Raw genomic sequence first — 60,948 nt, 5'->3', positions numbered from 1 at the left:
TACATTTTATTTCCTCAGGTAACAGAAATGCGAATATATATATATATATATATATATATATATATATACACACAATTAGTCATTATTGAACGGATGGACATTCAAAGTTGAAGAAATCAATAATTTTTAACTGTTCGCATTTAGTCCTCACCTCTGCCTTTGTTAGATGTAGAACGTCCCGAAGTTGTCACACTTAGAAGCAATTTTTCATTGGTTTCCAACTATCTCGGAGATGCTTTCAGGTAGCAGACAACTGGGATGATGGAAGTGGCTCGGTCTCAGTGCCATCATTATTATCATCACCTTCTGCTTGCTGGACATCTTGACGATTTGGATCTGTCACACTAGCCAATATTTCAGCATCTGTTATAATCTTGCTGGTAGCTTCTTGGATGTCAATTTTCAACCATGCATTACATTGTCAATATCTAATCTGGCCCCAAGAATGGATCTGACATTGTTTAGATCATGGGCTCAGCCATCGTAGTCCATAACTCCTTTCCTGCTTTCAAGTATTTCTTCTTCAGCAAAGCATTTGTCATTGTTGTTGGTTTCTGTCGAATGGAGCCAGGAGTTTTTGATAAAGTTGATTATCACTTATTGCTAGCATATATAGATTCTCTCTTTCATGTTGAGTTCCTTCAGGCAAGTTATCATGTCACCCTTACTGTTCACCATTCTCTTGGTCAGTTCTCTTCTGCAGTTATGGTTGATATGATGCCTTGGTTAAGGAGTCAAGTTGTGATATTCTGTTTTTAGGTGGATAGGCACATTTGATGCTCCAACTTTATGTTACCAGGGTTCTCTTTGGGTGGCTGTTCAGGACAGTTGTCATGCAGTAAGATGGCCTTCTTTGATAGTTTTCTCTGTCTGCAATGTTTTTTGACGTTGTTATGAGCCCCATAGAGACTGATAACGTTTAGAAAGATATAATATATTCCCAGTGATCAATTTAAAGGAATCACACGACAAGATTCCAAGTTTTAAGATATTTACTGCAACAAACAAACAAAAAATAACATTGACTAAACAATCTAGTAGGCAACTAATAAACTAAACTACAGAGAAGGTAAGTTTCCATTAACTTTCAACACGACTGAAAACCATGCACCACAGTTATACTTCATTGCCCGCTCTCCACAGATTTGGAGTTTTTATAGAAACTAGTCCAACATCACTCCCAGCTTCCAACATGCTCACTACTCCCCATTTCACAGAGTCGTAACATGGGGCAGAATATTATGCTTAGCGTGTGGGTGCGCGCCCCATAAGCCCGAGTGTAAAATGATGCGCGATGACGTGGGGGAAGCGTCCCATCATTATTGTGCAGTCTCGCGATATTTTGTTCGGCGGGTGCACGCCGGAATTGGCTGCGCACCCGCTGACAATTAAAAGGCCTATTAAGGCCATTAAGAAGCTAATTAAATTCAAATTTACACTGCTGTCCAACCTAACAGTTGGCGGGCAGGTGAACAAGCCAAGCAGTGTTTACATTTTTAGGAAACCTCATCCATGAGTGGGATGAGGTTTTCTAAAGCAAATAAACATCAAATAAAAATGTTATTTTTGAATTAAAAACATGCCCCAGCTCATGTGAAAGAGTCACATGAGGGGTCATGTTTCCTTTATTTTTTGCTTCATCCCTGAGGCAGTTCTGTGCCTCAGGGAGATTGAAGCGCTCTTTCAGGCGCACGGGCAAAGATTGCGGTAGGCCCTCTCACCCTCCTCCACCCGCTCGCACAGGCAGCGCTGAGCGCTGCCACTCATGTTCCATGCTGGGCGGGCCTTAATTGGCCCACCAGTGTGAAATCGTGGTGTGGAGCCGATCGCGGGCGACGGTCAGCTTCCTGGCCGCCCCTGCCAAGCACCCCCGCCAAGGGCAATATCATGCCCATGGTCAAAAAGCCATGTATCCAGAGAAATCCCAAACCAAATACAATCGGTAAGGTCCACTACAGTGATTCTTCCCCCACCCCAGGATGAATCATCTAGATTCAAATACTTGTTTGATACTACAGAACTTGAGTATTGCTGAAAAAGGGACATGTCTAAGCTTTTCATCTTGTACTCATCAGGACACTTACAAGAATACCAATATAAGGGGAAAACAACAATTTACACTGTATGTGAAGAAAGTGCTGATTGGTTGGCAAGTGGAGTTGCTAGGGAGAATGCACCACTGATGGTGATGGACAGTTAATTGCCAACCATTGTTTGAAATTTAAACCAGGCAGCTTGACCCTGATTGGTCAAGGCACTGCCCTGAGGAATGAGTCAGTGAATGGCTGTCACTTATTTTGTTTAGCTGAAACAGGCACAATGTATGTACATGCTCTTTCTGTCTGCAAAGAACAGGGTCCTGTGCCTTCATATATGTAGCTTCCAGTACACGCAAATACACCACACCGCGAGCCCAATTGATAGTCTTAAATTGGTTGTCAGTGTAATTCTTAGCACACTGAGGATTATTTAGCAAATGTTGTCCAATCGTGGAATCACATCTAATGTTTGACACTGCGTTTTGAGGTTTGTAAGCATGGGCTAGTTGTGTACAGTCTGTACCCTGCCCTTTGTGAACAGCAGCTGAAACATGCTGTTTGATACAATCCACCAGTCACTGGCACGGCCTACATACCTAGCATCACACTGGCACTGAAATTCATATACCACATTACTCACTTGTATGACAGGCAGAACATCCTTTTGCTTTGATGGCAGCATCCTGTGAGTGGCGAATACCACTCATGTTGCTACTGCATAGTAGCAGCGTGAAACAGCTAGCTTCACCTGCACCAACACTGGTGCATTCTACATGGCAACGCCACTTGCCAGCCAAACAGCAATCTCTTCACATACAGTATAAATCATTGTTTTCCCCTTGCGAGTGTCCTGATGAGTGCAAGATGAAAAGCTTGAACATGTCGCTTTTTTCCAGGTTCCTTAGATTGTCACAGGGATGTGTCTCTTCGACCGGAGACCATCCGCAGTAAGTGCCTGCGGCTTGAGGAGCTTCAACTCAGAGTCATTGGGGAGAATTTCCTTCCCGCCAGGGGGGTTGGGTGGGAGCAGGTGTGGGCAGCATGCAGCTGATCGCTGCCCACGATCGGCTGCAATGCTGCCATTTTACATGGGCGGGCCAATTAAGGCCCACCCAGCGTGACGCGCACCCAGAAGCGCTGAGCGCACACTGTGCGGGCAGGGGGAGTAGGCTGAGTCGGGGCCTGCGCTCTTTCCTTGATGCACAGAGCTGCCTTAGGGAGATTAGTGTGACAGTGCCACATGAGCTGGGACACGTCAATGAATTTTATTAAAAAATTTTTATTAAAACTTTAAAAACCTTCATGAAACCTCATCCCGCTCGTGGATGAGGTTTCATGATAAATGCGAAGGCCGCCTGGGCTCTACGCCTGCCTGCTAACCTTAAGATTGGACGGGCAGCTCAGTTAATTTTTTTAATTAGTTTTTAAATGGCCTTAATAGGCATTTGACAGTTCGGGGGGCGGGCAGCCAACTCTGCTACACGCCTGCTGAACTGAAGATTTGAATGACGTGTGGTGACGTCGGGACGCACGAGGCGTCATTTTACGCATCGGCGAGCGGGGCCTGACCCAAAGGTTCTGGCCATTGAGCTGGAGGCTGAGCTGTGGACACTGCGACACATCGGGGAGGGGGGTGTTACCTGGATGCTTTGTACAAGGAGGCAGTCACACCCCTTAGGATAGGGTCTTCTGATTTGGAAGGTGGTCAGGGACAGGAAGGTGTGACTGCAGATGAGGCAGGTAAGGAGACCCAGGGCACAGGGTGTCAGCCTCTGCAATTTTCCAACAGGTTTAAGGTTCTTTCAGCTTGTTTGGATGGGAGTGGGGGCTGCAGGGTGGATGAGCTGACTGACCGTGGCACTGTGGTACAGGAAGCCATTCAACTAGGGGGAGCAAAAAGGAATGTAGTAGGGAACAGTATAGTAAGGGGGATTGACATTGTTCTCTGTGGCAAAGAGCGAGAGTCCAGAAGTCTATGTTGCTGCCCGGTGCCAGGGTTCAGGACATTTGCTCAGGTCTGGAGAGGAATTTACAGTGGGAGAAGGAGGATCCATGTAGGTACCAATGATATAGGCAGGATGAGGAAGGACGTTCTGCATAGTCAGAATGAGGAATTATGCACCAAATTAAGAAGCAGAACCTCAAGGGTAATAACCTCTGGTTTATTAGCTGATCCACGTGCAAATTGGCATTGGGCAAATAAGATTAGAGAAGTGAATGTGTGGCTCAAAGACTGGTATGGGAGAAATAGGTTGCAGTTCATGAGGCACTGGCACCAGTACTGGGGAAAGTGGGGGCTGTATCATTGGGATGGTTTACACCTGAACCATGCTGGGGCTGGTGTTCTAAAGAGCTGCATACCGAGGGAAGTTGAGAGGGCTTTAAGCTAAATAATGGGGCAAGGGATCAAATTTGGGAAGATGTGGTAAACCAAAAAGTATGGACAAGGCAAGAGAGAAAGGTACTAATATGGGAAATGATAAACAAAACATGACAGGAAGGGACAGAGAGTACAAATCTAAGAGTAAATCAGCAGATAAGGAGATATAAAAATAATAAAAGGACAAAACTAAAGGCTCTGTATCTAAACAAACGTAGCTTTCAAAACAAAACAATTGAACCAATAGGACAAATAGTAATAATAAATATGATCTGATAGGAACAAAAACAAAAATTGCTGGAAAAACTCAGCAGGTCTGACAGCATCTGTGGAGAGGAAGACAGAGTAATGTTTCGAGTCTGTATAACTCTTCATCAGAACTTATGATCTGATAGGTATTACAGAGATATGGCTACTGGGTGATATAGATTGGGACCTGAATGTTGAAGGGTACATGACAACTAGGAAGGACAGGAAGTTAGGAAAATGTGGAGTGGTGACTCTGTTACTTAAGCCAGGATTTTCCCATTGGCGAGTGGCGGGGGGGCAGGGCCCGCTCGCTGATGGGTAAAATGATGTGCGATGACGTTGGGCGGAACTCCCGATGTCACCGCGCCCCGTTTAAATTTTCTGGTAGGTGGGGGGTCAGCAAAATCAGCTGTGCACCCACTGACCTGCCAATGGCCAATTGACATGAGGGGGCATGTCAGGGATTTTTTTATTTTCTATTTTTAATATTTTTTTTACAGTAGAGGCGATCTCCCTGAGGCAGCACTTAGCCTCAGGGAGATGAATGCGCTCTTTCGTGCGCATGCACGAAAGAGCGCACTCTCGGGTTTAGGGATTCCCCCCGCCCGCACAGGAAGCGCATAGTGCTTCAGTGCAGATGTCACGCTGGACAGGCCTTAACTGGCCTGCCCATGTAAAATGGCGGCGCGCCCCCAATCAGGGCGGTGCGCCCCCAATCAGGGCCGCTGACTGGAGGCGCGCCTCCGCTCTTCAACGTCCCCCCCAATGGGGGGGAAATTCTGCCCTTAATGATGTTATTAGCACATTGAAGAGGGATGACCTAAGTTCAGGAAACCAGGATGTAGAAGCAGTTTGGGTTGAGATGAGGAATGATAAAGGCAAGAAGTCACTTGTGGAAAAGGTGTATAGGCCTCCTGATTGTAATTACATAGTAGTGCAGAATATAAAGGAAGAGATAATGGGATCTTGTCAGAAAAGTACAGCGATAATCATGGGGGATTTTAATCTACATATAGACTTGGAAAATCAGATGGGCTAAGGTAGTGTAAATGACGAGTTAATAGAATGTTTCAGGATGGTTTCTTAGAACAGCATGTTCTGGGGCCAACCAAAGAGCAAGCTATACTAGACCTGGGGCGGAATTTTAGTCCCGCAGAAATCATTGGGCTTTTGAACGGCTCACCACATTTATGGCCCTGCCCGCCACAACGAGGCTGTAAAATTCCACCCCTGGTATTGTACAATGAGATAGGATTAATTGATAACCTCACAATGAAGGCACCCCTAGGTGGCAGCGATCACGGTTGAATTTTACATTCAGTTTGAGGGAGAGAGAAGCGTGTCCGAGACCAGTATTTTAAACTTAAATAAAGGCAATTATGAGGGCATGAAAGGAGAACTAGCTAAAGTGAACTAGCAAATGAGGTTAAGGGATAGGTCAATGGAGATGTAGTGACAGACTTTTCAGAATAGATACATTCCAATGAATGAATGAAAGAAAATTTCCAGGGTGAGGACTGACCATCCGTGGTCAAAGACAGTGTCAAACTTAAAGAAAATGATTGCACAAAGCAGGTCATAAGATTGGACAGAAAATAAAGAACAGCAAAGAATGACAGAAAGATTAATAAGGGCGGTAAATTAGATTATGCAAGGAAGCTGGCTAGTAATATAAAAATGGATAGTAAGAGTTTCTATATATATTTAGATAAGAAAAAAGTTTAAAAGTGAGTGTTGGTCCAATAGAAGTGAGTCTGGGGAATTAATAATGGAAAATAAGGAGATGGAAGATGAATTGAACCAGTATTTTGCATCGGTCTTCACAATAGAGGATAAAAGTAACATCCCAGAAATAACTGTAAATCAGGAAATGGAAGGGAGGGAGGAACTCAGGAAAATTACAATCGCCAGAGAAGTGGTATTCAGCAACTTGTTGAAGCTACGGGCTGTCAAATCCCTGGGTCCTGATAGACTTCATCCTAGGATCTTGAAAGATGGGGTTAGTGAGATAGTTGATGCATTGATTTTAATTTTCCAAAACTCCCCGGACTCGGGGAGGGTTCCATCTGGTTGGAAAATGGCAAATTTAACTCCTTTATTCAAAAGGAGGGAGACAGAAAGCAGGAAACAACAGGCCAGTTAGCTTAACATCTGTCATAGGGAAAATGTTAGAAGCTATTATTAAAGATGTTATAGCAGGGCACTTAGAAAAATTCAAGGTAATCAGGCAGAGTCAACATGATTTTGTGAAAGGGAAATCATGTTTAACCAATTTATTGGAGCTCTTTGAAGGATTCATATGTGCTCTGGATAAAGGGGATCTGGTGGATGTACTGTCTTTAGATTTTCAGAAGGCATTTAATAAGATTTCAAAGGTTATTGCGGAATATAAAAGCTCATGGCGTTGGGGGGGGTGGACATATTGGCATGGATAGAAGATTGGCAAGTTAACAGGAAACAGAGGGTCACTTGGGTCAAATGGGTCATTTTTCTGGTTGGCAAGATGTAACAAGTGGTGTGCCACAGGGATCAGTGCTGGGGCTTCAACTTTTTACAATTTATATGAATGGCTTGGATGAAGGGACTGAAGGTGTGGTTGTTAAACTTGCTGATGACACAACGATAGGTAGAAAAGTAGGTTTTGAAGAGGATGTAAAGAGGCTACAAAGTGACATAGATTGGTTAAGTGAGTGGGCAAAGATCAGGCAAATGGAGTATGATGTGGGCAAATTTGAAATTGTCCATTTAGGCAGAAAGAATAGAAAGGAAGCATATTATCTAAATGATGAGAGATTGCAGAGCTCTGAGATCCAGAGGGATCTGGGTGACCTAGTGCATGAATCACTAAAGGCAGGTACAACAAGTAATTAGGAAAGCTAATAGAATGTTATTTTTTATTGTTAGGGGAATTGATTACAAAAGAAGGGAGATTATACAGGGCACTGGTGAGACCACATCTGGAGTACTGTGAACATTATTGGCCACCTTATTTAAGGAAGGATGTAAATGAGTTAGAAGCAGTTCAGAGAAGGTTTACTAGACTAACACCAGGAACGGGTGGGTTGTCTTATGTGGAACGTTTGGACAGGTAGGGCTTGTATCCACTGCAGTTTAGAAAAGTAAGAGGCAACTTGATTGAAACCTTTATGATCCAGAGGGGTCTTGACAAAGTAGGTGTTTCCTACTCTGTTTCCTCTTCTGGGAGAATCTAGAACAAGAGGTCACTGTTTAAAAATAAGGGGTCGTTCATTTAAGACAGAGATGAGGAGAAATTTTTTCTCTCAGAGGATTGAGAGTCTTTGAAACTCTCTTCCTCAAAAGACAGTAGAAGCAGAGTCTTTGAATACTGTTAAGGCAGAGCCAGATTGATTCTTGATAAACAAGGGGGTAGGCAGGTATGTGGAATGAAGGTTACAATCAGATCAGTCATAATCTTATTGAATGACGGAGGGGCCAAGTGGCCTATTCCTGCCCCTATGTTCGTATGTACATATATCTTCCCTCCCACGTTCTGCTTGGTAGTTCACAGAAATGCAGCAGCCCTCTGCTGACAACACTAGCTACAGTCTTTTGTCTCTGTGAGACCTCTCTGTCCCAAACCTCAGAGACAGAAAGTCTGCCCAATGTCAGCCCCAGCTGCTTGTGCCTTTGTTTCAGTTGTGAACATTTTGCATCTTGCTACTGGTAACTTTTGACTTGGGCCCGTCCCCATGGTATCCAGTTTTGTTGCAGCAAAGGAGGGCTGTCAACCTTTTCTATATCAGTTTACACCTGAATGTCTTGTTGGTGTTGTTTCTTGTGGTAACATTTGTAGTCCAGGGTCATCTTGCCATAGTTGTTTATTTGTTCTTCAGTGTATCCTCTTTTGAGAAAAATCTTATTTAATTCAATGGGAAATGATGTTGCAGCTGATTCATCTGCAGACCATTGATCTCCTCTTAGAGTGACGATGCTTGGGATGGGCAAGATGGCAGCAGGAAGGTCACCTGGAGAATTTTACAGGCCACCTGCAAACCAGTTGCTGGAAGCCTGTAAAATTCTGCCCATGATTTTCCCCTAACAATAAAAAATAACATTCTATTAGCTTTCCTAATAACTTGCTGTACCTGTCTTTTGTGATTCATGCACTAGGACACCCAGATCCCTCTGGATCTCAGAGCTCTGCAATCTCTCACCATTTAGATAATATGCTTCCTTTCCATTCTTTCTGCCAAAATGGATATCTGTGCAAGTTTGCCAATTGGTGCCTATGCCCCTGGCTGGACAAAAGTGGAGGGGAACTTGCAGGATTTCCTCACTATCTGGGGACCCCCTACAGGGAAATGCATGCAAATCAGGTGATGATAGAATTGCACTGTGATATGATGCTCCCTGCAGGCAAAAAGACTGTTGATACAAGCCTTCTCAGCTCACAAATGAAAAAGAGCCACTTGAGTGAGGTTTTGGATGCTGGTCAGTGTTACCAGTAAGAGTTAATGTCTTCAGGTGGTGGCAGGGGGTAGAGAGAGAGGGGGGAATTACAATTAAAGCAGTAAGAAAATAGTTAAATTCTACACTAGTGATAACATTATGTACCCACTGAGTCACTGTTGTACCAAAGGAAATGGTTTTTTTGCCCAAGGCATTAAAGCAAAAGTAGCATAGTCTTCTGTAACCATATTCTCCCTTTCCCTTGTCATCACTTTCAAAATGTTTGGAAGGTTACATTCTGCTCTGCAGCAGGTAGAAGGCAGCTTCTGTTAGACTGCTGTAAATTGTAACAACAAGAGAAAAATAAGCAAATCCAGATTAGGGCTAGGTGCAATAATGTATTTACACAAAGAATTGTTGAACATGGAATATTTGTTACTTGGAGTAGTTGAGGCAGAGATTAGTGCATCTTATGAGGGAAAATGGAATAAATATTTGCAGCAGAGGAAATGCAAGGCTATGGATAGAGAGTTGGGCAGTGAGCTAAGTTTTTAATTGATACAGTGATTAGGGAAGAGCTGTATAGGGAGATTAATTTGGGATTGATGGAGGGCTATGGGGAGACAGTGGGGTAAGTGTGAATACTCTAGGATTGATACAGGGCTATGGGGAGTGAGGCATTGGGATTAGTTTTAGATTACTCCAGCAGATCCGATGGGCTGTAAATCTTAACAGGTCTTTGGTTCTAAGAGCTGATGTTATTGTGTTTTGCAACCTCCTGCAATCTTATTTCCTACTATCCATATCCTCCTTCGACTGTAGGTTAGAAAATTGCAACTCAAATAGTCTGAATGCTTCCTTATCCACCATGAGACATAATATAGCAAAATTGAAATGAATGCCTCGAGCCCAGCCTCCTTACTTCCTCTACACTATGCAGCCAAGGTCAGGAAACTCTCAGGGATATTGGAATGTGAGCAATATTCAAGGCTGGAATTTAAATTTAGGTTTCCCAACAAAGTCCAAATTTGCTTTCACTACATTATACCACCCACTAACTACCGTTCTGCAAACCTTTTCCTGAGGTCATAATACTTCCTATGCATTCTTATACTGTGAGGCAGATTAATGCATGGAAGGAAGTCCTAATCATAGAATAGTTGCAGCACCAGAGGTCATTCAGCCTGCTTAGCCCATGATGGCTCCCCACAAAAAGCAATTTAGCTACAGTTACACTATCCCCTGCTTGCAGAAGTAAACTGTTCGTTGTCCAACTGTTGGAAAGTTGGTGAAGGTGGAGCAATAGGCCCAGTGGGAACTGGAAAAAGCTCTGCAGCATAGGCAAAGGGCATGGAAGGAGAAATGAAGTTGAGCGATAAGAGTGTGGAACTTAAGAAAGAAGGGGGTTAGCAGGGAAGATAGATGGGGAACTGGGTTAGGGTAAAGTTGGGGGGATGGGGAATAGATGCAGACAATAAGATCTCACAAACAGCAGTGAGATGAATAACCAGTTACTGTTTTGTTGGTGTTGGTTGAGGGAAGACCAAACCACTGGAAAATGCCCTACTATACAAATAACGCAATAAGATTTTTAGACTCCACTCCTGCCTTTGGAACAATCAACTGGCCAAAACTTTTGTCTGTAATTCTGTTTTGTTAAAGTGAGATAATGATGAGCTGGTACATTGGTAAGATAACTGATGCAAGTTTCTCAGAAAATAGACACTACAAGGTCAGGCACAGAGAACAACTTCTTACTATACTTTTGGACAGGGTGGGACAGGCTCAGAATGTAGACAGCTGACTACTACAGCATCAGTTTGGGCAGAATGGGAGCGGGTTACTACATCACTGGTGGGGAATGTGGAGAGAGTTGGCTACTACAAGGGAAGCTTCTGCTCGATTGGACAATGCAGAGCTGACTATAGCAGCATTAGTTCTTAAACTAGACACTGTAGGGTCAGTTGGGTGATGGTTAATGTAGGGCTGGAAGCTAAACACTAGAGGGGGGTGAAGGAGCTCATTAGTGCAGAGTCAGGCAGGATTAGGACACAGTCATTGTTGGGTTGGGCAAACTGTGAGGTGGCTAGTGTAATGATGCACTGAAGCTAGTTAGTACTGTAGGCCTGGGAGGGTGGGCAAGGCCAGGTGCAAACTTGACACTGTAGAGTAAATCATTGTTCAAAGTTTGCATTATTTAACTTAAAAGTTAGACAATCTAATTTGCTTAAAAACTCAATACTGTTGGAATTATCTTTAAACTTAAAGGTGGTGTTGGAAAGTTCCTTTACCCAACTCTTAGGTTACGAAAAAGTGCACATATCCATTGGTCTGAGGGGGATCCTGGTGATTTAATGCCTTTCAACAGTGCAGGGGTACGGGGAAAAGGCAGGGAAATGGCATTAAGTCATAATGGTCATTTGGAGAGCCCGTGCAGGCACGATGGGCCGAACGGCCTCCTCCTGTGCCGTTAACATTCTGTGAACAGCGTTCCACAAAAAAATAAGTTGCAGATTCTGGTGAAACCTTGATTCCCAGATAATGCCTAACCGACAGCATTACCAGCCATGCAGTATCATTTTCATTTCCCCGACTGTGCACGTACTCAAGAGCCCGAGCCGCCGGGGGAGGGGTGGAAGCCGCGATGCAGCTTGGGAGTTGTAGTTCCCCCGCGCGACCAGCTGTAGAGGCGGGGCTGGCCGGAGGACGACATTGCCCAGCCAGCCCCGCGCGGAACCCCTGACGCACGCGGAAGTGGGGGGAAGGGCGAAAAAAAAGGAGAGGACAGAGAGAGACGACAGGCTCCAGCTCCTCCCGCAGTTTTGTGGGAAGAGAGAGAAAAAGAGAATCGCCGCCTAAAACATCGAGCGACCATGGCAGGCGGGCTTCCCAGGCGCATCACCAAGGTACGGGACTCGGAAAAACTGCTTTTACATACGTGTATTTAAAAAACATAATGAATTACCTGTTGAGGCGGTCGGGTGATTTTTTTTTTCCTCTCTCTCTTTCACCCGCCTGCCGCCCCCCCCCCCCCCCCCCCGGTCTTGCGAAACCACTTCCGCTTCCAAGCGAGTGAAGCCTGAAAAGAGAGAGCCTCATGGCATCGACATGGCGGCGGCTGGCGCTGTGTGGGCGGGGAGGGAGGGAGATTGCCGCTTGCTGGGCCCAGTGAATGAGGCCTACACGGGAAGGCCGGGGTGGGGTGAGGCGAGGATGGCTGAGAAGGCCCGTCGCCGCAGCCGCCGAACCGGGCAGGTTGCGTCAGAGCAGAGCCTGGGGAGGAGGGGAGGGAGAGAGGCAGGCCTGACTGACTGACAGACAGGGCACGGGAATTGGCGGCGGAAGGGTGCTGGGGCGGTGGTGATGATGTTTCTTGGCTTGCGATCTCTTCTGTAAGACATTAACGGTGGCTGGAGGGGGCTCTTTACTCGGTGTGGCGGGGGGAACTCCCCGTGTCTGTGACCGGAACTACCTGAGGTGATGGGCGCGCGGTTGGAATGACTCTTGCTTTTGAAAGGGGCGCTCGATCCGCATTTCAACGGCCTCGAGCCTGTTGGTGGGGTGGGGTGCGGTCTCGCGCCAGGGGGAGGGGCGGGGTACGTGATCACGTGACCCCGGGGTCGCTCTCGGCCGGGCCGGGGTGGGGTGGGTCGCCAGCCATGTTGTGGCGGCGCATATTCGTTACCCGGGTTCGGATTTCAAGGCAGAGAATGTGACATTTAAACTGCTGGTGCGACATTAGCTTTTCCGTTTTGGCTGCAGTGGAAGCTTCTAGTAGGTTGCATATCTGTTCCCAGCCTGCATCCCGAGAGTTGACCCAGGGCATCACCATCCCCAGAAACAACAAAAAGTACCAGAGGGAAAGTCCCAGACAAGCTGAGAGAGCTTAAAATGGAGATCCCCATTGTCTTTGGCTCACTGTCGAAAGTGACCAGAGAGCTCTGAGGCATTGTGGCTCACGAGTGAAGGAGAATCAGAAGACTAGAGATGGGAATGTAATGCTTTAATTCAAGAAGTGTCAAATCAGAATGTAACACCAATAGACTTGGTCAATTCCATCGTTTTACAATTAGAACTAAGAGTAAACATGAAAATTAAAATGTGCAACATAATGAATAGTAGTGTGGCTTTAGGAGGGATGGATCCAATTTAACCAAGTTCTTCTGAGCAAGTGACAACCTAAGTAAACCCACCATGATGTGCTTAGACTGCCAGAGGGCAAAAGCAGGTTACCCTGGCCATTATCGCCTTGTTGTTTGTGGAAGTTTGCTGTGTGCAAACTGGATGATTTCCTACTTCATATATGAAGTTCAATCAATTTTGTACTTCATTGGCCGTAAAGAATTTTGAAACACTCCTGAGGTCGTAAAAGATGCTATGTCAGTGCAAGTGCTTTTTTTTTTACTTTGCATCAGTAGTTTGGATTCAGAACCTATTTGCAAGGAGGGATGGTGGAATTGAGGGAGCACAAAGATCACAATGAGTTAGACAAAATACACCAGTGCGCTGAACAACGGCAGATGGAATTTAATGCATAGTGTTGAACTTAAATTGAAAAAAATGGGGGACATATCTTTCACCCAAAGAGCTGTAGAGGCTAGGTGGAATGAAAGCTTGAAATCTGAGTGAGATTTCTGTGGTGTAAGGGATATGGGACCAAGGTGGGTAATTGGCTTTAAGGTAGAGTTCTTCCATGATCTAGTTAAATGCCACAGGAAGTCATGGTCAGATTGTGCCATGGTCTGCTCAGATTGCACCTTTGTAGTTTGTCCAGTTCTGCTAGCCAAAAAAAAGGGAGATACTCAAGTGCTGAGTTTAGTGTCAGGGCTTGTAAGGAAAAGGCTTATGGTATATGACTGCATTATATCTTGTTTGGATACAATTTTTAAAAAAATTATCTAAAATAGCGTGAAAAACTGTGTATAATTTAAGACATGGCTGACAGTTAGTGGTTCCTCTCTGCCCAGCTGATTCCTGCAGAGATATGCATAGGTAGAGTTTCAGTTTTGGATGAAATTGGACAGGGCAGTTTTCCACCACAACAACAGCCTGAAAAATTCCAGATCGGACATGAGACAGTTAAATATAACATATTAAGCTGCTTTGCTAAATGCCTGGTTTAACCTCAGACACACCATCCACAATTGCATTGAATTTACAGTACAGAAAAGGGTTGTCCAGCCCAGCTGGCCTGTGCAAGTGTTTATGCTCCATATGTGCTTCTTCTCACCTTACTTTACCTAATCCTATCGACATGTCCATCTATTTCTCCTTCATGCAGTTACCTAGCTTCTCCATAAAAGTATCAATACTATTTGTCTCACCTACAATACCACGTTCTAATTACACTCTGCGTAAGAGGTTTTTCCTGAATTCCTTATTGGATTTACTTCGCTATTATATTTTAGACACTGCCAAAAGTGGAGGTATCTTCTCTGTATCTAACCTACCAAAATCTTTTATCTGATCTCTAGACTGCCTCTTAGCCTTCTCTTTTCCAGAGAAAAGATCTCCAGACTGACCTGTGGTTGGGAATTTTTTTTTTGCATCCTTTCCAGTATCTTTATACCCCTTTTGTAATGTGAAGAATGGTGTGGTACTGTGTGGCCCACCCAAGAGTCCATATAAATGTTAACATGACTTTCCAGCTTTTCAGTTTTGTTCCTCTAGGTATTAACTCTAATTCTTTGTTTGCATTTGTAATGGCCTTTTCTGTGCACCCATGACCCCTCTCTTGCTCCAGACAGCAAAATGCTGGGTCATTTTGTCTCAGCAAGTTGGTCAATATCTGAGGTGATAATGGACAAGTGAACATTTCATGTGTAGATCATTTATCATATTTCCAGTATTTTCTTCCTTCACACCTCCCTTCTTGCAAGTAATGTCTTACAATTATCTTTATCAAGATTCTCCTGCTAGACTTCCAGCCATTTGTAAATGCTATCCCAAGTCTTGCTATTATTCCTCAGCTGTTTAATCAGGCATAATTTATCTGTTGACATGCACTATATTTATGAATCCAGATCCTTTGTGTAGATTAGTGGTGTTATCACTCACTGATCTCTGTACCATTCCAACCCAGCATCACTCCCAGAAATAGTTCTCTTTCGTCCAATTCCTTCTCTATCCAAGTTTTAGTCTTAAGAGTCAGATTTTTTCAGTCAGGATTTCCCTCTTCTGTATTCATATTGACTGCTTTCTGCTATGTTAATTTGGCAACTGTTGATGCAAAAAATAATAGGTATAATGTTGCTTGGGTTTGTTTTGTCGCCCTGTTGAATAAAAGTTGCTGTGTTGACCTATTTTCAATCCCTTGAGGCTCCTCCTGTATTCGTTGACTAGCATAATGACAGTACTTTGTAGATTTCACTGCTACTTTCATACCTTTGGGTATATCTCATCCATCCCTGGGGACAAGCTGGTTTTGAGCCTGTCTGCATCTCTTTGCCAGTGATGTAGAAATTAAGTTTGATAGTAATCTCTACATATTCCAAGTAATCATTTAATATGAGCTATGTGCACAGAGCTAGTGAGTGACAATGGAAATTTGGTGGTGTTGAGAATTCAGTGTGGGCTTGGTGAGAAGGAGGTGCTAACTCATTTAGAGCAAGGGCCATCAAATAAATATGTAAATAATTGCACAGGAAATATTCAAGTGACATAATCAACATAGGAGCAGTACATAGGTAAGTTTTTACCAAAAAACTGCGTAAATCTGAAATAAAACAGAAAATGCTGGAAAAACTCAGCAGATCTGACAGCATCTGTGGAGAGAGAAACAGTTAATGTTTCGAGTCTGTATTTTTCAGAGCTGCACTGAAGAAGGGCCATATGGACTCGAAACATTAACTCTGTTGCTCTCTCCACTGATGCGGTGAGACCTGAGTTTTTTTCAGCATTTTCTGTTTTTATTACATGGGTAGGTATCTGGATATATGTCTTATCTTTAGTGGTTTATGTTGAGCTTGACTTATGGAGTTAATATTAGTACAAGTAAGCATAAGTCAAAGGAGAATGAGCTAGTGATTAAATTCTAGCTGCATTTAAAGATGCTAATAACTGATGGCCAAATAATTAACCACAGTAACTATTTGACATCAAACTAAAAACTTAATTTTTTAATATTTAAAAAAATTACAAATAACTAATGAATTGATAAAGATGTGGTGCAGGCTGTATCAGGGATGTAGTATGAGTGTGTTTGTGGGCAGCAAGACTGACTCAGACTGCCACAACTACAGGAAATGTGTCCCGTCTCAACACCCTGGCTCACAGCTATTGAGCTGGAGTTTGAACTAGAAAGGCGCTCTCAACACACAAAAAGGAATTGCTGGATAGTTTACTTCAGTGTGCAGCCACATAACAAGGTGTAGGAAGGGAGTGTGTGACTGGGTAATGGTAACTTGGGAGAGGTGGTGGCAGTGATTCAGCAGCCACTGCTCCTGTCCACCCATAACAAAGTACTTGATCAGTACCAGTGAGAATATGCAGAATGACTGAGAAGCATAGCCAGAATGCTGATCAAGGTATCATTAAGCATGAGGCTGCCCAAGGGGAGGAGGTGCAGAGTAGTAAGGACGTAGTTAAACAAGATTATTTAATTAAAGGAGTAGGTAAGGTCATAAGAAATAGAAGTAGGCCATTTGGCCTATTGAACCTGCTCTGTTATCTTTAATTGTGGCCTTAACTCCACTTTCCTGCCTGTCCCTCATAAGCACCTTTCATTCTTCTAAACTGCAATGAGTACTGGCCCAGCTTGCTCATCCTTTCCTCCCAAGTTATCATTCCAGGATAACTAGATACTACTTTTGGTATCTGTAATTTTCTTCCTTGACATTACAGCACATGGGTATTGTTCCATGCAATGAAAATTAGAATTCATGATGCATTTTTAAAAAGCAAAATACTGCAGATGCTGAAGATTTGAAATAAAAACAAGTGCTGGGAAAACTCAGTAGATCTGGCAGCACCTGTGGAGAGAGAAACTGTTAACATTTTGAGTCCAATATGACTCTTCAGAACTGTTTTTTAATTTGGGATGCATGTGTCTCATGCATAAAATTAGTAAAAAGCAGATGAAAGCTCCAACTCGACCCCCAAGCCGAGAGAGGTGCCCTTCTGACAAGACTTTCTAGCATTAAAAAATACATTTTTGTAATAATTGTGAAGGAATTAGTTTAAGCAGTTTAGTAACTTAAGTTACCACTTCCTGTTTAATCTTATTTGAGCCAGTCACAATTTTTTATCCCAGAGGCAACACAGCTTTGTGACCATATCTGCTGATATATGCTGGAAGTCTGACTCCTAATTATATAGACAAAGCTTGGTTTACTTTTGATTATTATTTCTCGATGCACTTTCACATTTGGCTTTATGTACAGTTTGTCAAACTAAACAGTGGTATTATGGAATACCACACTTTCAATATCTTTGCTTACACTCTGGGGAAACCAAAACTAGGGGCTATAAATATGGTATGGTCAATAATAAATCCAACAGGGAATTCAGGAGAATGGTTAGGATGTGGAACTCGCTATCATGATTAGTTGAGGCAAAGAGAATAGCTGCATTTGAGGGGCAGCTAGATCAACATGGAGGGGGAAGAATAGGTTTTGTTGATCAGGATAAATAGAGGGTGTGAGGGGGCTTATACACGAGCATGGACTAGTTGTGCCAAATGACCTTTTTCTGTGCTGTAATTTTCATCTGTCCAGCTCAGTGGGACTGCCCATGCTTAGCTGCAAGCAACCTGCTTAACTATCTAATTGTAGCCAGAATATTTCCAGCAATTGCTTCTCTCCCTGCCCCTGTGCCATTACCTCTGGAGTCCTGCAAGGACCTGTTGTTGGTCCCCTCCTCTTCCAGATCTGCAAGCTACTCTTCAGTGACATCACCTGAAGGTGATGCCAGGTACCACATGTAAGGTGACAGCACCCTACCTTGCCACCACCTCTCTAGATTCCTCTGCTGCCTTTGAGTTGCTTTCCTGTTTGACTGACATCTAGACCAGGGTGAACTGCAATTTCTTCCAGTTAAAAACAAAGTCTCTGTCTTCATGCTCCACATGAGCCCCGTACCCTTGCCTCCAGCACTCTTCCTGGCCACTGTCTCAGTTTAAGCCGACCCCAGCCTTGGCCCTGTATTTGAACCTGAGCTCCTGATGCCATATTTACTTGCACCACTGTAACATTGCCCATCTCTGCCAATGCCTCCTATCTCCTCTAGTTGTAACCCTCATCCATGCATTTGTTCCCTCCACACTCAACCTGGTTGGCCCCTCATCCTTTGTCATTCATAAACTTCAGCTCATCCAAAATGCCATCTACCTGCACTTAGTGCGTCTCACTCAGATGATGCAAGTATATTTAGCAATTCTGCTTCTATATGAATAAATATTCAAAGGCTTATGATGTAAGCCGTAAGTTTGTAATATAACTTATGGTGTTTTATTGATTGAGGATGTTGCGTAGCTAAGAGTGAGATTCAAACATAACTTGTCGACTCATGTGAAACTGAAGGTAGCAGCTCGTGTTAATTATCTCAATCTGGCTGCTTGGTACACTCCAACCAATCAGTATTTTTGTAACGTCTAACCTTTACTGAAAGGGCAAAGAATATTGCAGTATATTGGGTTTTTTTTTCCACATAATAGTTTGAAATAATGCTACACAACTTTTTTGTTTTCCAGAGGACCCCAGAGCCCAGACATCTCATATTGCTTTACCGGCCACAAGTTGTTGCCACATTTATTGTTATTCTGTTGCTGTAGGATCCTGTAGCATTTAACTGCTGCATTTAACCTTGTCTGTATTCAGGTTTTGGCAGACTGAGAATGCAATACTTGTCTTGTGGTGATGTGTTCGTTTCAAATGGTGAATGCTGCTAATAGTCTACAACTCTAAATATCTTTATAAACTGTGCAGTTTGTTTGACAGCGATGAATTAAAGACTGCTCTAGACCCCTCTATTAACTGTATTGATCCTCTGTTTGGATATTGTTCTCTTTTCTTCTATTTCTCCTGCTTCAACTCTCCTTAATTCCTGCAAGTCTGGTGAATTGTTCTCAAACACTTTACAAATTAGTTTGCCTGTGTGCAAGGTCACTGGTTTGTGGCTTTCACTGAAAAACAAATGGAATTATTGAATGCAGTTTCAAAACATTGGTTAAAAATGGGGAAAAAAATGGATTTGACTTACACATTGTCAGGAGTCCAATGTTGGCAGATCATTCTACTCTGAACTAGAAGTCAATCCTGTTTTGATATCCAGGATAGTGTACTTATTAGCACAGATTGGGCACTGAATTGCCAGCTTCTTAACTCTTCCACCCCAGGTGTGTGTTTACTCACTGAGCTATTGGGGAGTGCAACATAAATATTTATTTTAAGAATTCATGAGGCAGATTGCTTTGGTAGCCATGAGAACTTGCTGTGTTGTGATAACGTGATGTTGACTAAAATGTATGCATACCTAAAGAGTTTGGGCTGTAAGATTTGTCTTGTTGAGTCATTGTTAAAGCAAGTGGCTTATAGCAAGTGATTTCTAATCAGTTACAAACTGATATTTTCACATTTCCAGAACTTGCAGCTTACTGTGGGAAGCATGACGTTCTGTTCAAATTCAGTGCTGTCACTTCAAATTACTTTGTTCTGGTCAAATGGGTTTGCTAGACCCTATTCCTTTAGGATGTATTGCAGCAACTTGCTAAGCCTTTTTCATCAGCAGCTTGGAAACCTGCTAACTCTACCACCTAGAAGGGCAAGCGGGCACATGGGAACTTAATCACTTGCGAATTTCCCTCCAAGTCTCTCTGTTCTGACTTGGAACCATATTCACTGTCTCTGGATCTCCTGTCCTACAGCATTATGGGTATACTGACATCATGGACTACAGACGTTCAAGAAGGCAGCTCGCCAACTTTGCATGGGCAATTTGGAATAGGCAACAAATGTTGGCCTAGCCAATTACGTGCACATCCCATGAAATAATATAAAAAAATACAGATATATCATGCCACAGTAAACAGGGATGGGATTATTGCGCCTTCTGGCTGTTTCCTGATCTTAAATTCTTCTGTTCTGAGATCACCTAGCAAGTGGCTTTAGAGTTCATTAACAAAAGTGAAGGAGCAGGTTGGGTACCCATTCTTTCTGCTGGAGAATTTATGTACTGCATAGTCCTATGATTCACATAAGTACACTATTAAAATAGCAATATCTCAATTCAGTTAGGCAGTGTATAATCATTCTGAAGTAGAGATTAGAGTGTTGGAATTCGGTGGATATCTGTAGTAGTAGCATTGAGGGTCACTTAGCTAGAGAATGGCATTTGCATTTAGATAGTACTTTAATTGTGGGCAGCTAAGGTATAATTACTGTTGAAGTGCTGTTGGCAGCCATTAATCCCACAGACAGCAACGGTCAATTTATCTGAAATAATAAGCCTTCAATTTGTTCACTGCAATGCAGCATCTTTTTTAGACATTCGTGTTTGCCATAACAGCACTACAGCATGAAATTGCAGAAGAATTTGCTTCAGCCACTGGAGGTGGAGTGGTGAGCATTTACTGTTTGAGAAGTTTTGCGCTTTAATTTAGATGGAAATTGTCTTGTGTATTTGTTGTCACATGGTGCTAAATACAAATGAACTACTTTTTAAAAAGGAAATTGTAATCATTCAAATGTTCAAATAGATTTTCTGAAACATAACTGTCCCAGACACTTAATCAGCCTTCCTGCAAACGGGGTTGTGATCTTTAGTTTGATTAACAAGTAACCTTTGAATTTATTGCCTTAAGGGGATGTGGAATATAGATTGTAGTTGTTTTGTAAGGAGAGGGACATCTAAACCATCATGTCATTTCAACTTGCCACAAGTACCACTGGGAATCTAATAGTACATATATCAAGTACAGGGTGGAGTAGTGGTGTTGACACTGGACTCCAGATGCCCATGGGAATGCTCTGGGGACCTGGGTTCAAATCGCACCATGACAAATGGTGAAATTTGAATTTTAAAAAATGTCTGGAATTAAAAGTCTAATTATGACCACGAAACCATTGTCATAAAAGCCCATCTGGTTCATTAATGTCCTTTAGGATTTGCTGTCCCTTACCCAGTCTAGCTCCATGTGACTCCAGACCCACAGCAATGTGGTTGACTCTTAAATGCCCTCAGAAATGGTCTAGCAAGCCACTCAGTTCTCAAAGGCAGTTAGGGATGGGCATTAAATGCTGGCCCAGCCAGCAATGCCCACATCCCATGAATGAATTTTTAAAAAACGATGAAGCAAGAAGCTTTTATAATTATTATGCAGAAAACAAATGTTTTCCCCCCTGAGACATTACTTCTTACTAGCCAACTCTAGTTGTGAGATGTAAAAGCTAGTAGACCGATGTATTGGCTGTTAGTTCTGGGAAATGTCTAGCTTTGTCGCTGCCACCTTGCCATTTAAATGCACATGTGTGCACACACATTACTGATGATGTTAGTCTAAATGTAGCTCAAAATTCATACAACGCCATGAGGCACATGAGTACAAGTGAGGGCTCAAACTGATCTATTTTTCTTGCATCAACTACAATTAATGCAGCAGTTGCCTCAACCAAGCAGGCATCACCCGATGCTATGTTAATTGGCCATTAAAAACATAAGAAGTAGGAACAGGAATAGGCAATAGGGTCTCTCAAGCCTGTTCCACTGTTCAATACGATCATGGCTGCTCTTGGCCTCACTCTACTTTCCTGTCTGCTCTCCATAATCTTTGACCTGCCCCATAGTTCAAAAATCTATCTGAGCCTTGAATATGTTCAATGACTTATACTCCATTGCTTTCTGGGGAAGGGAATTGTAAAGATTAAAGACCCTCAGAAGAATGGGAGATCCCTTATTCTGAGACTTGTATCCCCCTAGTTGGGACCACATTCTCTCAGCATCCAGCCTGTCAAGTCCCTTCATAATCTTGTGTGTTTTAATAAGATCACATCATTCTCCTAAACTCTAATGAGTATAGACCCAACTGCTCAACCTTCCCTTGAGACAAACCAGGAATCAACTTCATGAATCTCTGAACTGCCACCAGTCCGATGCAAGTTTGTCAAATAATACTCTAGGTGTGCTCTTACTAATGCCCTATACAGTTCTAGCAAGACTTCCCTACTTCTATACTGCATCATCATTGCAATGAAGGCCAACATTTTGTTTGCCTCCCTAATCACTTGTTATACCTGCAAGTTGACTTTTTGAAACACGTACAAGGACAACCTGATCTCTCCCCCCGCCCCACAACCCCCCAGCAACATTCTGCAGTCTCTCCAGTTAAATGATGTTTTGCTTTTCTAGACTTCCTACTGAAGTGGCTAACAGGACAAGGTGGTGGTGTAGTGGTAATGTCACTGGGCTAGTAATCCAGAGATCCAGGCTGGTTTTCTGGGGACATGGGTTCAGATCCCACCACGGCAGTTGGTGGAATATAAATTCAAGTAATAAATCTGAAATTAAAAGCTAGTGGATTATCATAAAGACCCATCTGGTTCACTAATGATCTGCTATCCTTATCTGTCTGGCCTGCATGTGACTTCAGATCACAGCAATGTGATTGATTAAATGTTCTCTGAAACAGCCTAGCATGTCACTCAGTTGCATCAGATCTCTACAAAGTCAAAAAGGAATGATCACCTAGCATTGATTTGGGCACCAGAAATGACCGCGGCATAATAGCCCTGTCGACCCTGCAGAGTCCTCCTTGCTAACACTTGTGCCAAATTTGGGAGAGCTGTCCCACAGACTAGTCAAGCCTGACGTGGTCATACTCACTGGACCATACCTTACAGCCAATGTCAGAGACATCACCATCCTTGGATATGTCTGGTCCAACTAGCAGGACAAACCAACCAGAGGTGATGGCACAGTGGTATACAGTTGGGAGGCTGTTGCCCTGGGAGTCCTCAACATTGCCTGTGGATCCCATGAAGTCTTATGGTGTCAAGTCAAACACGGGCAAGGAAATCTGATTACCACCTACTACTACTCCTTTCCCAACACTTCATTGAGGATACCTTCCATGTGTGGTACTACCACTGTGCTAAATGGGATAGATTTTGAACAGATCTAGCAACTCAAGTCTGGGCACCCATGAGGCGCTGTGGGCCATCAGCAGCAGAATTGGATATAATCACATTATGTAACCTCACGGCCTGGTATATCCCTCACTGATCCAGGGTTGATCTCCCAGCTTGATGGTAATGGTTGAATGAAGAGTGCAGGAGCAAGACCAGGCATACCTAAAAATGATGTGTCAACCATGAGTTCTCATCTTGTGCAGCAGTGTAACCTTTTATGTGACACTCATTGAATACCATTTTAGAAATCCAAATGCACTATATTTACTGGCTTCCCTCTATCCCCAAAGAATCTAAATTTATCAAACAGTATTTTCCTTTTCATAAAGGAATACTTAATTTAATGGTAGTATGATTTTTTTGAAATGTCCTGCTACTTAATGGATTCCAAACATTTTCCTGATGACAGATGTTAGGCTAACCGGCCTATAGTTCCTTGCTTTCTGCCTCCCTTGTTTCTTAAATAGAGATGTTATATTTGCGGTTTTCCAATCCCCAGGGGCCTTTCCAGAATCTGGAGAATTTTAGAAGATCACAACCAATGTGCCCACTTTCTCCACGGCTACTTTATTAGAACCCTAGGATGCAGGCCATCAGTCCTGGGGATTGTTGGTTTTTAATCCCTTTAGTTTTGCTAGTACTTTTTCTCTAGTGATCATGATTGTTTTAAGCTTTTCTCTTTTGTCTCTTGTTTTCCTACTATACTTTTAGCATAATGACATACTAAGTGCTTGTTCAAAATCTCTTCCCCATTTCTTTGTTTCCCATTATTAACTCCCTAGTCTTGACTTCCACAGGACCAACGTTTACTGTAGCTATTTTATATACTTGTAGAAGCTCATACCAACCAGTTTTATATTTCATTGTAGTTTACTTCTGTAATCCAATAGTACTGATTCATAGTTTTCATGCTCCCCCACCCCCACCAAAAGAAAAAGTGAAGATACCTAAACTGTAATTAATAAAATCGAATAATCATAGTCACCAAAAATCAGTGGGGTCTCTGATAACTTCCAATGATACTTTAATCTTTGTTAACCTCACTTATGAAATATTTTGGTATCAGTTGAATTGCCCTTGCCCTTGGGACTGTTTTTTATTTGTACATCAAGTAAAACACTTGAGGAGCTTTAGGATACCTACAAGAAAGCCTGTATTTAATGAGAACAGATGTTACTTCACACTGACGAAAAGGATTCAGGGTCTGTGTGTGCTTTCTGATCATATTGTTGTGCAAGTTTTGGCCACAAGAGCCCCCCAGTGAACTATGTAGAGAAAGCTATTTGAATTTGCAGAAATTGTGCTTTGTAATTTTTGCTCTTTAGTTTGCACAGTCTGAACTCCTCCTTTGTTAGACCACGATTGGAGTACTGCATTTAGTTCTGGTTGCCACATTATAGGAAGGATTGCAGAGGAGATTTACCAGGCTGCTGCCTGGGCTGGAGGGTCTGAACTATGAGGAAAGTTTGGATAGGCTGGGGTTGTTTTCCTTGGAGCAAGGAAGGTAGAGAGGGGACCTGATAGTGGTATATAAGATTGAGAGCATAGATAGGGTGGATAGGAAGGCACTTTTTCCATTAGTAGAGGGGTCAATAACCAGGGGCATAACTTTAAGGTAAGAGGTAGAAGGCTAACAGGGGAATCGAGGAGAATTTTTTTCACCCAAAGGGTGGTGGGAGTCTGGAACTCATTGCTTGAAAGGGTGGTTGAGTCAGAAACTTTCAACATTTAAGAAGTATTTAGATATTCACTTGCATTGCCATAGCCTCCAGGGCTATGGGTCAAGCGCTGGAAAATGGGACTAGTGTAGTCAGATCTTTATTGACCGGTGCGGACACAATGGGCCGAGTAGCCGCCCTCTGTGCTGTAAATGTCTGAGTTTGTTCAGTGAAATCTTTAGATTAACAGGGACACCATACCAAATAAAATTATCTTGAATTATTGAGTATGAAGTGGAAGTCGAGTTACAGTTATATAACATTAGTTAGACCCTATCTGCAGTACTGCATTCCGTTCTAGGCTCTGGGAAGGACACATTGGCATTGCAGATTGACAGAATGATATCGGGGTTTAAGGGTTTAAATTATAAGGATGGGTTGCATAAACTAGGCCTGTCCCTTGAATATACAGGGTTAAGAAGAAACCTGAGTGATTTAAGATAAAGGGTTTGATAGGGTGGAGAGAGGGAGAAAGCAGCTTTCTCTGGTGGGGGAAATCCAGAATAAGGGGGCATAACTTTAGGGCTAGGCTGTTCAGGGGTGATACCAAATGTTATGGCACAGCCGATGGTAAATGCCGAGTTGTTCAAATCCCAAAGGGAAGCTTGAAACAATTGCCACAACTTGTTTTGCAATTTGTATAAATTTGAGATGTATGCCTTGAATTCAATAGTAATAAGACCACCACGTCTTAGATTTTTACAAAACTAGATTAAATATTTATTAATAGAAAAAATGATTTTAAGTACATAGATCTACAAATTACTACTATAATAACTCCTAAATCCCCTACTTAATCTGACTCCCAGTTACATATTCATTAAGGCAACAGTAAGACACACAGATTTTAAAAGACTCGGGCAAAGTAACACACTATTCTGAACCAGTCGAATTCAAAGTGAGTTTTCTTAACTTCAGTTCTTTGAAAACAGCTTGAGGCATGGATGGGGCTTGAAGGCTTTTCACATTTATTAGATCTAACAAATGCCTACCCTTACACACAAACTTTGCTCCTTTTTACATATTTTCCCCTTTGAATGCAAATTCCTATTGTTTCACAAGCAAAAACAAAAATTGCTGGAAAAACTCAGGCCTGGTAGCATCTGTGGAGAGAAAGACAGTTAACATTTCGAGTTCATATGACTTGCTCAGAACTAAAGAGAAGTAGAAATGTGAAATATATACTGTTTAAGGGGGGTGGGGCAGGTGAAGTTGGATAGAAGGCCAGTGATAGGTGGAGGCAAAGGAGAGATTGCAAAAGATGTCGTAAACAAAAGGTCGAAGGGCAGTTGACGGTGGTGATATTAGCTAGAGGTGCTAATGGTGACATAAAGAGAAAGCAGGATGAGCAAGTGACAGATGGCCCTAGTAGGGGTGGGGTGGGGGTAGGTGTGGGAGAAAAGATCAAAATAGGCTAAAAGGTGGGGATAAAACAATGAATGGAAATAAATTTTAAAAATAATAATAGAAATAGATGGGGGAAAGAAATATATATAAAATTTAAAAATAAATATTTGAAAAAAGGGGTGAGGATGGAGGAGAGAGTTCATGATCTAAAGTTGTTGAACTCGGTGTTAAGTCCGGAAGGCTGTAAAGTGCCTAATCGGAAGATGAGGTGCTTTTCCTCCAGTTTGTGTTGAGCTTCACTGGTACATTGCAGCAGGCCAAGGACGGACGTGTGGGCATGAGAGCAGGGTGGTGTGTTGAAATAGCAAGCGACAGGAAGGTCTGGGTCATGCTTGTGGATAGACCGAAGGTATTCCGCAAAGCAGTCATCCAGTCTGCGTTTGGCCCCTCCAATATAGAGGAGACCGCAGCAGCGAATGAAGTAGACAAAGTTGAGAGCTGCTTCACTTGAAAGGAGTGTTTGGGCCCTTAGACAGTGAGGAAGGGGGAAGTAAAGGGGCAGGTGTTGCACCTTCTGCGATTGCATGGGAAGGTGCCATGGGAGGGGGTTGAGATGTAGGGGGTGATAGAGGAGTGGACCAGTATGTCCAGGAGGGAACGGTCCCTATGGAATGAGGATGGGGGGGTGAAGGGAAGATATGTTTTGTGGTGGCATCATGCTGGGGTTGGCGGAGGATGATTCTTTGAATGCGGAGGCTGGTGGGGTAAAAAGTGAGGACAAGGGGGACCCTATCATGGTTCTGGGAGAGTGAGGAAGGTGTGAGGGCAGAAGTGCGGGAGATGGGTCTGATGCGGTTGAGGGCCCTGTCATCCATTGTGGGTGGGAAACCTCAGTTAAGGAAGAAGGAAGACATGTCAGAAGCACTGTTTAGGAAAGTGGTAATGGGATGGAGTCCTTACAGGAAGCAGGGCCTGAGGAGTTGTAGTCGAGGTAGCTGTGAGTCGGTAGGCTTGCAATGAATATTGGTGGACAGTCTATCACCAGAAATTGAGACAGAGAGGTCAAGGGAGAGAAGGGAAGTGTCAGTGATGGACCATGCGAAAGTGATGGAGAGATGGAAATTGGAAGCAAAGTTAATAAATTTTAATTTTAATATTTTTAAAATTAATAAATGGGCTTTTATCCCATTGTTTCACGCTCTGATAATAAAAATCTTTCATAGCACGAAGTTAATAAAAATCTTTCATAGCACGCAGTTTTACCAGTAATCTTTGGGGGAAAAGAAACATTGTTTCTAAACTTCACCTGGCTAAGTGACACATTTCACTCCTTTGAAAACAATCTCATCTGGTTTATTTAAAAATGCAAATGTCCTTCTACACCTTACATTCTAAATTTCCCCCATGTTTACATCAAAGCCTTCAGACCAGCTGCCTTTATTCCAATTAAGTCTCACACAGGCACATATAGGCACAAGTAACACTATTTTACATTATTATATCCTCCTGATACATGTAGCACTGCTTCACACAAAGCAGAGTGGAAACCTGGGATTCTTTTCCCCAAAAAAGCTATTGAGGCTGGGGCTCAATCATGCTTCTGGATATTAATGTATCCACAGGATTATCTGATTTTTATCTATTCAGGATTTGACTTATCAGCACATTACTACACTCAAAAATGAAGTTTAGTGATAGAAACGTTTGCAGCGGACTCTGCACAAAGACCTGAAAACCTTTATAATCCTCAATATAGGAAGTGCCCTTATTGGACACAACTGTTTTAATATCTAGTGACCTTTCTGACACACATTATGGGGTTAAAATACTCCAACTGGTTTGGTGATTGCAACTTTAAGTATTTAAAGAGCAGAAATCATGCACCGTATCTGTTTGCCTTGAATTTTGTTTAAGCACGTGGCTTGAATTAAAACCCAGCCATATTTATGCCAGCACTTTTACTATGTAACTGCTGGTTTCAAATTCTTCTTAGCTGTGAGATAAAGAAGAGCTTGCGTTTCATGACCTCAGGACATCCAAAAGCACTTTCCAGCCAAGTACTTTGAAGTGTAGCAACTGTTATAATGTAGGCAACCTGGCAGGTAGTTTGAGCGCTGCAATGGCTGCTGTTCCCAAAGAGTGCCATGGCGTAACATCTCATTTGAAAGACAGCCTCTCTGATAGTGCAGCACTTCCTCAGTACTACACTGAAGTGTCAGCCTGGATTATGCTCTTAAGCCTCTGGAGTGGGACTTGAACTCCTTAGCATTCTCACCTCAGTCAGAAAGCTACCATTGGGCCTTGGCTGACACTTAAGAAGTGTTGTTTGTTTTGGATGAGTTGGATACATGTTCACAAGTGGACTTTACATTATGTAACAAGTGCAGTTGAATAAATCTGCTGTGAAGTTGAAAACGCAGCAGTAAATATGGCTCTGTAATTCAATATGGAATATTTTAAAACCACAAATGCTATTGGCTCCCTTGATTCAGCATTCCGTGATAATGGAAACATAATACTGTGTATAATATTCATTTAGAAATGTAATTTCATGTTGTTTTGGACTGTGCATTACTAACAATTCTTTTTTTCATCGTTTTACAGGAAACCCAGCGTTTGCACGCAGAGCCAGTGCCTGGTATAAAGGCAGAAGCAGATGAATTCAATGCACGCTACTTTCATGTTGTTATAGCTGGTCCACAGGACTCCCCATTTGAGGGTGGAACTTTTAAACTTGAACTATTTCTTCCAGAAGAATATCCAATGGCAGCTCCAAAAGTTCGCTTTATGACCAAAATATATCACCCAAATGTAGACAAGCTGGGCAGAATCTGTTTAGATATTCTGAAAGGTAATGGCTGCTTCTAGTTTCTGCACGTAAATTTTATTCATTGTACCAGTGGCAAATGCAACATTTGTGTATTTTTAACGAGAATGTTAATGTCATGGCTTGTAATGTTTTGATTCCACAGATAAGTGGTCCCCAGCTTTGCAGATTCGTACAGTACTGCTATCAATCCAGGCATTGTTAAGTGCTCCAAATCCAGATGATCCATTAGCAAATGATGTAGCTGAACAGTGGAAGAGCAATGAAGCCCAAGCCATAGAAACAGGTACATGTGATCATTTGATATTCAGCTAGTTAAGTAAAGGAAATAGAAATTATAAGCTCTAGCTATGTATTTTACATGTATCTTTAATTCTTAAACAGGTCTCAATAAACCCAGCTATGGCCTTTTTGACACTGACTTTGCTAAGATGCTCTTGCCTTGTGTTGTATAACATGTTTAACCTGGGGTGGCATTTTCCTTTTTTTTTTCTGCTCTCCCCGCCCCACCTTGTCTCCTCCCTGCTCTTCCCGCAGCTCTCACGCTGTGGATGCAGATTCCAACATGCATGGCGATTGAAGCTCTGCGTCTCTTTCTCCAGCCAGCCCAAGTCCCTTGCTTTCCTGGGACTTTTCTCAATCCTCACTTTTAATGCTGTCTCCAGCAAAGAGGGAGCAAGTTTTGTGGAAGTGATTGTTTGCACTTGGGTCCAGGCAGAAACAACCCATGCAGCCAGCAATGAGCAATAGGGTTTTCCCTAGATGCTTTGCAGGTGCAATTCTAATTATAAACTGGATAATACCAATTGTCTCTGGAAGTATCACTTTACACAGTTGCACTCTGGGGGGTATTTCAGGTATAAAAATATATCCCAATCAGTTGCTGACTGCAATCGTGGGAGAAAAACATGGCTTTGGATGGGATCGTTTTGATTATTACGCTTCTAAAATGAGGATAGAAACTAGGAGCAGGAGTAGACCGTTCGGCCCTTTGAGCCTGCTACACCATTCATTATGATCATGGCTGATCCTCCATCTCAACTTCATATTCCCACTTTCTCTCCATATCCCTTGATGCCCCAATATCCAAAAATTTATCAATTTCTTTCTTGAATATGCTCAGTGCCCTGGCCTCCACAGCCTTCTGTGGAAGAGAATGCCACAGGTTGACCACCCTCCTGAGTGGAAAAAATGTTTCCTCATCTCAGTCCTAAATAGCCTGCCCCATATCCTGAGACTGTGGCCCCTGGTTCTAGACTCCCCAACCATCCTCCCTGCATCCAGTCTGTCTAGCCCTGTTAGAATTTTATACATTTCAATCAGATCCCCTCACTCTCCCAAACTCTAGTGAATACAGGCCCCAGTCGAACCAATCGCTCCTCATACGACGGTCCTGCCATCCCTGGTATCAGCCTAATGAACCTTCACTGCACTCCCTCTATGGCAAGTATATCCTTTCTTAGGTGGGAGACCAAAACTGCATGCAATACTCCAAAGTGTGGTCTCACCAAGGCCCTGTATAACTGCAGTAAGACGTCCCTACTACTGAACTCAAATCCTCATGTAATGAAGGCCAACATACCATTTCCCTTCCTAATTGCTTGCTGTGCCTGTCTATTTACTTTCATTGACGGGTGTACCAGGACACCCAGATCCCTTTGTACATCCACATTTTCCAATATATCACCATTTAAATAATACTCTGCGTTTCTGTTTTTCACACTGAAGAGTATAACTTTACATTTATCTACGTTATACTGCATCTGCTATGGTTTTGCCCATGCCCTGAAGCCTCCTTGCATCCTCCTCAAGTCACAACCCTACCCAGTTCTGTGTCATCAGCAAACTTGGAAATATTGCATTTGGTTCACCCATTCAAGTCATTTATATATATCGTGAATAGCTGGGGCCCAAGCACTAATCCCTGCGGTACACCACTAGTCACCACCTGCCACCTGGAAAAAGACCCATTTATTCCCACTCTCTGTTTCCAGTCTGTCAACCAGTTCTCAATCCATGACAGTATATTACCCCCAATCCCATATGCTTTAATTTTGCCCTTTAGCCTCATATGTGGGACCTTATCAAAAGCCATCTTGAAATCCAAATACACCACATCCATTGGTTCTCTTATCTATTCTACTAATTACATCCTCAAAAAACTCCAGTGGGAGTGGATTAGTTAAACATGATTTCCCTTTCATATACCCATGCTGACTTTATCTAATCCCGTTAATGTTTTCCAAGTGTTCTGTTACCACGTCTTTTATGATAGACTCTAGTGTTTTCCCCACTACTGATGTTAGGCTACTGGTCTGAAATTTTCTGTGTTTTCTCTCCCTTTTTTAAATAGTGGGGTTACATTTGCCACCCTCCAATCTGTAAGAACTGCTCCAGAGCATCTAGACTTTTGGAAGATGACCACCAATGTATCCAATATTTCCAGGGCCACTTCCTTTAGTACTCTGGGATGTAGATTATGAGGCCCTGGGGATTTTTCAGCCTTTAACCCCATTAATTTCTCTAGCATCATAGTTTTTTTAATTATACTGACTTTCTTCAATACCTCCCTCTCACTGGACCCTTGGTTCCCTAACATTTCTGGGAAATTATTTGTGTCCTCTTTTGTGAAGACAGAGCCAAAATGTGTTCAATTCTTCTGCCATTTCTTTGTTCCCCATTATAATTTCACCTGTTTCTGACTGTAAGGGACCTATGTTTGTCTTCACTAATCTTTTTCTCTTCACATATTTATAGAAGCTTTTACGGTCAGTTTTTATGTTCCCTGCAAGTTTACTCTCGTACTCCATTTTCCCCTTCTTGATCAATCTTTTTGTCCACTTTTGCTGAATTCTAAACTGCTCCCAATCCTCAGGCTTGCTGCTTTTTCTGGCAATTATATATGTCTTCTCTTTGGATCTAATACTGTCCCTAATTTCTTTTGTAAGCCGTTGTTGAGCCACCTCTCCTGTTTTATTTTTGTACCAGACAGATTGTTTTCAAGGGCTTGTGATCAAATCATTGCTGCTAATTTTGTTACTAATACAGGTTAAATATCCTTTATCCGAAACCCTCGGGGCTGATTGCATTTCGGATTTCAGATGATTTTGGTTTTGGGATACCATATATAAACCTAGGCCTAATTATATTAGAGTGGCTGACGCCTAGGCTAGCTATAGTCTAAAGTAAATAAAATGGCTAGAAAAGTAAGATGTACCACTGAATAATAAATACAAGGTACTTGTAATAAGTTCCCACCCGTGGCGCCCTCTGTGACTCTGGTTGTACGAGAGGGTTTGCAAGGTAAGCAGTGCAGACAAGCAAGTAGACCTCCTGCGCTAAAGGTCAGGTGTGGTCAGTGAGGTTTGTTGGCTCAGGTCAGAGGCTTCTTGCACTAAAGGTCGATAAGGTTCCAAAAAATGTGTGGTGTTTGGATGTGTTCAGTTTTCGGATTTACAGATAAAGGATACTCAACCTGTAAAATATTGAAATAGTTTGAAAGCAGTTTTCACATGAGAATTATTTGCTTAAATATGTCTTTATCTTGCAGCCAGAACATGGACTAGGCTATATGCCAGTGGGAACAGCAATTCCAGATGAAGTTGAATGCACATCACAATCCTTGTTCTGCCAAGATCTCTTTCCTTGCATTCAAAGAACAGTCTTAGAAAACTGCAGAATAAACCCAAACAAATAAAATTCTTGGTGTTTAAATGCATATTAGAGACTATTTGTCATGTTCCGATTCACCATTAAAGCATGAGCAGAGTATATACCACTTTGCTTTTCTAATTTTCCCCCCCGCCCTCCCTGCCACCCAGTTAATTTTAAAGCAGCGATGGACCTCTGCTTTATTTACCAAGACTGGCGTATTTTTTTTCTTAGCACTGTGAATGAAAATCTGCTTAGTTAGCTGCCCTATTGTAAGTTTTCATTTTCTGGGTTTTATTTTTTGTGATGCTAAAAGCATTTTGAAAGCAGCTAACTTGTACACAGTAAATCATGCCCTTCGCCAAGAGTAGTAACTTTTTCTTTTTAGGTGCAATAGATTAAGCAGCTTAGCTGGTTATTAGTTCGTCCAGTCAGTAAAGGAAAGGAAAAAGCAGCGCATCAATATTGTGACTCTCAAATGTAGATCCTAAGAAAGCTTGTTACTTTGTATGGCTTGTCTGGGGGATGGTGTGGGGGAAGAAAGATTTCTGTAAAACTTTTTGTTTTAGTAAACTTTTTTTTGTTCCATTTAACTGTTGTACCTGTGTTAATCTTTCCACAGCGCAATGCGGTAAATAAATCTTTGAGGTTTTAGTGGTTGGTTTCATGCTCATTAATGAAAATATCTACATTGGCTTGTCTTTTAAAACGATTTACTGTGGTTTTTCATTTTAAAGCCCATGACAATGTGCAGATCTTGTATGCTGTCCCACTGAACTCAACAGCTGTCTAGGAGCACTGCATAACATTTATAACCACTTCTAACTTGCATTTCTGTCTCTGACTTGGGTTTATTAAAGGGAGGTCCCAATGATTCATTCCTGTAAATTTGTTGACTAAAATGCTTTGGAACAACCTGATGTTGTGGAAGGCACTATACAAATGCAAGTTTTTCTTTTATATCAACTTTTCTGGTTAACAGTAACCTTTCTCCTACAAGAGTTAAACCTGAACCTTGCAACACCCTGCACAGTATAGTAAGTTGACGGCTCTGGGCTCTGGTCATTTTTGGTCAGTCTTTGATCAGAATGCAGGTAATAGAGCTGTGTTCAGCTAGGGGCAGGCCTGGAACTGAGTGTACCCAAGACTGTGTTAACTGCTGTTTCCTTGAAATAACAATATGAAATATATTACAATCATTGGGTTCAAATCTTTAGACCTGTCCCAGTTTACAGATTTCTATCCATGCTGGTAATTGTGATTACTAATAAGTAAAATTGGTGTCTGGAATCTGCAGCTCTGTTGAATTAGAAGAAGTATAAAAATAGCTGCTGCCCAATTTGAAGATGTTAGCCCTGGTTCAGTGATAGGACTCTCACCTCATAGTCAGAAGGTGGTGGATTCAAGCCCCACTCCAAAAGAATTGACAGCATAATCCAAGTTAACACTTCACTGCGGTACTGAAGGAATGTTGCACTGTCAGAGGTTCTGTCTTTTAATATACTAGCAAAAGAACAAGAGACAATGAGAATTATTTTTATGTAGCAAGTTGTTATAATCTGGATTGCACTACCTGAAAGGTCAGTAGAAACAGTTTCAGCACTAACTTTCAAAGGGGAGTTGGCTACACACTGAAAAGGAAATATTTACAGGGCTATGGGGAGTGGGACTAATTCTGTCCCAGGGAGCCAGTTCAGGCAAGAGGCACAAATGGCCTCCTAGATGGTAAGATTCTAGGATAAATGGTTCATTTTTTAAATCCTTTTTGGGATGTGGGTTGCGATGGCTAGGCCAGCGTTAATTGCCCTTGAGAAAGTGGTGGTGAGCCGCTGCCTTGAACTGCTGCAGTTCACGTGCTGTAGATACCTCTACGATGCTATTAGGGAGGGAGTTCCAGGATGTTGACCCAGTGACAGTGAAGGAACAGTGATATATTTCCAAGTAAGGATGGTGAATGGCTTAGTGATGTTATGATCACAGCTGATGTTACTACTGGACAAGCTGGATCCCAGGATGGAGCCCAGCTTGATAGATCCTAACTTTTATTCTTTGCTTAGATACATGGAGAGTGGTTACTAAACAGTCACAGGAGTCAGCTGATGAACTTTTAACAAAAGAAAAAAAACGCTTATTAAACAAAGCTGAACTGTGTTACAATACTTCTTCACCCACAACTAAAGATAACACCAAGTCGCAAAAGCTATCTTTTACTCTAATGTTCACAGTAAGTACACAGACCATGTAAATCAGTAGGTGACCTGTGGTCAGACACACCCCACTCTGAAACCAAGTGACAGAAGTCACCCTAAACAGATGCTATGGATCTCATCTCAACTGCACCCCTCCTTCCTCCCCCAACCCCAGACACTTGTTACACTGAGAGCCATCTGGTCTCTCTGAACTCTGCCTTTCACACAGTTTCCAATCTCCACTTTCAACGAATTCTCTTTGGAATCTTATCCCAAACGACACCTTCCACAAGGGTCCACCTCCAGGGTTTCAAGCTTTCCTGGATCACACTTCCTTGCATGCACACTCTCACTGACTCAGCTATGCTGGCAGAATACCACTGCTTCACATGCCCATAGTAAAGAGTTACAGACCCTCGGCTGTCTCCTTGGATCTGCTGGCTTCTCGAAAAACTATATCGCTTTAAATCTGTGTCTGGCAGCTTCTCCCTTTAAGTTTGGAGCCTTTCTCAGCTCCTCACTCCTAACTTCGCTTAACAGGACCTTTTCCAGATTCCTGTTTGTTCCTTTTTGACTAGAAGGTCTTCTCAGGACCCCTTTTCTGTTCTTTGGGGAAATCTGCTTTCTGCAGCTTCCTCCTCTCCAGATTCTCCAGGCAACTGGTTTCAACTTTAGTTTGGGACTTGCTTATCTGGTCCCTCTCCTATGCTGCTTCTGCTGGCAACTCCTTTCAACTAAACTCAAACTGCTTTCACCACCTTTGCGTCTGTGTGGGGCCCCTCTCTGGACCCTGGTTGTTAGGCAACAACAATTTTTTTTTCTCTACCTTTGTTTTAATTCCTCTTCAAGAGTCATAACCCTCATTAAACACAGGCATCTTTTAAAGTGAAACTAAAAGTGAAGTTCTCCCTTTCTTAACACACCACTACAGAAATACAAATCACTCTTCATTCCTAATACCCACAAATACAAATATAACTTATTTAAGCTATCTCTAGTTCCTAACAGAGGGGAACTTCCAGGTGGTGGTGTTCCCATGTATTTGCTGCCTTTGTCCTTCTAGATGGTAGCGGTCGTGGGTTTGGAAGGTGCTGTCTAAGGAGCCTTGGTGAGTTCCTGCAGTGCATTTTGTGGATGGTACACACTGCTACTTTTCGTTGGTAGTGGAGGGAGTGAATGTTTGTGGATGGAGTGCCAATCAAACAGGCTGCTCTGTGCTGGGTGGTGTCAAGCTTAAGTGTTGTGGGAGCTGCACTCATCCAGGCAAGTGGGGAGTATTCCATCACACTCCTGGCTTGTGCCTTGTAGATGTTGGACAGGCTTTGGAGAGTCAAGAGGTGAGTTACTGCAGGATTCCTAGCCTCTGACCTGAACTGGTGCAATCTAAATGTATTTTAAGTAGCTTTATCCATGGCTTCTGTTGCCATGTCTTCAATCTCCTCTCTTCCACTGTTTGTTTCCCTGGCTCAAACAGTGGATAGGACTTTATCCCAAGCTGCAAGTTTGAAGTTACTTGCACCCACAGCCTTCCAGCTTTATTTTGCTTATGTGGTTCCTGGTCAGAAATTCATTCTCCTGTGCCTAAGTCCATTTTCCCATTACCTCAATCTTATGCTCATCCATACAACTACACCACATTTTCTAACCCATGACCACTTCTGCCCATCACTCAAACATGCCTGCACTTTGTTTTCATTAATGAGCATTGGATCTTCGTTCATATGGCTTCCAAGTTCCTGGCGTTCTCTACCATCTATATTCTCTACTATCCAAATCCATTTCCCCCATTACCTACATCTTATACTGACATTGAACTACACCACTGCTTTACTAACCCATGATCACTTCTGCACACCACCTAGCTCTTCATCCCCTTGGAAATACCTCCAGAAATGTGCCCACTCCTATTTTGCCCTTCAAATAGCTCTGGAATCACTTACTCCATACCTATCTCTGAACCTGGACATCAGTTCATCAATGCTCCAAATTGATTCCATGCTATCTGCATCAACTTCTATTCCAACACAGTATCTCTTTAACTCTAGACTCCCTCTTAGTGTCTCCTCCTCACTTTTATTACCAGGGCATAAATATGACCTTGCTATGTAACTTGAACTTTCCTGTGTCCTTTCACATGTGTTTTGGCTGCTGCTCTGGATATAAACTCTCTCATGTCCTCATGTTTCCTTCTTGATTTCTCCCCTCTTGCATATTCTGCCTACCCTAATCGTGCAGCACTCTGATCTTCTTACTCTCCTAACCACCAGGCTTAACCCTTAATAGGTCTTGTGCCTCTCTGCGTCCTCCAAAGGGCCATTAAGCCACTCGTCACTGCCTGCTCACTAGCAACAATTCCAACTGCTCCTACCTACTCCCCAACCTTCTGCCCAGCACACGATTGACCCAGTAGGCTCTGCCAATGGATCAGTTATCACTGCATCTCCCTCCACAAGCTCCATTCTTACGTGAAGAATGTCCTTCCATGAGCATATTGTGGATGATTGCATCAACGTCATGGCCTTGACAGAAACTTTGCTTATGGGTGATGACACCTTTTCCAAGCCTCCATGTGTGGCTTTATCTTCCACTACTTGCTCTGCCAAATTACCGAGGCTCGTATTACAAATCGTACCTTGATCTGTCCCACTGCTCCTCTGTTACTTTTTCCTCCTCTGAGCATCTCTTCTTGTTCCATCCCTTTCACTTTTTTCTCCTGTCCACCCAAATACCATGCCATGTTTGTCACCGAGATCTTCAATGTTTTCCTCCCTCGGCCCCCGCACTGAATGCTGCCTTATCCTCGGTGATTTCAACTCATCACGACTGCTTTGAATTCATGCTTCTATTACCCCTAATCTCACCCTCTGTAGAAGCACCACTACACGTATTTGTAAACAACTGCATGACCTCTCTACTCCCGTGTGATCACAGCTGCCATTTCTAAATACTTTTGTATCCCTTTCCACCCACATCCCCCTTTCAACACTGCTTCCTTCTGAATCCACCCCTGATATTACTTTGTCCTCTAAATCATTTACAATAGCTCTTTAAAAATTCCATGTGTATTTTCTTTGATCCTCCATTCACCATGAGACTTCTGCAGCTACCAATTACACCTCACCTCCCACCTTTGCCCTTGTCCTCATTTAAAGTCATTCCTCCTTCTTGGGTACTGTCTACCCTCCCCATCAAATCTGCTGTCATCATCTCCCAGCTCAGGAAAAACACCCTTGACCTATCTGCCTTCCAATTCCTCTCCAATTTCTTTGAGGGCTTCCTCTTCTCCCAAATCTATGCCCATGTTTATGCAATTCCATGATTAAACCCTTCTAATCAGGTTTCTGCCCCTGCCACAGCACTAATGCTCTCTTTAAAAAAAAAAGTCACAAGTGATATCCTATGTGACTGTGATCATGGTAACTATCCTTGATGTGTGCAGCTTTGGCACAGTTGGACACCATTCTTAAATGTTTCTCCCCCATTGTCCAGTTGGGTGGGACTCTTGCCTGATTTCATTCTCAGCCATAGCCAGAGGATCACCAATGCTTTCTCATCCTGCTCCTGCTCTGTTGCCTCTAAGGATCTAGCCTCAGCTGCCTCTTTCTGATCTACATGTTGCTCCTTGGTCACACCATCTGAAAACACAATTTCAGATTCTGTGTGTATGATGACAACACCCTCAATCCTCCAGGTACTGTGCCATGACCATGGACTTCCAGATTGGTCCATGATTATTCTTGGCAAAGCACTGCAGTGGTTTGCTGTTGCATTCTGCAGTATGGTTGACCAGGAAACTATCCAGCTCTTACTGCCTGTCATTAGGCATATTGTAAGGATTTACAGGTTGATAAGCAACCTGTTTAGCTGTGTTATGAACACACCAGCGGCCATCAAGTCCTGAGATGGGACTTGAACCCAGAGCTTTTGGCCCAGAGGCAGGGACGCTGCCACTGTGCCACAAGACCACCTCAATAGTGAGTTCTTACCTCACTATTATACTTGTTTCTGATTTGTCATACTGTTTGTCTGACCCCCAGTCCTGGATGAGCAGAAATTACCTCCATCTAAATATTGGGAAGACTCATGACAGCACAGCAAGTGTGAGCACGGAAGAGAGAATATGAGTGAGAGCGAATGAGATTGAGAGAGTGCAAGAGTGAGAGCACTTGATAGAACAGACATGAGAAAGCATGCAAGGATGAGAGTACGAGAGGGGAGAATATTAGAAAGGTGCACTTGAGGACGAGAGCAGATGAGAGAAAGAAAACAGAGCACGGGTAGGAAATGTAAAAACTGGAAGATCCAGACAACATAGCTATTTCTGATCACAAAACAGAACAGGGAGAGCCAAGAGTCCAATGGATAGGAATCTGTGGGGACCAGTATTGAAGGTTAGATTACTCTAAGCAAAAGAGTCATAAGGACTCAAAACGTTAACTCTGTCTTTCTCTCCACAGATGCTGTTAGACCTGCTGAGTTTTTCCAGCATTTTGTGTGTTTCAGATTACTGCCTGTGAGACAACCATTTCCTTCAGTTTTTCTACATTCTGATGTGCTAATTTTAGCCAAATGTTGAGATGCTGCTCAGCAGGTTCGAGTTGCCAATGTCCCAGACTTTTATTCATATTCAGTAACATGCAAAACGTGAACTTCATAAAAGCCAAAATGTTTCCATTCACAGTTTCGTTCAAACTGATTGAAAGAGTGAATAACCTGAATATTATTCCTGGCAGATGTAGTTTCTCCCATAACCCAATAGGGCATCACTATTAAATCTCATAAATTGCTTTGAAAAGACTCATCCTCGTTCCTAGCACTTGTCGTAGAATGGTCACAGCACAGAAGGATACCATTCAGCCATGACTGAATTTGCCTCTACCACACACTCAGGCAGTGCATTCCAGAATCTAAACACTCACTGCATAAAAACATTTGTCCTCATGACACCTTTGGTTCTTTTGCCATTCACCTTACATTGTGCCCTCTAGTTTTTGACTCTTCTGCCAACGGCAACAATTTCTTCCTATTTATTCTATCCGGACTTCTCACGATTTCCGGCACCTCTATCAAATCCCTTGTCAGCCTTCTCTTCTCCAGGAAGAACAACCCCAGCTTCTCCAGCCTATCCAGGCAATTCACAGTACTCATTGTGACTCTTGTCAATTTAGAAGGTTGTTGCTGGACCACCTTACTGTAGGCTCCAGATAATGCAGCATAATCATGTCGAATGGCATTTTTGCCTTCAATTAGTGCTGGTTTGTTGAAGTGTGAGGAGGTGGAGAACTTGAGTTAAAAGATTCAACCAAGATGCTCAAGCAATCAAACCCACAACCTATCCTGACCATGCACCCCTGGACGACTCCTTGCCCTGGTCCAGATTTTCCATCTTTCCCTCTTATTTCCACAAATCTCATCCGCTGACCCACCTCCTCCTTGAACTCTTTCCCAGTATGTTGCTGAGCACCTGGTCTCCATGCTGTCCAACATTGTAAATGATTCCTCTGCCCTTTCAGAATCACTATCACTTCAAAAAATCTATCCTTGACCTCTGTCCTTACAAGCTATCATCCTGTCTCCAACCTTCTCTAAAATCCTTCAATGAGTTGACAACACTATATTTCGCACAGCCCAACTTTGAATCTCTCCAATCAGATTCTGCTCCACCACAGCCCTAATCATGTGACAAACAATTTTCACCAAGGAAGGTGGAACATAGTGACATTTACTTGGAGCTTGGAAGAAACAAATTTCAAAGATGCAACTACCACTGTAGATGGTCAGTAACTCAGTTAAGACACCATCTTTCAATCCCAGAGTCAAGTTTCTGCCCATGTTATTTCACTCAGTGTCTTATTGTAATGGCTAGAATTGGTTTCTTCACCATGGCTACCTGAATTTCCAATTGAATGATCTTTCTCATATTAACTGAGTAACAGGTCTTTGCAGATCCAGCTCTGTATGGATGTATTTTCTCTTGTGAAGACCCTTCTGGTCTTAATGGAAACATTTTGATCAGATTCAGTGAATATTTGAGTAGAGCATGACAACAACTAGAACAAGTGATTGGGGTCTTTACTTGGCTTTAAAAGAACAGATTAACGCTGATACATGTAATGTAAAGACTTTAGTCAGTTTGGGAATAATAAGATCTCTTATCAACATGCTGCCCCCGGCAACATCATCCATCACTTTCCCTGTGTACCCTGATGACACCCAGCTCTAACTTGCACCAACTCTCTGAACCCCTTTACTATCTCTAAATTATCAGACTGTTTGTCCAACATCCAGCATTGGATTAGCAAAAATATCCTCCAATTAAATATTGGGAATACCAAAGCCGTTGATTTCAGTCCCCACTCTAAACTCTATTCCCGAGCTACTGACTCCATTCCTCTCGCTGGCTACAGTCTGAAGCTGAACCAGACTGTTTGCAACCTTGGTCATATTTGACCCTGAGGTGGGATTCTGATCACATTATCACCCCATCACTGGACTGTCTATTTCCATTTTCGTAACTCCACCCCTGCCTCAGCTTATTTGCTGCTAAGCCCTCATACATGCCTTTGTTACCTCTAGACTTGATCAATCCAACACAATCCTGATTGGCCTCCCACACTCTAACTTCTATAAACTTGAACTCTTTCAAAACTCGTACTTACACACATCAAGTTCCTTTCACCAGTCAATCCTGTGCTCGCCAGCCTGTTCACTCCCCGTTAAGTAACAACTCGATTTTCTCACCCTTGTTTTCAAATCCCTCCATGGCCTTGCCCCTGCCCATCTTTGTAATCTCCTCCAGCCATACAACCACCTTCGAGATACCTGTGTTTCTCGAATTTTGGTCTCTTGAACATCCCCAATTTTAATCACTCCATCTTTGGCAACAATGCCTTTGAGTGCCAAAGCCCTAACCTCTGAAATTCCCTCCCTATATCTCTGCTTCTCTACCTCTCTCTCTTCAAGGCGCTCCTTAAAAACTACAAGTTAATATCTCCTGTGTCTTGGTATCAAATTTTGCTTTATAACTCTTATGAAGTGCCTTGGAATTTTTATTACATTTTAGGCCCTATGTAGATACAAGCTGTTGTTATAGCTGAAGATGGAAACAAAGACCATTCAGTCTTTGGCTTATTCCATCTAGAAAGAACCTGCAAATCCATCACAGCCTCCAACTGTTTAACTGATTCCAGGACTATTTCCTTCAACATCCTTTTTGAAAGTCCATTCTACAGGTCCCATTATTAAAAAAAAGGAGAAAGGGATAAACCAAGTAACTAAAGGCCATTCAGCCTAACCTTGGTGGTGGGCAAATATAGGAAAAAATTCTGAGGGATGGAAAAATTGTCATTTAGAAAGGCACAGATTAATCAAACACAGTCAACGCATATTTGTCAATCAAAGATAGTGTCTGACCAACATGATTGACCCTCCTGGTTACCTCTTGAAGAAATTCAATGAGGGTAGTGCATTAGATATAGCCTACGTGGATTTTAGCAATGCTTTTGATAAGTTCCCACAGATGTAACTGAAGTGAATAAAATTATGTATGGTCTACATAGAGTACATAGGAAGGTCCTAATCCTCTTGAATGGGGGTCCGTAGACTTAGGGTAAGAGGTAGGAAAGTTTAGACGGAATTTGAGGGAAAATGCTTGCACCCAGATGGTTGGTAGGGATCCAGAATTCATTGCCCGAAATGGTGGTAGAGGCAGAAACCCTGATATTTAAAAATTACTTAGATGTGCACTTGAAGTGCCATAAGCCAGGAGATAGGCTGGATGGCTCCTTGTTGGCCAGTATGGACATAATCAGTTGAATGGCCACCTACTGAGCTGTAAATTTCTATGTCTCAGCTGTCATCCCTAGTTTGGTTGTACTGAGCTTTTTAATTTAAATTGTTCGTTAAATTCAGGACAGAAATTAACCCATCCTTGGGCTATCTCCCTCAGTAAACCCATTCAACTTTGTGGAATATAGCTCACCACCTTACCACTGTGCATACCAGCCAGTTCATCCACATCTTTGATGTTTCTGTTAAGTTTCTCATTTTTTCCTTTTTTAACATTTTAAATTCCAGTCAATCTAGCTCCCAGTGGTAAATACCTTAATTTAGGAAGAGATGGTAGCACACTGGTAATAACATGATTAGTAATCCAGAGAACCAGACTAATGCCCTGGGGAACATAGGTTCAAATCCCACCACAGCAGCTGGTGGAATTTAAATTCAGTTAATAAATCTGCAATTAAAAGCTGGTCTCAGCAATGGTGAACATGAAACTATTATTGATTGACGTAAAAACTTATCTGGTTCACTAATAGTCTTTAGGGAAGGAAACATACCATCTTTACCTGGTCTGGCCTACATGTGACTCCAGACCCACAGCAATGTTGTTGACTCTCAACTGCCCTCTGAAATGGCCTAGCAAGGCACTCAGTTCAAAGGCAATTAGGGATGGGCAACCCCTTGCCAGCAATGCCCACATCCCATTAAGAATAAATTTTTAAAATTCTCAAACTTTGTGGATGAAGTGCTTGTTGGTTTTGAACTTCTGAAACTAGCTAATAGTGCCAGCTCCTGTACTGCAGGCCAGTGCAGGTTGCTGAGTTAAGAATTCCCCCATACACACAGGAATTTTATTACCCTGTCAGATAAGTTTCTTGCCAGTAAGGTCTATGAAGAAACAAGTGGATGTATTAATTATAGAGTAATAAGGATATGAAGGCTCTTTGACAATTGAAATGGGAAATTTAAGACTACAGTGAAGCAGAATTGTATAATTCCATTTGAAAATAAAAAGAGAATCATTGGCAAAATGACACTCAGTATTTTGGGATGGTGGAAATAACATTCTGATAAACTCCATACAGCTGAACATTTCAGGATGAATACATACTATTCAGAACTAGATACTCCAAGGTGATCGTGAGGTAGGGCTTCTGGTTTCTCAATGGAGACTAGAGCAAGTGTAAAATGGCAACAGAAGACAACCATACAATTCTGTTCTGCCATTTAATCAATCAGATCATGGCTGTGATATGTACTTCAACTTGCTTTACCAAAACCACCTTCTTCCCAGTTGATGCACAACTCGTAGACCTCAGATTGCAATCTTTGTTAACTTTAAGGAGAGCGCATGTTTTCTGTTTTTGAAGCCCAAGGTACGAAAAGCTCATACACACTAGTGCCATTCCACATAGCTAGAGCCCAATATTTTGCAGATTACACCTAGAGTAATTCCAGATCAATTTTCTTTTAATACATTTAATGTTCTACCCCTGGCCATTGTTGGCAGTTACACACACCTCAGTATGTTCACTCTGCAATTTTCAAATACATTTCACATCAAGCTGGGGGTGGCACAAAGCTTGTATTCTATTTGTCTACTCCCCCTCTGATTCTGGGACCAATATAAAGCAACATTTTTCACTTGACAGCCATCCAATACTGTAATGCTGCTAAATGTTTTGTTTTCCTTAAGAATTTGTACTTCTCAGCTTGCTGAAATTTCAATCTTGGCTCAGTTAGTATCTCTCTGACAGTTGTAGGTTCAAGCATCATCAGAAACTTGAATACCTAATCTAGACCAACACACCCAGTGCAGTATTAAGGGAATGCTACACACAGATCCTGTCTTTCAGATGAGATGTTGAACAAAGGGCCCTCCCTGTCCTCCCAGGGGAACTTTAAAGATCCTATTGCAATAATTTGAAGGGCAATGGCACTTTCCCCCTGATGTCCAGGCCAATATTTAATCCCTCAAGTGAAATCAAATTATCTGGTCAGCACATTGGTTTTTGTGGGAGCTTGCTGTGCTGAAAATGGCTTCCTGTTTTTCTACATTACGACAGTGACAACTCTTTAAGTACTTCACTGGCTGCAAGGTTTTTGATTCTCTTAAAAAACACAACTCACTAGTAATATTCAAAGTAGCCAATAGTTTCCCACTAGCTAAAGCTCCTCTTAAGAGCTTAATCTTTTCAGAGAAGCTTTAAAAAGCAATAAGTAAAATGTCCCAACAATAACAGCAATGTGCTAATTTAAGGATCACATCATGCTGCATGGCAGTAGCGGGGGGAAAAAAAAAGACAAGCTGTACTGAGAATAGCCACTTGAAAAGCATGGAACAAAACAGTTTTAGCAGAGGCACAGCCATACTGTGCTTGGAGGGATAATCTAATTCAGCTAGTCAACTTTATTTCAGAGCACAAGTTAGAAAGAGGTTACAAACGTTTCCAAATCAGCGCTATTTTCAATACAAAACGGAGAACCTCTTCAATAAGGTGAACTATATACCGTAATGCCAGTTCATTTGTTCCATGTGAATTATGAACAGTGTCCTTCAAAGAATAAAAGGTCAGTTTTGCAGTGTGGATGTGAAGCAAAGTGACGACAGTGGCAGAAATTAAAAAGGTACCATTTGTATCTGCACCGGCTCTGTCCAAGAGTTTCTCTTTTTCTTTCTCAAAATGTTTAACTAACCAAACATTTCATGCTTCATAAATATTTTGCATCTCCATGCCCAGGTTTTTGCTTTTAAATTCATTTATGGGATGTGGACATCACTGGCAAGGCCAGCATTTATTGCCCATCCCTAATTGTCCTCCAAATGGTGGTGGTGGTGGAGCTGTTGCAGTCTGTAGTATAGGTACACCAACAATGCTGTTAGAAAGGAGTTCTGGGATTCTGACCCAGTGACAATGAAGGAACAGTCATATATCTCCAAGTCAGGATGGTGTGCAACTTGAAGGAAACTTGCAGGCGGTGTTTCCATGCATCTACTGTCCAGATTGGGATTAAAGAACAAGTCCTTAATAGAAACAAGTGAAAGAACACATTTTGTTCAAAATTCAGTTTTATTTAAGACTATTAGTCTCATTAAGAAAATGATTTTTTTAAAATCAAATACAGTAGACTCTCTCGAATGGTGTCCTTAGGACTGTACAGAAAGCTTTTAAGGAAGGTGACAAGTCTCTATAAATGGAGCTGGAAACTACAAAATTGTGAGGGCACTAATTAAATGAAGCAATATTGAATTCTTAAATACAGCAAACTGACTGCATAAGGCGGGTTCATTCGCAGGAGTCTTTAGGCTACTGCCTTCAAACTCAATATTGCAATTTAACCAAACATTTAACAAAAAAATCCTTTTGATCAAGGTAGGGTTAGAGGCCACTGAGCAGGAGTTTAAACAGATAGAAATGGAGTACACTTCCATTCTTCATATTAAAAAAAGTATTACGATTTCTTGGAGGTCTAAAAATTCCCAATGTCCTTTAAGCTTTGAGGTGCACCTTCAAATACAGCAGGGTGAAGTATAGCAGGCTTCATACTGACTATGGGGCAGAGAGGTATCGCTAAGAGACAGTTTGGTACTGTGGCCTTTTACTTATCTAGGAATGGATAGAGACTGTCTACACATTTCATGTGAAATTCTTGTAGCCAGAGAGAGAAACCGATTAGTCAGGGCTGAATTCTGACCAACCCATAATAGGTGAACATGAACCCATCTCATCATCCAATTCTTGCCCATAAAAAGTTAAACACAAAACAATCTTTTATAATTGCAATTTTAAAACAAAAAAAAATTCAAAATCTTGCTAAACTGCCTTGTATAATTTCCATTTCAGGGGCACTCAAACTAGAGACCCTGGAGTGCTACTTCATTTAAAACAGACCATCACCTCTTCCCTTCAGCAAGGTACAAACATATAATCAAACAGAAACTTGGAAACAAAACACGGATCCAGGCAACCGACATGTGAAAGTGAATTGATTTTAACTACTTTAAATACCAAAATTCTGAGGGAAACAGTTCAATTTGGCACAGGCAATATTAAAGTAGATACCATTCAGCTTTTAGAAGCATCCTCCGGACTACAGGACAACAGTTGTTTAGTGGGAGTCTGGTACATTTGAAAACTCTAGCTGCACTTCAGCTGCAGAAGAAGTATTTTCCAAACTATTGAGTGACTTGGGTACAGAACGTTTCAATTGAGATGGAAAGAGAGCATGAACAAAAGAAAAGTGAATTTAGAGAAAAATAAGTACAAGTAAAAAGGCAAATCAAAAAGGAACAAAAACTACACAGAAAAAGGGACAGGATGTGGAAAAGCAATAAATTTAGTACAAAAAGTCAAATTGGCAACTGTTTTAATTGGTAACGGAATTCTGAAAGTTTTAAGTTATTGAACATTGTGGTGGGTGGGTAGGGATGGGAATATCCATTGAACAATTATAGATCAGTAAAATTTTAAGGACATTGCTACAGAGTTCTTAAAAATCAGGAATATAAGCATATTTAATTAACAGCACATCAAATGATCAAGTTTTGAAAAAAGCTTCTAATCAGTTACCCAAACAATTCAAAAAGGGGCAATTCATTTCTCAAGATTTGAATTTTGAAATCGTATTGAGCAATCAGACTTTCTAATAGGATGTCTAAGTGTTCATTCTAAATATTTCTCAGAATTTAATTTTGATGTGGAAAACATTCATCAGATACCACATTACCATTGTAAAACACCAATATAGAAAGTCATTTCACATCTGACATGCTATGCATGGTAAAATTGAAACAGGATTAAATATACCCTTCTATATAATGCAATCTTAAAACAGTTAGTGGCCTGCAAGGCATGTCTAACAAAATAATGCTAACATAAATCAGTGTATGGCTTTGGTTTTCAACACTATCTTACATCATAAAAAGTTTCATATCAACACTGCAAGTATTCATGCAAAGTATTTATACATATACAATCTAACCTAGACCATTCTGCTTTCCAAAGCAGAATGCAATTTCCTAATTGACTGCACATGAGCAGAAAGGCCAGATGTGAATGTCCATTTCATCTGAGGTCAGATGACATCCCTGAAGTTTGGGAAGAGGTCACGTACACAGTAGCTGTGCCAACAGAATTTGTGGAGACCAGAGAGTTTCCATTCGTGTTCGAGTTGCCCAGTTTCAGCTTTTGCAAGTACTCAGCATGCACTGGTTTGTGACGCTGCAAAACTTCAATTGCATCTTCAATTTTAAACCATTTCCTTTTCCTTCCTATGGAAGCAAAATGTAAACAAAATTTATTTTGCTAATAGTACTGACCATAAGGACTTACAAAAGACATCTGAAAAAGTACCCAATAGTCTTATCAGCAAAATTAATGCTCTCAGGATTAAAAAGGTACAGTAGTAGCACACAGATACAAAATTGAATAAGATAATAATTGAATGGAGTAGAGAGTAGCAGTGAATGGTTGCTTTTCCAAAGTGCAGATTGAAGAGCTCACACTTGGGGAAGTAGAGAGGAACTGATCATCTCATGGGTCAAGGGGTTCAAAAGAAAAGTGGTGTTCCAAAGGGTCACTGCTCTTTTTGATGTTTAATAATGACCTGGACATCCAAGGCATAATTTCAGAGTTCACAGGTGACAACACAAAATGTAGTAAACAATGAGGATGATAGCAGGAGACTTCAACAGGACACAGACTGACTTGTAAAATGGGCAGCCTCAGGGCAGATGAATGTAACACAAAAAAAAGTGTTAAGTGATGCATTTTAGGAGGGAGAATGAGGAAAGAAAATATAAACTAAATAGTTCAATTTTAAAGTGGGTGCAGGACAGAGAGGCCTGGAGGTATATGCACACAGATCTTTGAAGATGGCAGGACAAGTTGAGAAGGATGTTAAAAGGTGTAAGGGGTCCTTGGCTTTATAAGGAGGCAGAGGAGAGTGGCAGAAGGGTCAGTAACAAAGGATACAGAGTTAAAGTGATTGCACAAGAATCAAAGATGACATTAGGTAACTTTTTTTTAAAAAGTGAGTTATGATCTGGAATGCACTGCCTGAAACGCTGATGGAAGCAAATTCAACAACAACTTTCAAAAAAAAAAGAGAACTAGATAAATGCTTGAAGGGACAAAATTAGAGATATGGGAAAGAGCAGGGAAGTGGGATTTATTGGATAGCTCTACTGAACAGCTGTCACAGGCATGATGAGCTGAATGATACAGCACAAGGGGCCATTCTATGATAAAGGGCACCATTTGGTGGAAAACATCCATGTAGACACTCCAGAAACCAAATAGCTCTTAAATTTTTAAATCCCAAACATTACCCTCACACAAGAATGGATAGCCCACCATGCTAACCTACCAAACTTAATCACACATCGTCACAGCGCAAACCACAATGCCAACACATCAAACTGTAAGTGTCAACATACTGGCTGCAAAGTAGTTTTCAAAGAAAAAGTGCATAACTAGGACCTCTTGTCAATGTTGACTTAATAAAGGTAAATACAGTTCATTACATGGATTTCTGGAAATATTAACTAGCTTGAGGATCACATTCCATCCCTATCCACATCTAGTCGTTTGGTAGTACAGAACTTGAGTATTACTGAAAAAAAAAAAGACATGTCAAAGCTTTTCAGCTTGGATTCATCAGGACATTGCGCAAGAATACCAATATAAAGGGGAAAAACAATAATTTATACTGTATGAGAAGAGAGTGCCGACTGGTTGGCATGTGGACTCTGATTGACCTCTATGGTGTTGCCATGGAGAATGCACCACTGATGGTGACTGACCATTAGCTGCCAAGCATTGTTTGAAATTTAAACTAGGCAGCTTGACGCTGATTGGTCAAGGCATTGTCCCAAGGAATGAGCCAGCAAATGGCTGTCACTTATTTTGTTTAGCTGAAAGAGGCGTAATGTGTGCACATGTTCGATCTGCAAAGAATAGGGCCCTGTATATTAACATATGTAGCTTCCAGTACACGCAAGTGCACCACACCATGAGCCTGACTGGCAATCTTAAATTGGTTCTCAGTGTAATTCTTAGCGCACTTAAGATTATTTAGCAAATGTTGTCCAATTGCAAAATCACATTAATGTTGGACATTGCGTTTTGAGTTTTGCAAATATGGGCTGGTTGGGTATGGTCTGTACCTTGCAAACAATGGCTGGGACATACTGTTTGCTACGATCTGCCAGTCTTTGGGATATACGGCCTACATACCTAGCATCACACTGGCATGGAAATTCATATACCACATTACTCATGTGAGATAGGCAGAATGTCTTTTTGGTTTGACGGCAGCATCCTGTTAGTGGCGAATATTCCTGATGAGTGCAAGACAAAAAAACTATGACATGTCTCTTTTTTCAGCAATATCTAACTTCCCCACACCCTGCTGAAAACTTGAATTTAGTGGCCTTCTACAAGGTTCAAATGAAATGACAGATTAAACAATTACAACATTTTCCATTCTTTTTATCTGAAGATTCAACTTCCAGCCAAACAGCCACATTGCCCATTAATCAATGGGTTCCAAAATAAGGAAAATATCAAAAAAATACCACTTCTTTAAAAAGTACACATCCAGGATCATAAATTCCACCCCCCCGCCCCACCCCCCAAAACCTCCCTCCCTCCATCTCCCTCCAGCGCCTCAGACTTGGTTCTTCCCTCTGGAGAAGGTCCGAAGAAAGATTTCCTGTAAATGGAAACTGATGAGAGCAGCAGCCATAAATAAAACCACTAATCCATCCAAAGTCAGAACGAGAATAATGGATCGACTTACAAAAAGTCTACTTGCAGGTTAAAGTTTCAGGAATGACACCTGTCTGGTAAAAATTAAGTTTACATAGGAACTGGAGTAGGTCACTCAACCCTCGAGACTCCATTTAGCTGCCTTAGCTTCATATCCCTTGATACACAAACAAAAATTCTCAGTCTGATAGTTCTAATTGACCACCCCCACCTCCACAGCCTTTGAGGAACATTCCACATTTTCACTACCTTTTGTGTAACAAAGTGCCTTGCAACTTCCCTCCTGAATGGCCTCGTTCTAATTTTAAGATTGTGTCCTTATTCTCGATTCTCCAGAGATAATACTTTCTCTGTATCTACCCTATCAAATCCTTGTAACATTTTAATCACCTTGATCAGACCAACCTAAAATCTTCTATGCTCAAGGGAATGCAGCCTGTCCTCAATTTAACCCTTTGAGCTCCAGTTTCATTCTGGTAAATCTGCACTGCACCCCCTCCAAGGCCAATGAATCCTCCCTGAAGCATGGTGCCCAAAACTGAACCCAGTACTCTAAATGGGATCTGACCACAGCTTTGTACAACTGAAGCACAACCCCCTCTCCATTCTAGTCCAGGACCCCCCTCCCACACAAATTAAATGTCAGCGCTCCTTGTTTTAGCACCACAAAGGCTCCTTCAATTCAGTGACTAACCATAATGTTTTTTTGAAAGGTTAGTCAGAATCGACTAAAACTATATACAAATGTTGCGAGTTGTTGGTGGGCTGCAGAGCTTGAGGAAAAAAGGATCACACTTATTGTCAGGAGGACTGATTTGTTCAGTTTCCTGTATGACAGGCAGTTGAATGTGGCCATTATTTGAAAACCCAGTAACTTCCTTAGGGATATAAAAGGAACTCCATGTGTTTTGAGTCTGAGATGGCACGTGGAAATTTCTGAGAGATATAGTTCAGACTAGCACAGCTTCTGCATTGATAATACAAGAATATATGTATATAAACTATCTTACGCAGGATTATTATTTATATTGCGACATTTCATTTTCCTCTCAAACCACCAGTTAGGAATTCTGATATGTGCGTTTTACTAAAACAAAGTAAATGATTTAAGTATATTCATTTGATAGATAATGTTAACAATGTAAGATTTGAAATTTCAGAGAGTTTCATTGGTGTCAAATTATGGGTAAAATACATGCTGCAGGTGGTCAGAGAAATGTACTGGGTTAACACAGCCAAATTCAAATCAGATGAATCTCCTGTGGTATTGCTCTGCGTATCAGGTGCTCTTCTTCATAAGGACTAGAGCATTATCCTGTTTGAAAGAGTATAGTTTTCTGTTGAAGTGAGAGAAAAAAAAATGGTAATTTAAGGTGACAGAGTCAAGAAGAGTTGGGGAGAAAGACAAGTTTCTAAAGCATGTAAATATAGGGTTATCATTTATCCAAAGCAGCCCACAGCATTTAGTATCTCTGCTAGTTCCAACAAGGAGCCTCCACTCCACTCCACTCCACTCCACTCCACTCCACTCCACTCCACTCCACTCCACTCCACTCCACTCCACTCCACTCCACTCCACTCACGTGTAGCTGCACTGCAATGAAATTTCTGTTGGGATGGCATCATTACTCCGTCCCTCCCCCACACCCCCTAGAGGGATCAGATTACCTAGGTTTTAATTCAATAAGGTTTTAAACTTTTCATTCTAAGGTTCTTCACTTATTTTTGAAAACATAGTACTTAAGATCTTGGCTTAACATCCAGGCTTAAAACGCCACCTACTTTAAATCACAATGATATGTACTTACAGTTGTGAAATCCACTAATGCCTACCTTGGGGCCGTTTTCTTTATGTAATGTTACATTAACTTTGAATGCATCAGGCAGTGAATCCATCAACAATGAAAATATTTTGAACTCACCAATGTTAACGGAATCCTCCCAATCTTCCAGAATTTCTGTCACTACAAGAACATACACATAGGTTCTGTGTTTTCGGTCTCGATTCTATTGCAAAGAAAAAATGCGCTCAAAAAGGAGTAAACAGAGAATTTACAGATTTTACAGATGTTTATATTATATATACGGAGGACAATTGGCAAAGTATATCTGAGAGGCATGTATCTATCTGCATTCGTTGCATGGGAATCAGAAGTTATTAGGTATACATTCCACAATTACGTTGCATCATAAGAATGCAGTTTGATCAGAAAAATGCTCAGGTCTATGGCTCTCAACAAAGGTTAGGGAAAAACGTGAAGATATATCGTACAGAGAATCAGAGGTACTTCCAGGGACAAAAATTGGAGACAAGAACAAACTTGTGTCATGAAGACAGCTTAGTACTACTTGCAGAATGAGAAGAGGCCCTACAAAATATTGTAGATCAAGAAAAATATAGAAGCTTAATACACAAAAACAATGGTCGTCAGAAGGAACAAAACTAGAGTGAAGATTGAAGCAGATGGTGTCACACTGGAACAAGTAGATAAGTTTGTCTACTTACGACAAATGATAAAACAGAAGATGGTGGATGCAATGCTGAAGTCAGAAAAAGGATGGAGACAGCCAGAAGTAAGTTTGTGAAGATGAAGGTTGTGTTAACAAGAAAACTCAAGGTTGAAACAAAAAAAACTCCCAAGATGCTACATTCTATCCACTTTCCTGTCTGCCTCAGAAACTTGGACAATAAAGAAAAATAAAGACAATACTGGCTGTTAAAATTCAAGGTCCGTGACAAAGAGAATGGCAGAATAAGGATGGAGATGGCTAGAGGGCAGACAACATGTGATAATGAATAACAGATATTTCAGACTAGCAGGCAGCTGGTAATGGGTGCTGCATGGTCCTAACTACAGAAGTATATAATCTAGACTTTGATAGAAAGGGATGAGTATCTAAGCTTACTAATACCAATGGGGCACTATAGCAAACTGACAGGACTAGGAACATAGGACTTAGGAGCAGGAGTAGGCCATTCCGCTCTTTGAGCCTGCTCCGCCATTCAATAAGATCATGGCTAATTTGGTTGTGGTCTCAACTCCATTTTGCTGTCTGTCCCCCATAACCCTTAACTCCCTTGTCTATCAAAAATCTGTCTAACTCTGCCTTGAATAAATTCAAATGGCCCAGCCCTCACTTCCACATACTAATAACCCTCAAAAAAAAATCTCATCTCCAACATAAAAACAGTGGACCCCTTAATCAAACCGCACCCCATAGTTCCAGTCTCTCCTACAAATGGAAACATCCTCCTGGTATCCACCCTATCAAGTCCCCTCAGGATCTTACACGTTTTAATAAGATCACCTCTCGTTCTTCTAAACTCTCATGGGTATAGGCCCAACCTATTCAACCTTTCATCATAAGTTAAGCCCCCGATCCCAGGAATGAGTGAATCCTGTCTGAACTGCTTCTGATGTAATTACATATCTTTTTCAAATAAGGAGACTAAAACTGTATGGAGTATGCCAGATGTGATCTCATCAAGGTCCTGTATAGCTACAGTAAAAACATCCCTACTTTTATATTCCATTCCCTTTTCAGTAGAAGTCAACATTCCATTTGCCTTCCTAATCACTTACTGTGCCTGAATACTAACTTTGTGATTCATGTACCAGGACACCCAGATCCCTCTGTACCATCGAGTTCTGTAATCTCTCTCCATTTAAATAGCATAATGCTTTTCCATTCTTCCTGCCAGAGTGGACAAGTTCATATTTTCCCACATTATACTCCATCTGCCAAATTTTTGCCTACTCACTTAACCCATGTCCCTTTGCAGGCTCTCTGCCTCCACTTAACTTACTTTTGTACCTATCTTGGTGTCATCAGCAAAATTAGCTACCATACATTCAGTCCCTTCATCCAAATCATTGATACAGACTTTTAATAGCTGAGGCCCCAGCACTGATCCCTGTGGCACTCCACTTGTTACAGCTTGCCAACTCAAAAAAGACCCATTTATCCATACTCTCCGCTTCCTGCTAGCTAACTAATCCTTTATTCATGTTAATATGTTAACCCCTACACCATGTAATCTTATCTGGTGTAGTAACTTTGATGTGGCACCTTATCAAATGCCTTCTAGAAATCCAAATACACCACATCTACCAGTTCCCTTTTATCCGCTTGGCTTGTTATTTCCTCAAAAGCCCCTAACAAAATAGTTAAATACAAGTTCCCAATCACAAACCCATGTTGACTTTGCCTGCATGATATATATATATTTTTTTAAAAAAGTATCCTGCTATAACCTCTTTAACAATGAATTCTAGCAATTTCCCAATAACAGACGTTAGGCTAACTGGCCTGTCATTTCTACTTTGTCTCCCTCCTTTCTTGAATAAAAGGTGAAACATTAGCTATTTTCCAATCCACTGGAACCTTCCAGAATCTAAGGAATTTTGTAAGATTATAACCAATGCATTTATCTCTGCAGCCATTTCTTTGAAGACTCTAGGATGCAGGCCATCTAGTCCTGGGGACTGGTCAACCTTTCGCAGCACCTTTTCCCTGGCGATTGTTTTAAGTTCCTTCCTCCCATTCACCTCTTGATTTTCGAGTACCTTTGAGAAGCTAAGTCTTCTACTGTGAAGACAGACAAAATACCTGTTCAACACCTCTGCCATTTCCTAGTTTTCCATTATCAATTCCCCAGACACTCACTCTGATGGCCAACACTAGCTTTAGTTACTCTTTTCCTATTTAAATACTTGTAGGAACTTTTACCATCTGCTTTTATATTACTAGCTAGCTTTCTCTCATACTCTTTTTTTTCTCCCTCTTTGTTTTGTCATTCTTTGCTGGTTCTTAAACTTTGACCAATCTTCTGACCTACCACTAATCCTTGCAGATTTGTACAGTGTTTCTTTCAATTTGATCCTATCCTATTCAGCCATGGAACATGCATCCTACTCAAAGAACCTTTCTTTCTCACTGGGATAAATCTTTGCTGTGAGTGAATAAACATCTCCTTAAAAGTCCACCACTGCATTGATACTGTCCTACCTTTTAACCTAGCTTCCCAATTCGCTTTAGTTAGATCTGCTTTAACACCCTTATTCATGTTTAAAACAGTCTTAGACCCACTAGAGGAGGAGATTTCAGAAGGATGCTGCTTAGGAGAATGGGTAAAAATGGTGTAACACAGACATGTAAAAATATTTTGGGAAAGGGAATAAAAGAATCAAAATATCCTGAATGATTAATTTTTTATTGCAGCAAAAGAAACGAAAAAAAGTAGAGTGAAGAGGAAAAGAAAAAGACAAATGGAATTCTTGAAGAGAATCATACCCAGATGTAAAAAGTTTTTCCAGCTATTTTTGTTTTTGTTTCAGATTTCCAGCATCTGCAGTATTTTGCTTTTATCTTATTTGCATAGGATTATAACCTTAAAGTCACTCCAGGGCATCTATTATTATACTACATCGATAAGCACATCGAGAATATGGTGTACAGTTTCTAGTTCCTTGCCATCATCGTCTATAAGTGCCCTGGTGAAAGTACATTTCAGAAAGATAATGCCAGGAATGAGGTGCCCAACGTAGAAAGGCTGTATGCTCTCAAACTGAAATTGTGGGGAGATTTGATAAAGTTGTTCAAATAGGCAGACAAGGTAAATAATGAATTTCTTACTAGTGGAAACTATCTAAAGCACAAGGCCATGTTCTCAGGATAAGCAGTAGATACATAAAAAGCAAAGATATGGCAGGGGGGCTGGGGGTGGCAGGGAGAATGTGTTGTTTTAAAATGACGAAGGTGCAGTTATTAGACTGGGGGATGTTTTGTCATACATAGTAATCAGTGATCAAGCAAAGTTTCAATAAAATGTATAAATTTAATCATTCAAAAGTGAAACTCACCTCAAATATTCCCAGTAATCTTCCCAACTTTCCTTTCACACCAGCCTGCATATACATAGATATAAAAAAAAATAATGCATATCATAGATTCTCCAAAAAGAAAAAAAAACCGAGACAACTGAAATTGGTGATAGTGGTAGCAAAGTGGTAGGTCTAGGACAGTTTTGCATTTGGATAAGCAGTGAAATATTTCCAGCACCAGCAGCTCAGCTGGTGTAGCCACATTCAATTCCCAGCTTGCATTCATTTAACTGACTTCAGGTTGGGTAGCAGTGGACATCCTAGAAACTAGTCTCAAGTTATGGTGGGGGAAAACAGACAGGTGTCTTCATGATCTATATGCTGGACACGCATGTGACATTGGACAAGGACAAGGGATTGTTCATCATCACCTATTTTAGCCAACAAAAACACCAGGGAGCAAACCTTGAAGAACCCATTTTATTTAATACTCACTGACTTCTATAACCTTCTAATCTGTATTAACATTATGAATTAAACCAACTATACTATATGTGTTTATATATACTATACAAATCAATTTGAGAAACTTAAATTAGGAAAAAGATTTCAAGACCATCAAAATCGTATGAGCCAACCACAGAGTTCACAGCCAATTACAATATTGCACCAGTGCTCCTGTGGAGTATTGAGACATTCTATGTTAAAGGCATTATATAATTGCAAGTTGCTTTTGAGAGGGCAGTGGCAAATCTACATTTAGAGTCCAAAACAAAATTATAAATGGTGCTTAAATTCCCCCAATCGTAGAAGAGGGAAGGAAAACATTTCAGTCAATTAGCTATTAAGTAGTTCTAGAATTAGCTGCCAAACTCCCTAATGTTATGTACGGAAATACATCACTATTCCTTCATCATTGCTGGGTTAACATCCTAGAACTCCCCACCTAACCATTGTGGGAGCACCTGCAGCGGAACTGCGATGGTTCAAGAAGGTAGCCCACCATCAACTCTCAAGGGCAACTAGAGATGGTAATAAATGCCAGCACAATCCACGTCAATAATGAATAGAAAAAGAAACAAAATTTCAAGCAATGAAAAAGGGCAGAGCAATGTGGTACTCATTTGAAGGCATAAAGGAAAAATGGTTATCCTTGCTATTTTGATTCAGACTAAATATATACACATCTGTCGTCCTCAGCTTAAAATTTCATACAAACCATTTTGTGCATGATCCATAACCTAACAAATACTTTCTGCGAGTTTCAAATAGCTTCAATACATATCAGTAAAATCCTGTGTACATGGTCAGGTCTAGGCAGGTGCTGCATCGTGCAAACCCAGTCAGCATTACAATAAACAGTCCTCTCTGATTTGCTGACCCAGCATAAAATTAGAGCTGTTTCTTATGCAGCTCAAATGTTGTGTCAACTGAATAGCTGATCATCAAAACATACACACTATTGTGTAAACATGTTTTCCATATATACGAAGGTTTATATTTTTGTTGCATTATATTTTGTTTTGATGAGTAACTATCCAAAAGTATACCAAAGGGTTTCTTACGGACTTTCTTGCATCCCTTGTGTTTTCATTCCATTTCCAGAATTCAGGGTTACATTTCTATTATATACTGTGCCAACTCGGCCACTTTTCCAGTTTGCTTTACCACACACCCTTGTGACCCTGCTGCTGATTAAGCCAGACATGTATGAATTGCTTTGCTCCAGTGTTAATCTGCATCAGTATCTGGGTGAATTATACAAAAGCCAATTCCATAACCACAGCACAATTTCTGTAGTATTAAATGGGAAGGATCATTTAGAGTGGAATCAGGGGCTGCTCATTATATTGAGCTAGGGTACAATCCATTGAAAACAGAAAGAGCTGACTGTTTGATTTTAGTGATAATTGAAGCCAAGCTTTATTTTTGTAACTAAAAGGTTTTAGCTCTGGCCCCTGTACACAGCAAAAATATATGACCACCTGAAGTTCGGGCCAATGCATTTCAGGTGCGAGGAAGAGGCTGTGGCCTTGGTATGTGGGGCTGTTTTAAAGTTACATTAAACTTGTCACCCATGGACCGGGTGAGTGACTCATTAAGTGGGTGGTGGCCATGTTTACATTGCCATCACCACCCTCCTGTTGTTGAAACTACTCTGCACTATAAAACAGAATGAGTACTTGTAGAACTGGATTACTGCTAGCACTCAACAGGAAGATGGTAGAGGGCAAAACAGAAAAAAGTGTGATGGACAATTGTATTCTGCCTTGCCATAATTTACCAAGTCAGGCATGTTTTTATGCTACGGTGACTACCATTCCATTTGTTAAAATTCTCTTGCTCAAAATCAATATCACTGTAACCATGAATACTCCTCCACTGCCTATCTCACATATCCCTTTGGCTCCTTCTGGTCCACTGCTGCTCAAGGAGGCTAGTACTGTTCCTCTTGGAGGGGCCTGCAGTCCAATTGAGTTTTACAATCAGGGACCTAGAAGTGAGGTATTGCTCTGCTTCGAAGCTGTACCAGCATGTGCATACTCCAGCATAGCAGCACTACCAATCTGAGATTGGATAAACACCTTCATCATGTCACTTTGCCCAGGAGACCCTGAGGTTTACCAGGCACACCACGTGGAATCTGCTATCATCTCTCAAACTTGGCAAAGGCAGCAATTCACCCTTTATTAGTCTGCTCACCACTACTGGATAATACTCTTATTGTTCAAAGATGTACAATCTATTAAGACACCCAAAGCACAGCTGTTTAATCTGCTAACACACTGTTTCCCTCAAAACTGGATTACGTTTATTTCCATCCAGTCATTCGTATTGAGCTTTATTTCTTCCCCTGAAACCAGAGTTTCACCTCTTTCTCTCATCCATTTTCCAACTTACAAATGTCTTGTGTTTGTTCTGCAGTCTATGCTGCTCTCTATGCTGCTCTCTTAAGCGCCTTTAAAATCACCCACCCTCAATATCCTGAGTTAAAAATCACATTAAACTCATCTATTTTAGTCTTGAAAACTTAATGGCAATCAAAAATATCAATTCTATTAAATCCAACTTCCTCTATTAAAAAAAACACACCATTCTTGGTGACTTCAAGAAGGTTTCCTTCTCTTTTGCTGATCAGACCAGCACTGATGACCGTTTCCTTCAGATCAAATGTTAAACTGAGACCCTGTTTGTCCCCTTAGATGGGCACAAGAGATCCCATGGACTGTTTTGAAGAATAGAGGAATTCTCATTGGTGTCCTGGCTAATGTTAAGGCATATCCAGTCACGATCACACTGATGTTTGTGGAACCTTGTTGTGCACAATTTGGCTGCTACATTTCCTGGGTCAGTTACCTGGAGACACTCAAGTCAGGAAAGGTGATATATAAATGCAAGTGAATCTTCCTTCTTTCTACCTAATGAGCTAAAACTTGACTAAGTATTTAGAATAGCAGAGTGCCAATCCCAGAACTGCTTTACCATCAAGGTATATACTGAGCAAGGGTTTTTTAAGAATTTGTTTTTGGCATCTGAGAGTCACTGGCTAGGCCAGCATTTATTGCCAATCCGTGGTTAGCTAATAAGTTAAAGAAAAAGCATATGATTGCGCAAAGGTGGGTGTTCAGATTAGACAGAATATAAAGAACAGCAAAGAATGACAGAACGATTAATGAGAGAAAAGGGAAAAATTAGAGTATGAGAGAAAGCTAGCTAGTAATGTAAAGACAGATAGTATGAGTTTCCATAGATATTTAAATAAAAGAGTTAAAGTGAGCATTGGTCCTACAGAAAGTGCGTCTGGGGAATTGATAATGGAAAGTAGGGAGATGGCAGATGAATTAAACAGGTATTTTACCTTAGTCTTCACTATAGAGGATATCCTGGAAATAACTGTAAATCAGGAAATGGGAGGGAGGGAGGAACACGAGAAAATTAGTCACCAAGGAAAGTGGTATTGAGCAAATTGTTGGGGCTGACAAATCCCAGGTCCAGTTGGACTTCACCCCAAAGTCTTGAAAGAAGTGGCTAGTGAAATAGTTGATGCATTGGTTTTAATTTTACAAAATTCCCTAGATTCAGAGAAGGCTCCACCAGATTAGAAAATAGCAAATATAACTCCTTTATTCGAAAAGGGAGGGAGACAGAAAGCAGGAAGCTACAGGCCAGTTAGCCTAACATCTGTCATAGGGAAAATGTTAGAAGCTATTATGTTATAACAGGGCACTTGGGAAAATTCAAAGCAATCAGACAGAGTCAACAAGGTTTTGTGAAAGGGAAATCATGTTTAACCAATTTTTTGGAGTTCTTTGAAGGAGTTACATGTGCTGTGGATAAAGGGGAACCGGTGGATGTACTGTACTTATCAAATGCCTTCTGGAAATCTAAAGTGCCACATCAAAGGTTATTGCAGAAAATAAAAGCTCCTGGTGTAGGGGGTAACATATTGGCATGGATAGAAGATTGGCTGGCTAACAGGAAGCAGAGTAGACATAAAATGGGTCTTTTTCCGAATGGCAGAATGTGACAAGTGGTGTGCCACAGGAATCAGTGCTGGGGCCTCAACTTTTTACAATTTATATAAATGACTTGATGAAGGAACCGAAGGAATGGTGGTTAAATTTGCTGACAACAAAGA

At 41.5% G+C, this 60,948-nt stretch overlaps 2 protein-coding genes across 2 annotated transcripts in view; one reads left to right on the top strand and one right to left on the bottom strand.

Annotated features, from left to right (window-relative positions):
• Positions 1-11,821: 11,821 nt before the first annotated feature.
• Positions 11,822-33,395, top strand: ube2na (ubiquitin-conjugating enzyme E2Na). The gene is made up of 4 exons (XM_078553678.1): positions 11,822-11,984; positions 28,868-29,114; positions 29,236-29,376; positions 32,641-33,395. Exons 1-4 carry the CDS (start codon positions 11,952-11,954, stop codon positions 32,688-32,690), a joined length of 471 nt encoding a protein of 156 aa, XP_078409804.1. The 5' UTR covers positions 11,822-11,951; the 3' UTR covers positions 32,691-33,395.
• A 12,369-nt stretch (positions 33,396-45,764) lies between these two features.
• Positions 45,765-60,948, bottom strand: part of LOC144687471 (diphosphoinositol polyphosphate phosphohydrolase 2-like) — a 61,522-nt gene continuing 46,338 nt past the window's right edge. Inside the window, exons 3-5 of the mRNA XM_078553676.1 lie at positions 56,349-56,393; positions 52,407-52,491; positions 45,765-47,984 (exon numbers count right to left, since the gene is read on the bottom strand). Coding sequence (XP_078409802.1) covers positions 47,779-47,984; positions 52,407-52,491; positions 56,349-56,393 — 336 coding nt within the window. The 3' untranslated portion in view covers positions 45,765-47,778. The remainder of the gene's footprint in view (positions 47,985-52,406; positions 52,492-56,348; positions 56,394-60,948) is intronic.

The sequence above is a fragment of the Cetorhinus maximus genome, chromosome 12 (genome assembly GCF_964194155.1).
Source record: "Cetorhinus maximus chromosome 12, sCetMax3.hap1.1, whole genome shotgun sequence".
NCBI lineage: Eukaryota > Metazoa > Chordata > Chondrichthyes > Lamniformes > Cetorhinidae > Cetorhinus > Cetorhinus maximus.
The sequence above is the reverse complement of the archived record's forward strand: the minus strand, read 5'-3'. Positions and strand labels throughout refer to the sequence as shown.

Coding starts and splice junctions, on each gene's coding strand:
- ube2na (XM_078553678.1), top strand. CDS start 11,952: ATGGCAGGCGGGCTTCCCAGGCGCATCACCAAG. Junction 11,985..28,867: donor TTCCCAGGCGCATCACCAAG/GTACGGGACTCG, acceptor ATCGTTTTACAG/GAAACCCAGCGTTTGCACGC. Junction 29,377..32,640: donor AGCCCAAGCCATAGAAACAG/GTACATGTGATC, acceptor TTTATCTTGCAG/CCAGAACATGGACTAGGCTA.